The sequence below is a fragment of the Ixodes scapularis genome, unplaced genomic scaffold, assembly GCF_016920785.2.
Source record: "Ixodes scapularis isolate PalLabHiFi unplaced genomic scaffold, ASM1692078v2 PGA_scaffold2__306_contigs__length_199485367, whole genome shotgun sequence".
Taxonomy (NCBI): Eukaryota; Metazoa; Arthropoda; class Arachnida; order Ixodida; family Ixodidae; genus Ixodes; species Ixodes scapularis.
In genome coordinates this window covers 70,353,701-70,425,789 of record NW_024609857.1, presented here as the reverse complement: position 1 = coordinate 70,425,789, position 72,089 = coordinate 70,353,701, and the positions used below count along the sequence as shown (strand labels likewise).

Sequence of the window (72,089 nt, the reverse complement as noted above, 5' to 3'; positions counted from 1 at the left end):
CTCTTTGTCGCAACAGAAGTGCAAAACAAAAGGAAGTCTACAACAATCAATTGTGGCATTTGAACTTGAACAAAGTTTGCAAATCTACTTTTATAGTTTTTTTTTAAATTTTAAAGTGCGTAAAGAAGTGGTTTATAAATCAGGCGGGACGATTATGTAAGGCAAAAAGGCAAAACTAGTCGATACAAGATGAAGCTGACGTATGCTTAGTAGTCTCTGACACACTCTGTCTGCGTTCATGCCAGTCTGAATTTGAGTGGATGAGCATAGTCACTTAATTTTCTTGGTTTTAGTTATATTTTTTTGTTTTTTGTATTGCTAGCAATTGGACACCAAATGACCGAGGAACGAAGCAGAAGGTAGGAAAACAGCTGAATACTTGGATTTGCTCAAATGAGCACCTTCCTGCTCATGTTCAGTGCGATTCAAATCTTGCTTTCTAAGTTAATTTCAGATTTTCTTACAAACTACCATGCACGTAAATGAGGGACAACCGATAAACAAATATATTTTATAGTGTTTGAATTTATCTCGATCACATATTTTTTTAATAGGTGGTAATAGACAAGAGTTCTGTCTTCACCCTGTTTTATCAAGCTCAGAGAGCTTGAGATGAGAAGATAACCGTCAGGGTAAGTAGACTAATTACTTAAAATATTTTGATTAACATATAAATCATTTGTATTATGGGCCATGGAGGAATCGCAGTATTTACTTCAATTACAGTTAAACCGGGATCAGTCTGCTTATGCATCACACGCACAAAGAAAGAACTGTCTGCCGACTTCAGTCACCGATATCCGCGGTTCGAATGCCCTGCGCCAAATTTCTCTTTGAACTCGTTTCCATCCGCTATTCGAAGCACAGATCTCGTGGTGCCTTGCGTTGGAATCTGTTTGCAGACTGTGTTTTGTAAAATGTATAAGCACTGTGACCCCGGCTTTAGAGGCAAGAGCATCGTAAAGAATTTACGAAAAGGAAACACGCATCGGAATGTACTTCCTGCTCGGCCGTCCTTCCATCTACTACAAGAATCGGGGGTCACCCCTCGAGGTATGGTCGGGAGATTCTGGAAGCCTTCGCGATGTGTCGATCCAAGGACAACATCGGCTCCCCTTCCATGGCCCTTTCGGGGAAAGAGATAAGATTTCTTAGTTCGGAGCTATCTCCCCCCACGTTCCCGACAGCGACGGCGCGTCCTTGACGGCATAGTGCTCCTCCTTTCCACCCCATTTTTTCACCCCCCCCCCCCCACCCTTTTTTTCCTGTATATAAGCAAACTGTTGGTGTTATTAAATGTTTTTGCCAGTTGGAAGTTTGTGTTTGTCCGTCCCTTCTCGTTTCCTTCCTCGTTCTCTCCCGCTCGTTCTGTCCTTAAAGGCGGGCGCTCAAAATTTTCTTCAGCGTGGCAGAAGATTCCCCCCTCTTTTCTTTTTTTCCTCCTCCCCTTTCTTGCTCCATTTCCCTCCTCGCTTTTTCCGGCCTTCTCGCACGAGTGCTAATGGGCTTAGCGGTTCCCCGACAAAATCTCCGTAACCCTTCAAGGTTCTCTGCTTCAATCCCAAACACCAAGGATTAGTTAGGCCGGCTGGATATGAGCTCGGAAGGGTTCGGGCTTGCTCGCTTTTCTCCTTTCTTATTTTTTTTTTTTTTTTTTTTTTACCGTTTTTCTGCAGCTCTAAAACACACTCAGATAGTCAACACCAACTAGCCCAACAACAAGTTCTTTTACATTCAAATACTTCCGCATGCGGCCACATACGCTACAACACCGCATATTTACCTCGATTGAACGGAACTTGAACATCACAGCAGAAGGAAAAAAGATGGTATTTTTATCTGAACTTTGAGCTCTACCCAGAGAGTTGAAAATTGGTCGTTCTAACAACGGCACACTGAAGAGTGATTGTATCACTATTGTGTTCATTTTTTTTGTACAAAGTAATAATCATGAGTAATTACAAGTCAAAGATATTGCAGTCAGAGGGACACAGTCTGGCCATTTCTGGGGCATAATATATAGGTTCGTACTACAGGTGTTTTCTAGAGTGACGGCCGCCTCGCTGAAGCTACTTAGAAGAGTAAAAACAAACTTCCATAAAAAGTGAAACGGTTTATGGTATATTTCATCTATCTTCAGCCTTTGAAAAAAATTTCTTCGTGGCCAAACGTGCATTTAGTTTCTGTCAACAAATGTAACTGAAAACTCGACAGCCGACAAGTATCTGGCGTATCACCAAAGAGAGCGGGAAATACGGAGATTGAACCGCAAAATCACAATTTTTTTCGCGTAAAATAGAGCAATTAGCAATAGCAGCATATTCTGCCATTTATTAAAAGACAGCAGGTATTACTAAGTTTTCATTGTCTTCTGTTCCTATTTGTTCGCTGATTAAGAAAATGAATGCGCAGATAGCCTATGCAGCCCTTGCATCATAATTGTTCGGGGCTCGGTCAGGGTAAGCGAAGGCCAGCGACCATCTCCAAAAAAAAAAAAACCAGGAGTTCGGAAGGTGTACTACCGCAAGTTTTGGGGCTGCTTGGCTAATTTAGGCGTCTGGCGTTCCTCGCCTACTTAGAAAAGAAGCGGAACAGCGGCCAGCTCAACGTCGTCACCAAGCGGGAAATCATGCCGAAATGTGTCCTTGAACACGTGCGAGATCTTTACCCGAACCCAGCCGGGATTCGCCACAATTCCTAATTAATCTATGAAAAAAACTATAAAAAGGGGTAGGCTTAAACAATTTGTCAATTTTTGAATATAGTCATGCAAAATAACTTTACACAAGTACAGAAAGAAATGCAGTAGAAATGCACAGCTCCATTGTGTTTTTTATGTCCATACTTGTCTTTCGCGCTGTACGCCAATTAAAATAAATTCTGCAATATCTGTAGATAATGCCTGGTTATGTTGTCTCTAAAAGAAAGGTAATCAAGCAAGTTCGGTATCGTGCCACCCAATTTGTGCAAATACAATTGTATGTGGAATTCAACGTCAAAACAGTACTTCCGCGGGAAATAATGCATCCGTCGTTCTTCGCCTTCCTGAAGCTATGAACTACCGATCTCGGCTACAGGACTTTTGGGTCAACAAAATATCACGCTCAGTAGAATATTCGCCTTTTCTACCAAAAGTGCTGGAAATTATTTATTTTTCAAACAGGTCGGGTGGTGATGCGTGTTTGAGTGTAGGACCGTTGACTGGGCACTGGTTTGCGCCAAGAGTGCAGTGCTTCCTTTCATGCTGCCTGCGACGAGTGTTGAAATTTGAATATAGTAAAAATAAAATCAACTGACACTCTTAGAATTATTTTAAACTTGCGCTTTCTTCAGGCATTAAGATTTTGATTGTACCTTTTATTCACTTTCGTCTTCGATGAGGGAACAACTCGCCGAGGAGGCCGCGCAGTCCGCGTACGCGGCTTGACAGATAAGGTCGCGAATGCTTTTCACGAATTTTTAAAGACCAAGCACAAAAATGAAAGACGCTTAGAAATCTCTGTAACGCGAAATTAGAGCGCAGCTACTTTACGCCAATGAAACCGACTTTATGTTTTGGGCAGACGTCTTGCGAGAGGTGGAGTGTTTTTAATTATGCCTAATAAATTAAATGTTTAAGACTAATTACCAAACTTTTTTAAATGTATTAACAACCGAAATGTCATTTGGAAAGTTCTAGAGCCCCCTGAGAAACACCCGAATTAGCTGTCTGCAACGTGATACGGCTCGCGTGGCTTCCTTCTGACTAGTAATAAAGCTTATGAAACATGACAAAATACTTCGCGATAAAGCGCCCGCCCCATCATAAACTCAATTTCGAATTGTTTTTATTTGTTTTGGATTTGTTTTTATAGGCCGGAAAAAAAAAGAGATGGGCATGCAAGACGAGCGCCCCTACGCTTTATTTATATCAGAAAAGAACTGCCCTCTGTTTTATATACAACGTTGGTTTTTTTTTTTTTTTTTCACTTATTAGATATTACAGAAAACGTGCAAATTAACGTTTTGCGGATGTAAGCTATACGGCCAGGCGAAGATTGGGTTCAACAAAGAGCGCAACAAAAACCGACTGATTACCTAACATTTGTTAATTAACTTTTTGATTATAAAAGAAAACGGGATAGTTGATTTATAAAGTTGTTGGGCATAATCGAAAGCCACCAAATTGTCCAGTGAAAATTAGCGACTTTGCGGTTTGTGTAGGTGAGCTATACCGCCAGGCGAGGATTAGGTTCAAGAAAGAACGCAACTAAAACCGACCGATTGCCTAAAATCCGCTAATTAGCGTTTTAATTAGAAAAGAAAACGGCATCGTGTATTTAGAAAGTTGTTGGTCATAATCGCAACCCACCAAACCGTCCATTCTTAAAAAGATGTAACGCGCGACGCGCGTACACTATTGTACGGCGTCCTGATACGGCGTCCTCCTAATATGGGTGCGAAAATATAGTTCTGATTTTATGTGGCCTGCCTCTCCGCGTGGCACAGCCTAACACCATGAAGCCAAAGCGACAAATCATGCGCGTCGCTGTGACAACGCCACTGTTGGGGGGGGGGGGGGGGGGGGGGGCGAGGAGTGCGGCGGCCGAAAAGATTGCGGTAACACGATTCGCGTCCAAATTAGGCTTTTTAGGACGCCGTGAACGACTTCACGTGCTCTACATCTCTTTAAAAATGAATGATTTGGTGTTTTTGATGACTACAGATAAGGTACAAACCGCAATTGCGTAACTCCGACTTCTTTTTTAGAAAAATGTCTAGTCGTTAAAAAAAAATCGCCCTGTATAAGCACGATTGTAAGGCAGTTTTTTCCGGCGACATCATTACGGCATGGAAGGAGGCGTCGACCACAGATCATACGCTGTGTATGATCTGTGGTCCCTGTTTGTTTGTTTTTTTGTACAAGAATGAGCAAACATTTGATACAAAATAAAATAGATTTAGCATTCACGAAATTCGGCTTGTTTACTTGCTTCAAATCGATATTTGACTTGATTACACTTATTTTGTACCCGTACACGCCTACTTTATTCCCTAATGAGTTACAAGTGATAATTACATTTTTTTTTTGTCGTGCGAGGTCATCACAATTTATTATTAACAATCGGAGCTATGCGATTACGCGGAGGAGGCGCATTTGAAGATTTTTAAAATTGCTTTGAATACACAAACGACTTCAAACGTCTTGCTGTTTGGGTCCTTTCCTACACGCAGCACCAATAATAAAGCTAAAACCTTATAGAGGAGAGAGAGAGAGAGGTAGGCGTTTATTTAAACAATGATGTCAACCAGCGCCTGGTGCTGGTTTGCTACATTGTGAAATGAACGGAAGCGAAAATCATAAAGATAGAAGAGAGAAAGGTAAGCAGAAAAAGATAGAAGAGAAAAAGGTAAACAAAAAACGATAGAGGGAGAAAACACGCAAAACCAAAGTATTAAAAACTAAAAAAAAAAAAAAAGCTGACGAAAATGTTTTACTGGAAATTGTCATCGGCCATTGCTGTTCATTGCTACTCCCCTACAGTTTCTTCTGTAAGCGAGTAGCTGCTAGAAATTTCAGCAGAGCTTTCGTAGCTTTATACCCCTCAGCAGCAGAGATCCATGGACCAAGCAGAGTACGAATGCTTACGTCATGTTCATTTTGTAGCCTCAGGTCTGTCTTCATAAGCTCTCTTTCACGGCTGTAGTCCTTGCATTCACACAATACATGTTCGATGTTATGGGTGACTCCGCACGAAGCACAATCAGAAGACTCAGCTCTACCGATTTTATCAAGGTAGCTGTTAGTGTATGCCACATTCAGTCTCAAGCGATGTAGGACCGTCTCGGCTGCCCTTGGTAGTCCCCGAGGTGCCCGAAATCTAAGTTTGGGATCGATATTGTAAAGATAGGATTAATGATATTGAGGATTTCTCCAAAGGAAAGATGCTATTTCTTGGCCTATATCTCTAATTAAGTTATTTGCATCTGATTTAGAAAACGGGATTGACACAGTAATATCGCTCTCATGAGCGTTTCGAGCGGCTCTGTCAGCGATAACATTTCCGGTTATACCAGAGTGACCAGGAATCCACTGTATAATAAACTGGTGCCCTTTGCATGAAGCTTGGCGAGTTGCTTCCAGAATATCCTGTGCGAGTTGCAAGTTCGGGCTACATTTCTTCATCGTAGAGAGGGAGAGTAGAGCAGTTTTAGAGTCCACAAAGATAGCCCAAAAACTAGGACTCTCGGCTACCACGCCAGCAACAGCTACTCGAATTGCTGCGAGTTCCGATGCTGTTGACGACGTAACGTGGCTCAACCTTGCTTGTATGCATGCGTCCAGAGACGGAATATAGGCTCCCAGGGTCGATGATGCTGACATTGTAGATCCGTCGGTGAAGACATGTCTAAATGAGGCATACGTTCGGTTTATGTATTCCAGCACTGTCTGCGTAATCACGGGGGTGGGCATTGTTTTCTTCGAAACGATTCCCGGAATACTTGTTCTTATTTCTAAGTGAGGGTACCTCCATGGTGGATAGCTTGGAATTACCGCAGCTTCAAAAGAAGTTGGGATGTAATACTATCTCTATCAACTCAACGCGCAAACATGATGTGAAGCGTGTCTTCGTACGTTGGAAAAGAGATACCGGCGAGCAAACCATAGCGTCGAATGTCCATGCATCAAAATGCCCGTGCACCGAAATATCCGCGCACCGAAAAGTCCCACAGCGAAAAGTCTTTGCAGCAAAAAGTCCGTACACTGAAATGTCTGTGCACCAAAAAGTCCGCACCGAAATGCCCTACAGCAAAACGCTCTACACCGAAAAGTGCTAGACCCACTACGGATGGGACCCTCCGTCACCTCTGCCGGTTTACGAATCATAATGATTCAGAACCACTGGTCTATGGAGCGCCATCCCTGATATACAGAAAACGCCGCTCGTACTTCCCGTTGTCGAAAGATGCCAAATCAGATATTTATATTAAAATTGATACCCCAATGACTACTTTTTTGAGCAGAACAAGGTATTTGTGCTCTCACAACAGCAAGAATCGTCGTCCAAACCAATGCTAAAAAAAAAGCCAATGCAACTCGTTGGGAAGAGCAAGTGCCAAGCTCGCTCAAAACAGCTACTCGGTTGGTTCAGCTTCTTGTCGCAGGTGTGCCGGCTGACTTCTGGATAATCTTTCCAAATCCTTGAAGCTTTCATTTCCTCCACCCCAAACGTAAAAAAAAAAAAAGGCAGCCGGCAGAAAAAAAAAAAAAAAAATTGGGAAATGGCGAGGAGGAAACGAGAGGCGATTTCCTCCTTTCACAGCGGCGAGAAGGAAAGTGAGGGTCAGGTTCCTTCTCTCTGCTTGCGGGTCGGCCTTTAAAGGGGGACCAGCAGAAATATTCTTCCGCCTGGCGGAAAGTCCTCCTCGCCCTCTTTCTTTCTAGTATTGTAGCACGTTGAGTCGAGGGGAAAGGTTACGTCCCAATCCGGCTGAAGCCTCAATTCGGCTATTGCCTCAATTCGGCTAGAAGTTTCAATGCGGCTGGACGTTCCAGTTCGGCTACATCTTCAATTCGGCTAGAAGTTTCAATTCGGCTGGACGCTTCAGTTTGATTAAATCTTCAGTTCGGCTACAAGTTTCAATTCGGCTGCATGCTTCAGTTCGGCTAGATCCTTGCTAGATCAACTTGGACGTTCCAAGTTGATCAAGCTAGACATCCAAGCATAAGGTGCCCCAAATTTTTTTAGAGAGACGTTAACTATATCTGCATCTTGCCTTAACATTGCAACGTGCAAGCTCAGATCAATAAGTTCAAGCAGGTACGAAGGCTTTGGGCAAAGAAACATTTGTGTTTGTGTTGTTTGTTCTGTGGAGCTGCTGTGCAAACACCAGGTCTCTGCTTCAAAGAAATTTATTCACTCGCCCAAAGAATGGATTACAGCAGCCCAAAGATTGCTTCTTCCAGTGCTGGCCACTGTTCACGTGAAAGGCACAGGACGCCTTGGCAGCTCCTACGTCGAACTGAGTTGAAGAAAAAAAGAAGATACCTGCATCAGTTATGAGACAAAACAATATGGTAGGGGTTCAATCCAGTGATTTACATCTTCAGGAGGCTAAGGAGAATGTAACAGTATACCTGTAATTTTTTTCAAGGTCACAAATTTGCCTCAAAATTGGCTAAACACACCAGTAGCTATGACTGACCTCGTAACCAAAACCTTAAGTCCGCAAAAAATTGTTTGGCAACATTTAATTTTCAAATTTGGTCCTCATCATACTTTCAAAGTGAAAGTTTCTACTGGCAGTATTAAAAATATGGAGGCTCGGGCAAGCTGGTGTTGCATACTCCTCCACAGCGCGAAAAATTCGCAACCAAGCACAGGCACACACAAAAGGAAAAGACATTCATGAAGCTGTGACTTGCAACTCAGTCTTGTATTATTTCTTCTCTGCCTGCGCCTGTCTTTTTAAACAATAAGATTTTTTTTGTTATTTTTGGTTTTATCTGGATGCAAGATAATCTAATTCTTTTTTGTAATAAATCTGGACAAGGTTTAGTGACACAGTTTTCTTCTAACCTCGAAATCTTTTCAGCTTCAATAACTTCCCCAATTAGTTGATTATTATTTTTACTTATTACGGGGCAATGTTTTTAGTTCTGCTTGACATCTGCAATCTTGGCAATGTATGCCTTAGTGTCCAGAAGTGATTCTGTTTATGTTGTAGTCGTGCTCCCCTTGACATCAGTATTTGTGACGTCGGGGTGGGGAGGGGTTCGGTTTTGGCAGTAGAACTTGTTTCCAACTGATTAGAAGAATTTCGATGGCAACAAATAAAGACTGCGGAACCCCAACAATAGCTCAGCAGCACGAAAGAAATATTTTCCATTCTGTTCTCTGATGTGGTTGTGCTAGCCATGCTCCAAACAAACAAGAGTTTCGAACAAACCATTTGGGCTTCGTAACGTGAAGAGGGGTACAGTTTCTATCATGAAGGAAGCCATTAGCCCTCAGATTTTGTGGGACGAGCGAAGGCGGCGGAACTTTCTAGATTTCACACTTCACCCCGCACAGCCATGCAGCGCAGCACGTTCCCGTGGCACCTACGGCTGTGATTAGCAAGTATGTGAGGGAGCCTTTAAAAAGGTGGGTAAAACAAAGTTTTTCAGTGACCGAATCGAGGAGACTGGTAGCTTAATTTACCGACACCTGGATAAGTAACCCTGTTGTTGTTGTTGTTTACGGGTTTTATGGCGCAAGAGCTCCGACGGCCATACTGCGCCAAACTAGGTAGGATAAGTAACCCTGGTTTGCAAGTTTTGTCGTGGGAGAGTTGGTAATAACTGGGATGCACTGCCAGTTGTAGAGGATCTAGGGTCACACCGCCATATTCAGCTCAAGAAACCTCGTCTAGGCACAGGCAACTCCTTCCGCAATCATTGAGACTATAAATTAATTAATACACTTGTGTCTGATTATTTTTTCTGTTTCTTTTGACTTTCTGAGAATCGAGAAACTCAGCAAGCAAATTTAATATCTATATTATTCTGAAAAACTGAGAATTTAATCAAAACAAGCTCTGAGAAACATCGAATTTTCCACAAAGGTCAACTCCAGAAAACACCCTCCAATGCCGCAAAGGATTACATTCTTTTCCCCTGTCTTTCTTCTGCGACATTGTTTTCCTGCTTTTATCAGGCTCGGGTTTTCTAGATTATGATTGACAAAGGATTAATTCTGGAAACACGGAATGCCGCTTATAGTGATGCTGCTATATGTCACGCTAGGGGTAGCCAGGCAGGCTCTGGTGCAGCTTGGTTATGACCTTCCTCGCAAAGGGAAGTTTTGGCATTGCATATGAGGCGATACTTGCCCAAGTCTAGAGGTTACCTTGGCAAGGTTATGGAAGCACCCATGCTCACAAGTACGGTAACTGCCCAGGTAACCTTGGAAGGTCTCAGCACACGGCAGGCACCACCGTCTGTCGTAGGTATGATGTGCTGCAATGTCTGATGACACAAACTGCAGCAAAACAATACATATTTTCCTGTGAAACAGTATCCATAGTTGCAATCTCCGTACCAGCACACTGCATGAGTAGCTAATCTCATTGTGCACTTCTTTCTACATTAGAAGCACAGTTTAGCCTGAAGGCGTCGGCATATTTCGATTCCACGAATAAAGTCACTCATACAGATTTACGTCAAACAAACATATTTCGCCACGTCTGTGGCTGTGGCAGAAAATACTAAGAAAGGCGAGATAAATCTACGATTGCATGCTTGAAATGGTCAGAAATGGGAGGAAAAAGCCCCGAGACACTTTCCTCCCATTTCTCCTCCTGTGAACAGCAAGGTCGAGGGAGCACACCAGTGGTGCAATCGGTGGTTTGTACGCGGTGCTCGAACGTGATTAATTTACGATGTTTGGATACCATCATTTCAGCCATGTTGCGATTACATCGATACCTTAAGAAATGTCAAACGCTGATTGAAAAAAAATTGTACCGGCTCATTCACGACTTTCTTAGCTTTGGTTGCTCCCATTACGGAATAAAGGGTTTGTTCACCAAATAAACAATGCGCACCCGAGCTTCACCCAGTTTGTCACTGAAGGCTTTGTTCGTGTTCGAAGCTAGATCTTTGCTCAAAAAGCACTTCGAAATTACAAAAAAATCTACAACGACTCTCAGCAACCCTCGTCTCATTGAACCGCAGCGCAGTTTTCGCCCAAAGGAGCCGCAAGTAACGGCTCTTGAGAACAAAATAATTATCTATAAAAGCTAGACACAATGCATGGTTCCGGCATTTGAGCACAAGGTATTTGATGTCTTTCGGAGAACGCTACAAAAGCTTAGTATTCCAACAAGAGCTTAAACGTAAAAAAATTTCAGTTTTCTTCGTATCTGCCTGAACTGGGCGGAGCCACCCGAACGACCCGACGTATGCAAGATCCAAAGCATGTGTCGCAAACTGCTGTGTGCAGCACGCCGGAGCAGCCATCTTTCCGACTGTTTGCACGCTGGCTCACATTGTTTCGATGCACATGTGTCTTGCGTTTAACGTTTCGATGGCAGCCTTTCAATTTTAAGAACAAAGCGTCAAGTGCTAGCCTGGCTGTCACTAACACTGTTCACACACACAGTTGCTCAATGCGAAGTGTAAACAAGTACGCCCATGACATCCTGGAAAGGACAGCCTGGCGCCTAGGCAGTACGGCCACGCAGGTCCAATCAAAGCTCGCAGGATGCTGTACATAGACTGCGCGACACTGTTAAGCACTAGACACAACAAAGAAATAAATGCACCTTGATCCTACGAGAAAACTCTGATGACACAGAGTATAGTAAGACTTGCGAAGCTTGTAACTGGGTTCATGAGCTTCTAATCACTCCCGCGACACACACCTGCACACAATGTGTCATCCGAATGTACCCATTGGATCAAGGTACATTAAATTTTTTTCCGCAGCCAAATGGAAGGGAAGGTGCGACAACACTATCCTTTTGTCTTACCCTAGCATGAACTAGCTGGGAATGGTACAATTACAAGCGAGTTGCTTTCACTGCTGTCCCTCCTGCTCGAGCTCTCGTACAACCAAACCGGAATTAAACGCAGGGCGCTTGCCCGCACTTGTAGCCACTCCGTCTAGTCCATGCTAAGACGCGACAAAGCATGGCAGGAAGCCTGCCACTACAGCACGTCGGCCGCCGGGCATGACTGGCGAGTGCAAGCGCCACGCGAGTCACATGAATGTTCCGCAATAGCTGCGTGACTTAAAAGAACCCAGATGAAATGCCGTTCGTTGTGCCATTCAGTGGTGCAGGGGTAGAACATCGGGCTCCTAATCAAAAGGCTGTGGGCTCGATCTCCTTATAGGGGAGACATATCATTGATCTTCTTTCATTAATTGAACCCTATCTTTGCTTTTATTCTCTGTTCTTCTCATTCGACGTGCTTCCGTGACCGACTGGGTAATCCATGTTGATCTACAACAACTGGATCGGTCGTTGCATGCTCTCAACCCTAGATATATAACACACCATATAATAAATAAAACAAGCGTCCCGCAACGCTTACCATAGGAACCGTCACTGGCATCACTAACAGTGACAAGGTGCAACGCAACATCGCATCGCTCGGATGTAGCCCATCAAGAAAAGATTGCGCAATCTGTCAGCTGCAATTCATTGGGAAGCAAAATGGCCTCCCTGTATGTTTCGATTGAATCGGTGCTGTGGGCGGACTCACTGTTCTATGTGCGAGCCTAGCACTTGTGTATATCTTTGCTGAGTGAGTACTCTGGGCTGCACCGGAAATTATTTTCTCGCGTCCATTGTTCTCATCAAGAAGAGCATCACACTATCACCGTGCTCCTAAATAGCATGGATGCAGCACAGCGTTTAATGTGAACTCTTTCGCACGCTACAAAAATATTACCCTCTACTTGTGCAAAAAGAGACACCACCTTCGGAATTTCACTAAAAAACATATTCTGAAAACATGGAACCCTAACTATAGCCACTCCAGTGTATTATATACTTGGGCAGGGTTGGCCAGGCTGACGTGGCCTAAGAGCTGCAAACAAAATCACAAAATTTTCAAGGGCCGCGGCAGGCTTTTTGTTTGGAGCAATAAACGAAACTCAAACTAATTTCGGTCTATCTTATATGAGTCAAAAGCAGTCCAATTGTGCGTAAGGCAGCAGTAGCACATTTAAAACGCGTCTTATTTCTCTTTTTGGGGAAGTGCTCCGGGAGAGGGGGGGGGGGGGGGGAGAGAGGAGGGATAAGGGAGGGAGCGGCGAGCCGCACTTTAACACGCGGAGAGCCGCAGCTTGGCCACCCCTATACTAGGGCATCGCCATGCAGGTTCTCAAGGAGCTTGGGAACAGCCTTTCCCTCTAAATTAATTCCTGGCATTGTATACTAGGCGATACCTGCTGTAGTCTATGGGTTACCTTTGCAGGGAGATGGAGGCATCGATGATCACACGTACGGCAATTGCCCATGTCGCACATCATCAAGGAAGGTCTTCATCAAGCAGGCAACTTGTCCTGTCGATGGAGACCCAAACATATCCTGCATATGTGGGTAAAGTCCCTAAAATTTAATTTAATTACAACTACAACTACTTCTCTCCAAAAGCATCATGACATCAAAGCTTGCCGCTTTCCATAGATGGACTCGCTAGCACAGCCTGGCCTTTTTCGGTCGGCCAGGGTGTCGAGAGTGTTTTGTAGCGACCCGCCACGCGCCCTCAAAGTTGAACTTGTGTCTTACTCAAATTTCGGAAGAAAAGCCTACTACCAAGTATGATAGAATTGTAGCAGGGGATCATGATGTTAGCTCCGTAGCCCCCGCAACCCAACCTCCATTATCGCCAGCCCCTTTGCCGTCTACTTCATCGCCCATCATGACTACCCGTCATCCCTTGTGGTTGACGCTTGTTCGTAGGGAAGGACTGGCTGGCACTGCTGGGCTCTGCGCCGCTACTCATCCCAATTCCCAAATGGAGACTGCGGCTGACCGATGACATCTGTCGTCTGCTTCCTTTCTTCGGCACTTTGCTTCGGTTAAGGAACTGTTTTTTGCAGATAGTATAACGTGTTGAAATCGCTTACCTACTAATTTCAACGGCAATTCATCTTGGAAGTGCCCGCGCAAAGCTGGTGTCGCGATGTAAGGTGATATCAAACGCAGAGAGTGCCTGAAGAATTTTGAGGTTGCTCAAACGATTTCTGGATTTGTTTGGACGCACTTTATGACAAACAAATCAGCGGCAATCGGCTCATAGTCAGATCTTCTAAATTGCTGATTGCGACACTTCCCTGATGACTCGCTAAGTGCTTGGATATGGTAAAAAAACTTCGAGTGAAACCTACTCCTTCAGACTACGGATACGGAAGGCTCCGCTTCTCAGGGCGCGATGACCCAGGTCCCCTCTACAGCCCATCGAGCCTTTGGGCGGCGCTCGAATGCGTGCTCAGAGTGCAGTCCAGTGTTACTTTAGTGCCATCGGACGGCACTCAGATACAACCTGGATTAAAACAGTTCGCTTTTATTGTTATTGCGGTCACTGTGTAGGTCACTCACTGAGGTGAAGAGGAGGTGAGACGGGGTCCAGTCACCGCCGCGATCAACGACAGAAATCCAACGGTTCCGCAACTTGCTGACCCTTGTAAAACCAGGAGAACTGCCCACAAATTCACTTTACTGCAAATTGTATTATGCTGTGGGACTGAACGGTGAAATGTAATGCCTGCGGAAGAATAATCTCAACGGTCCTTGTAGTCGCGCACACTGCAAAGCCCCATCCTGGCCCCTCCGACGCGCGATGCCACATACTTTCGATTCCTAGAGCTCGCCTGTTCATCGCAGTTCGCCCAGTCTGCCGCTCATGGCAGCGCTCGCTATATCCCTTCCGTTTTGATAAAACCCACTAGACAGAACGAGTGAACGGGTGTGGTTTCGGAAAACGTAGTGTCTAAAAAACTGTCCGACGGCACTCTTGCAGAGAGTTCAAATGCCGTCCGACGGTACTCCACTCGCGCGTTCAAGTGGCGTCCGAAAGTCTCGTATAAAACGAGTTCTCAAAACGACTTTTACGAAGGGGAGTGTGGCGTATTGGTAAGATGTGTCACATAAGCACGTGATCCCGGGTTCGATCCCCAGTGCGGGCTTACTTTATTGTTTTTGTTTTCTCGAACATTTTATTTTGCCGACGCATTTGGCGATATGTACATTTATTTTTTTACCATTAACACAGGAAAAAAACGAATGTTGTCGCCGAAATTTCGCTGAACGAAATAGCATGGTACTTCGTTTTCGGAGGTGCATCGGGTACAGCGGGGCTTGGTTTGGACGCCGCGAAGCGGCGTGTACGACAGGGCCAAATGGGTCAATATCTTTGTAATTAGCAGCCGCATACTGTCGCCGCGAAGCGGCGTGAACGCAGGCGGGGGTGTGTGTTAACGAGCTCCCCAGTGAAACACGCGCCGTCCGACTCCCGGACGACACTTGTAGGCGCGATTGGAGTGCCGTCGGGCGGCACTGTAGACACAGCGTTCGGAAAGTGCTTTGTGGCCCCTTCCCGAACTTGTGCTACCATGCTTTCGTGGATACTCACCCTTGATGAACGAACTGTGAAGTGGGACCGGTCAGTGATTCGGTATTACTTTCGCTGCAATCGGAAGCGTTGATTTGAACCGCTCGTTCTCGAAATAGGAGCCTTGTGTTGAACAAAACCATCGAATAACTCAAAGGCCGCAACCACGTCGCACACAATGCTCCACCTGCCCCACATCCGTTGCGCCATCTTGGGTCCCAGTGTTGCCAGGTGAGGAAAACAAAAATCAGTGGATACTGGATAGAACTCAATCGAACTTCCTAAAATCAGTTAATAAAATTATGCACTTTTTTTACTCCGAGACTAATCTTTTAGCAAATATCATAAGTTATAAAACAGCAGTTTAGATAAAACTGTATTCCCAAATTGAGCTATAATTAGTATTATTTTTATTGCGTCACTCTGCTGCAATGTCCGGCAGAAATGTTTAAACGTCCAAAAGTCGGTTTGATTGTATCAACTATTCCGATGACTTGACTCAACACTGCAATACAAAAACCCAAACCCTTCTGCGTGAAAACGGAACTACGTGGATGCGAGTTGCAAAACATCTTCGTGGTCTGGAAACACTGTACGGGCGGCCGTCTTGAGTTTCGGTTTCTCCGCATTTCCTTCTAGGGCATGGACGCTCCGCCACTGAGTGCGATTCGGAAATTTTATTGTTTTCTGACATCCGACCGATCACCCGACGTGGCCGAAGAGCTAGGCCGTCATGCGCTTCATCTCTGAGGACACTCTTTTTTCGATGCGAACACCGATGAAATCGTACTGTTTAGCAGTAGACTGCCTACCGTGTTACATGCGACTCAATTTTTTTTTTTTTTTTGTTATTGACAAAAGTGTTTTATTATTATTTTTTTTTATAGAAAGCTCTGTGTTTCAATGGAAACTGTGCCCTGGGAAATATTTTTCAGACGTTGCAAGAGCTAAGTTGGTTTCAGATAGGAAAAATTGGGTTGTGTGTGTGTTTATACAGCCTGGAACTTGGTCTGCCTCACTGGGGCGACGAGTCTCCCAGCTGTAGATGAGCAATTTCGCCAGTGCAGTACAATCGCTAGCCTGGGGTCTTGAACGTGCACCACGCAGTAGTGATACACGACCGCACGCCGGTACGATGCTCATCCAAAAGATAGCGCTTACCTCAAGCACAGTTGACGGATGTTTCGCTATTATTGAAGATTTGTTCAACCCTGGCAGGTTAACTGCATTGACTTTCTCAAGACTAAACAATTTTTTTTTTCACCTCGGCTGCGACAAAAAAAAAAAAAAAAAAAAAAACGATGTAAAAAAATGAGCGTGAAATGAGGTTGGCACCACCCGTGTTGCTCCACTCGACGTCCGCCACGTAAGTTTTCGCCGCCGCGGCCGTCGAATTTTTAGCCACTGCGATAGCAGAATCCCTTTTCCATGAATGGTGAGCAAACAGACACGTAGTCTGTGTCTCTTATGTTTTCTATTCAAGAATATTTCAACAACAAACTTCTGTTTTGTTTTAGATGTGTTTTAAAAAACCTCGTTTACCGACGCCAGACAAAGTGTATGGAAATCGCTGCAAAGCAACGTGGTTGTTTTTTGGCTTTCCAAAACATTAAAGCAAGGCCTCTGTGCTGTAGAATATTTAAACTCTCGGTATTTTCCGCACACATTGAGCGACTTGCGCATAAAAAAAAACGACTCTACAACGCGCATAAAAAAAAAAAATTCATTAAGAGGTTTGGTACAACTTTGTGAAAAGATTAGAGCCCAGTTTAACAGCTGTAAATGGCTTCACGCCGCGCGATAACGTGCGCATGTTTCTTCGCGTTGTCATTGATTGTTTTCCTAAATTTTTCTCAACATTTGTGAAACAAAATATCAATAATAAAAAAAGCTGGAAAAAACGCCCGTTCCTGCTTACTTAAAATTGAAAGAATAAGACACAAAGGACAAGCACAGGACAACCACCTTCTTTCGTGAAAGAAAGTGGTTGTCCTGTGCTTGTCCTCTGTGGTTCATTCTTTCAATTTTATGTGTTCATGTTCAACCCGCTCGCCTTCACCAGTCCTGCTTACGTCGAGAAGTTTGGGTTGGGAGTCGCTATCAGGTGGATCCTTTTCGCATCCCAAAACAAGATTGAATCGATGTTCTTTTTTTCCCCCTTTTTAAATGTATTTTTTCACAGATAACGCAGGGCTATCTGGCTACGTTAGCACTGAATCAACATTAGAAACAGATACATAGGTACTTCGTGTTAGCTTGGCCCAGCTCGTTTGTCTACTTGTTCGTCTTGCCTCGGCGGGATCTGCAATGGATTCTCAATACGTGACTTTTGCGAGCGCACGGGGTTGCGGGCCCAGCTTGTTTACGCTTCGCGAGAGCGTGAACTGAACTTCGCCCATAGTGCCTGCCTGGGAAGAAGAGACGGCTTGTGCCTGCGTGGGAAGAAACCTCACACAGAACGACCGGAGGCACGCCACGTATACGCACGCAAAAGAGACCATGTAATCAGAAATTAATCTAGTATATTAAACACTATTTCATTTTATCAATTCAACGTCGCATTATTAAATAACGGAACGTCAGCACCCGGCCACCGCTGACATTCGCATGAAGCGCAGCAACAGGAGCAACCTAAATGCGGTATACGAGACACGGCCGGACATGCCGGGGTGACTCGCGGTTCTAGCATGAAAGCTAGATCGGTGCTGTATGTGGGAACAAAAACATCAGCGCTTGATTAGCGCGTGTAGCCGCCGCAGTGAGGTAAAGCTAGAGCCACTCGATATGGCAGCGTAGCTGCCAGAGTAGCGCCACGCTTTTCCCTGTGCCGCCTCTCACCGCGATTGGTCACACGCGGTACCATAGCAACGAGCTGAGCTGGCTCGGTTTCCGTAGCAACCGAGTGACGACTCGTCATGTGACCTCTCAAGAGCCGTGATGTCATCGGTAAGATGGCAGCGCTCAGAGCTGGTAGATGCGAGTTTGTTCGGTGCGCGGAGTCGTGATGTGCCGCAGCTTGCCGACGATTTAGGGCTTCTTCGTGATTTCTGACGTAGGTATAACGTGAATATCTGAAAGAATGATACTTTATACCCTTTCTGTGCAAGACCGCTCTGGATATTAGCACCTGTGGGACAGCATCATTAATATCGCCTTAGCGGTGCTCGGGTTTCCGGATGTGTTTGAGGATCGATAAGACATTTAGCATGCAATTTTCGCATTCTCTTAGCTTTATTTGAACGTTGGAGTGTCTGAGAATCGATGCGAAATCTATGCGTCGCATGTTGGGCCTTGGGGAATTTGTTTCAGCAACAGGTAACCGCATGATCACAAACTTTTAGCGAGGAAGCTCCTGCAATGTTTACGTTTTGTACTAATCAACCAGGGAACCTGGGTTCAATCCCCACCCTTCCCGTTTCGATCTGGATGAGCATCGTACCGACCTGCGGTTGTGTGGCTGCGTGGTGCACGTTAAAGACCTATAAAGCTAGCGCTTATACTGCATTGGCTAAATTGCTCATTTACATTGAGTGACTCGTCGCAACTTTGAAATGGCTGACCAAGTACACGCTGTATAAATATTCACACAACTCCCAAGTATACTAATCAACGATTTTACGATTTGCGCAGCGCACGTTCGTCTGCTTCTTTTAGTAGGGGTTGTGGTGACGTCAGAATGCCGAGCTCTGATTGGTTCTGAAAAAAGAATAGTGGGTAGACCTCAAGGCAGCTTGCTTTTAGGTCTACCCACTCTCATTCAATCGGAGCCACTCAGATCTCGGCGTTCTGACGTCACCACAACCCCTGCAAAAAGAAGCAGCTAGAAAAATGCTAAAATTTTATCCTAAAAGCTATGTGGAGCACAAGCTCGTGCTCCACATAGCTTTTAGGATAAAATTTTCGCATTTTTCTAGCTTCCTTTGAAAGTCTGAATTTCTGAGAATCTTAAAGAAAGGTATACGGCGCGTGTAGGACCCAGGGGAAATTGTTTCAGCCCTGGGTTACCGAATAATCACAGCATTTTTCAGCGAGGAAGCTCCTGCGATCTTTAACGTTTCTTTACTAATCGCCAATTCTACGAATCGGCAGATCTGAAGATTTCGATATAACTTGCTTTCGTTGCAATAGCTTGCATTTGAGTTTTTTTGTTTGTTTTTCAAGTGAAAAGCTGGCGTTTGCTCAAGTGACGTATATGAAATGTCCTGCTACATGACAATGCATCAACACATACTATTAAACTTCCAAACGGAGAGAAATAAAGAGTTTGAGTTAGATGCTCAGAGGTGTGTTCGTCTTTGTAACTAACAAGTTACAGGCGTGTTTATTTCTTACGCGTGTAATATTTATTTTCTGTAGCTGGGCCCGTTTTGTGCTCCTTAATGTCATTGTGCTATGACGTTATCATCATGTGTGTATGGTTCTAAATATCCTCTTTACAATGCCTACAATGGCCAAAATGACGTCAGCCGACCCCAACTCACGCATTGGACACAAAAACTGCGTCGCTCGGATGTATGCGCTCGTCAGCAATCAATTCGTCCATGGATATTTGAATTCGCGTTTCTGTCAAATGAGTGCCCTGACGAACATATCATTGCTTGCGAATGCCAAGTTCTACGGTGTGCTTAAAAAGCACGGTGAAAGCTTGGGGTCATCGCACCGGTGCCCTAGCATGTCACGACTGCGTGATTTCACAGTTCTCTTCTGAGTTGAATATTACAGGTAAGGAAGAAGAAGTTTAAACATAATTTCATGGCCCCTTTAACACGGATGTGTGTGCTACACCAGATAAAAATATTGACTTTTTAAATGCCGGTAAACTTCCGAACGACCATTTGGCCTGTCGGCAAGAACACCTCATATCCGGCGTCCGTCTCTTTTGATGGCGCCAACAATTCCCTAGAGACCACCATGCCGTACTTCTTGGTTGAACCCCGTCGACGTCGCTCCTCACCAGTCGGTTACAAAATGTCATCTTGAAGGGATGACCGGGTCTTGAAGAAGTATGATGCTAAACATATATACTCGCTCACTATAGGGCAGTCGAGCAGCAGTCATGTTCCGAGCCAATCGTCCCGTCGAGGCCGGCGCAATCGGATTTCGTTCCATCGGAGCGAAGTCCGAAAGTACTAGGACGGTACGTTCGTCCCACGAAGCGGCCGCCATCCCAAAGGCGCCGAAAACCACTCGCCTTGTCCGTGCACGTACAATACCATAGCAGCTCTCGTCGCCCGACAGTCCCTGGGCTGCAAATCGTCTCACCTTTCAGAGAAAACAGGCACCGTTCCTCCAGAGGTTCTTGCCGTACCGCGATGCCAAGCGTCTTATACCACATTTCAATGAATGAATGGAGATATCAACTAGACTACAAAGGTTGCCGCTTGGCGTCGCTAGAAGTATGGTTACCATGGCAACCTCCCAGGCCCAAAATGGAGATCACTATTAGCGCTTCTGACGTCGTGCATCTAGATAATTTTGCGTCGTGTCGCTACTCTGGCAGCTACGCTGCCATATAGAGTGGCTCTAGGTAAGGCCCCTCATCTTGGGAAAAGTGGCGTCATTAATTGTTTTGGAAATGCTCGAGACACGTGCCGCGCGTTACTTCTGGGAAGAGCATAACGTCTGAAATATTGATCATTGCTGCGCTGTGCAGTCATGATCTTCCCAAGTGCGGCACGTGCCTCGTGGATCCGCGCACCTTGCGCTACTTTTGAAACGTGAAGGGGCTTTAGAGTGAGGATCGCTGAAGCGCCCCTTACGTGCTTCTCGCCGGGAATACATTCGTGTTATCTTAGTGCGGACAAAGCCCCAAGGCTACGAGCGCGGGCTCCTAGTGTGACAGCGGCACGGCTAAACGAGCGCTCTAGCTGCAGGACCAACTGTAAAAATTATTGACACCAAGTGTAGGATTTCGAACAGGGGCTGATGGCGCGTGCTCCATTTTTGTTCTCTTGGTTTAAATATTTTTATTCATTAGCGCGCGTGGATAGACGCTGTAGTGCCGCTTTATATTGGCACGCTCACGCCCTCGCCAGACAACACGGCCGCTGCTCCGCCATCACTCCCTCTGACCAGACAAAGGAGCCCCGCAAAAGATGGGACGTTTGCAGTATTGATCTCTATGAAAATATACCTAATACTAAATTACCCAAGCATCAAGAAGAATGCAGGGATTGGTGTTCCAGGCGCCGCACGCCTATGCCTTCCCCGTGTAAAAGATTCGAAGTAAATAAGCAAAATAAAGCGTTGAACGCGCGTGTAAGATGCAATTTGTTTTAGACATCTGCTTTGGAAAGTTACTAATGTGAGGCCAGCACGTGCGACGCGTGGAACACCAATCCCTGCATTCTCCTTGATGCTTGGGTAATTTGGCGATAGGTCTATTGCTGATCGCGCATACCCGCTTGGTCGCTGAAGTGCTAGTGAAGTCACCGGGCGGCCATCTTGCAAATAAACAAATTGCGGTTTTGCTAGCGTTACAAAGGCAGCCGTCAGCGTGCTGGAGAAACGTTTTCTACTCGTTCGTCGTCATTCGCAAAAGAGGTTTTCCAAGAAATTGTGTAAGCGTTGAGACTTACTGTTGAGAACACGTGGAAAATTTTACGAAAGTGCAGGGCCGCACGAAAAAGGCACAATTCGTCGAGAGCAAGTTTCACCGGTTTCGCGACGTAATCAAAATTTCCTTGTGGCGCCGAAGTGCTACGTTTCTGTGCCTTCGTACGCTTGGATACCGATCAAGATTCGACGTCATGTGGATGTTTTTTACTAGTACAATGTGCGTGAAGGTGTGTGGGCCTCTACAGCAGCGTTTTACTTGACTCTGCCGACTGTATTTGTAACTTGCGGCACTCGCAGTCCAGAAACCAGCTACATCCAGCATTAAGTGGCGACGGAAGAAGGGCGGGGGGGGGGGGGGGGGGGAGTACGTTTTTTTTACGGGTTACAGAATACCAAGGAACATTAGCTCATCACTGACCAGTGGTCTGACCCGTGGGTCTGACTCATGATCAACAACTGCACGTGACATCAAATTTGAGCGCGGCTCGATTAATTATGATTGGTGAACGGATTGCACTCCGCTTCAAAGATTTTCAATCTCGCTGTCTTGTACTTTTGCCTTTTGCCTGCTCAGCAGCGTTGCTCTATTAGTTCTGCTATGTCATCGATTAGAGATCAGTGCTGCAATCTTTTGCGGGGCGCCTTTGTCTGGCTAGAGGGAGCGCGAACCACACCTCTATTAGGGTGCCTCAATGTGCGTTTGTCATAGGGTGAAGACACCCATTGTTGTATTAAAAACTGCCTGCGCATGCCGAATGACCTTAAAATTGCGCCAAAGCGCCGGGCAGGGCTAAGCGCTCGCTCCGAACGAGATCGAAGCGCGCGCATTCTGGGCATAGAAATGGCCGAGATGCCGCCACCCTAAGACAGACGTGGCGAAAGTGTATGAAGGCACCCTACCCTCTATCCTGGGAAAAGTGGTGCCATTCAATGTTGTGGAAATGCTCGAGACACGTGCCACGCGCCCCTTCTGTGAAGAACATGTCGTCTAAAATCTATAGCTCAGTGCTGCGCTGTGCCGCCATGATCTTCCTAAGGGCTGCACGTTGCACGTGCCAGGTGTATCGACGCATCTTGCGCTACTTTTTTTTAACATGAAGGGTCTTTAGTAATGATAAAAGCCCCTTCATATTTTAGAAGTAGCGCTTAGCGCGTCAATGCACGAGGAATGTGCAACGTGCAGGTCTTGGGAAGATCATGGCGGCACAGCGCAGCACTGAGAGAGATTTCAGACGCCATGTTCTTCCCAGAAGGGGCGCGTGTCACGTGTCTCGAGCATTTCAACAGCAATGAATGCCACCACTTTTCCCAGGATAGAGGGACTTTAGTAATGATGGCGGAGCGGCGATGGAACTTAAAGCGGCGCCGTGTCGTCTGGCGAGGACGCGAGCGTGCCAACATAAAGTGGCACAACAGCCTCTATACACGCGCGCTACTGGATAAAAATATTTCAACTAAGAAAACAAAAATAGAGCACGCGCCATCAGCCTCCGTCACCTTAGCCTGGACCATTAAAACAACCTCGTTGCTTTGCAGCGATTTCCATACACTTTGTCTGGCGTCGGTAAACGAGGTTTGTAAAACACATCTAAAACAAAACAGAAGTTTGTTGTTGAAATATTCTTGAATAGAAAACATAACAGACACACTCTACGTGTCTGTTTGCTCACCATTCATGGAGAAGGGATTTTGCTATCGCAGTGGCTGAAAATTCGACGGCCGCGGCGGCGAAAACTTACGTGGCGGACGTCGAGTGGAGCAACACGGGTGGTGCCAACCTCATTTCCCACTCATTTTTTTTTTTGTCGCAGCCGAGGTGGAAAAAGAGTTGTTTAGTCTTGAGAAAGTCAATGCAGTTATCCTGCCAGGGTTGAACAAATCTTCAATAATAGCGAAACATCCGTCAACTGCGCTTGAGGTGAGTGCTATCTTTTGGATGAGCATCGTACCGGCGTGTGGTCGTGTATCACTACTGCGTGGTGCACGTTAAAGACCCCAGGCTAGCGATTGTACTGCACTGGCTAAATTGCTCATCTACAGCTGGGAGACTCGTCGCCCCTGTGAGGCAGACCAAGTTCTAGGCTGTATAAACACACACACAACCCAATTTTTCCTATCTGAAACCAATTTAGCTCTTGCAACGTCTGAAAAATATTTCCCAGGGCACAGTTTCTATTGAAACATAAAGCTTTCTAAAAAAAATAATAAAACACTTTTTTCAATAACAAAAAGAAAAAAAATTTTTTGAGTCGCATGTAACACCGTAGCCAGTCTACCGCTAAACAGTACGATTTAATCGGTGTTCGCATCGTAAAAAGAGTGTCCTCAGAGATGAAGCGCATGACGGCCTAGCTCTTCGGCCACGTTGGGTGACCGGTCGGAAGTCAGAAAACAATAAAATTTCCGAATCGCACTCAGTGGCGGAGCGTCCATGCCCTAGAAGTAAATGCGGAAAAACCGAAACTCAAGACGGCCGCCTGTACAGTGTTTCCAGACCATGAAGAGGTTTTGCAACTCGCATCCACGTAGTTCCGTTTTCACGCAGAAGAGTTTGGGTTTTTGGATTGCAGCGTTGAGTCAAGTCATCGGAGTAGTTGATACAATCAAATCGACTTTTGGACGTTAAAACATTTCTGCCGGACATTGCAGCAGAGTGACGCAATAAAAATAACACTAATTTTAGTATAGCAAAGGTTTTTTTTTCTTAATTATAGCTCAATTTGGGAATACAGTTTTATCTAAACTGCTGTTTTATAGTTTATGATATTTTCTAAAAGATTAGTCTGGGAGTAAAAAAAGTGCATAATTTTATTAACTGATTTTAGGGAGTTCGATTGAGTTCTATCCAGTATCCACTGATTTTTGTTTTCCTCACCTGGCAACACTGGGACCCAAGATGGCGCAACGCATGTGGGGCAGGTTGAGCGTTGTGTGCGACGTGGTTGCGGCCTTCGAGTTATTGGATGGTTTTGTTCAAGACAAGGCTCCTATTTCGAGAACGAGCGGTTCAAATCAACGCCTCCGATTGCAGCGAAAGTAATACCGAATCACTGACCGGTCCCGCTTCACAGTTCGTTCATCAAGGGTGAGTATCCACAAAAACATGGTAGCACAAGTTCGGGTAGGGGCGTAGGGGCCACAAAGCACTTTCCGAAGGCTGTGTCTACAGTGCCGCCCTACGGCACTCCAATCGCGCCTACAAGTGACGTTCGGGAGTCGGACGGCGCGTGTATCACTGGGGAGCTCGTTAACACACACCCCCGCCTGCGTTCACGCCGCTTCGCGGCGACAGTATGCGGCTGCTAATTACAAAACTATTGACCCATTTGGCCCTGTCGTACACGCCGCTTCGCGGCGTCCAGCCGGCAAACAAGCCCCGCTGTACCCGATGCACCTCCGGAAACGAAGTACCATGCTATTTCGTTCAGCGAAATTTCGGCGGCAACATTCGTTTTTTTTTTCTGTGTTAATGGTAAAAAAATAAACGTACATATCGCCAAATGCGTCGGCAAAATAAAATGTTCGAGAAAACAAAAACAAAAAGTAAGCCCGCACTGGGGATCGAACCCGGGATCACGCGCTTATGTGACACATCTTACCAATACGCCACACTCCCCTTCGTAAAAGTCGTTTTGAGAACTCGTTTTATACGAGACTTTCGGACGCCACTTGAACGCGCGAGTGGAGCACCGTCGGACGGCATTTGAGCGCTCTGCAAGAGTGCCGTCGGACAGTTTTCTAGACACGTATACGTTTTGCGAAACCACACCCGTTCACTCGTTCTGTCTAGTGGGTTTTATCAAAACGGAAGGGATATAGCGAGCACAGCCGTGAGCGGCAGACTGGGCGAACTGCGATGAACAGGCGAGCTCTAGGAATCGAAAGTATGTGGCATCGCGCGTCGGAGGGGCAAGAATGGGGCTTTGCAGTGTGCGCGGCTACAAGGACCGTTGAGATTATTCTTCCGCAGGCATTACATTTCACCGTTAAGTCCCACAGCATAATAGAGTTCGCAGTAAAGTGAATTTGTGGGCAGTTCTCCTGGTTTTACCAGGGTCAGCGAGCTGCGGAACCGCTGGATTTCGGTCGTTGATGGCGGCGGTGACTGGACCCCGTCTCACTTCCTCTTCAGTGAGTGACCTATACAGTGACCGCAATAACAATAAAAGCGAACTGTTTTAATCCAGGTTGTATCTGAGTGCCGTCCGATGGCACCAAAGTAACACTGGACTGCACTCTGAGCACGCATTCGAGCGCCGCCCAAAGGCTCGATGGGCTGTAGAGGGGACCTGGGTCATCGCGCCCTGAGAAGCGGAGCCTTCCGTATCCGTAGTCTGAAGAAATAGGTTTCACTCGAAGTTTTTTTACCATATCCAAGCACTTATCAAGTCATCAGGGAAGTGTCGCAATCGGCAATTTAGAAGATCTGACAATGAGCCGCTTGCCGCTGATTTGTTTGTCATAAAGTGCGTCCAAACAAATCCACAAATCGTTTGAGCAACCTCAAAATTCTTGAGGCACTCTCTGCGTTTGATATCACCACACATCGCGACACCAGCATTGCGCGGGCACTTCCAAGATGAATTGCCGTTGAAATTAGTAGGTAATCGATTTCAACACGTTATACTTTCTGCAAAAAACAGTTCCTTAACCGAAGCAAAGTACCGAAGAAAGAAAGCAGACGACAGATGTCACCGGTCAGCCGCAGTCTCCATTTGGGAATTGGGATGAGTAGCGGCGCAGAGCCCAGCAGTGCGAGCCAGTCCTTCCCTACGAACAAGCGTCAACCACAAGGGATGACGGGTAGTCATGATGGGCGAGGAAGTAGACGGCAAAGGGGTTGGCGATAATGGAGGTTGGGTTGCGGGGGCTACGGAGCTAACATTATGACCCCCTGCTACAATTCTATCATACTTGGTAGTAGGCATTTCTTCCAGAATTTGAATACGACACAAGTTCAACTTTGAGGGCGTGTGGCGGGTCGCTACAAAACACACTCGACGCCCTGGCCGACCGAAAAAGGCCAGGCTGTGCTAGCGAGCCCCATTTATGGAAAGCGGCAAGCTTTGATGTCATGATGCTTTTGGAGAGAAGTAGCTGTAGTTGTAATTAAATTAAATTTTTGGGCACTTTACCCACATATGCAGGATATGTGAGGGTCTCCATCGACAGGACAAGTTGCCTGCTTCATGAAGACCTTCCATGATGATGTGCGACATGGGCAATTCCCGTAAGTGTGATCATCGATGCCTCCATCTCCCTGCAAAGGTAACCCATAGACTACAGCAGGTATCGCGTAGTATACAATGCCAGGAATTAATTTAGAGGGAAAGGCCGTTCCCAAGCTCCTTGAGAACCTGCATGGCGATGCCCTAGTAGAGGGGTGGCCAAGCTGCGGCTCTCCGGGTGTTAAAGTGCGGCTCGCCGCTCCCTCCCTTATCCCTCCCCTCTCTCTCTCTCTCTCCCCCCCCCCCCCCTCTCTCCCAGCACACTTCCCCAAAAAGAGAAATGAAACGCGTTTTAAATGTGCTACTGCTGCATTACGCACAATTGGACTGCTTTTGACTCATATAAGATAGACCGAAATTGGTTTGAGTTTCGTTTATTGCTCTAAACAAAAAACCTGCCGCGGCCCCCCCCCCCCCCCCCCCCCTCCCTCTGCGGCTCTTGAAAATTTTGTGATTTTGTTTGCAGCTCTTAGGCCGCGTCAGCCTGGCCAACCCTGCCCAAGTATATAATACACTGGAGTGGCTATAGTTAGGGTTCCATGTTTTCAGAATATGTTTTTTAGTGAAATTCCGAAGGTGTTTTCTCTTTTTGCACAACTAGAGGGTAATATTTTTGTAGCGTGCGAAAGAGTTCACATTAAACGCTGTGCTGCATCCATGCTATTTAGGAGCACGGTGATAGTGTGACGCTCTTCTTGATGAGAACAATGGACGCGAGAAAATAATTTCCGGTGCAACCCAGAGTACTCACTCAGCAAAGATATACACATATGCTAGGCTCGCACATAGAACAGTGAGTCCGCCCACAGCACCGATTCAATCGAAACATACAGGGAGGCCATTTTGCTTCCCAATGGATTGCAGCTGACAGATTGCGCAATCTTTTCTTGATGGGCTACATCCGAGCGATGCGATGTTGCGTTGCACCTTGTCACTGTTAGTGATGCCACTGACGGTTCCTATGGTAAGCGTTGCGGGATGCTTGTTTTATTTATTATACGGTGTGTTATATATCTAGGGTGTAGAGCATGCAACGACCGATCCAGTTGTTGTAGATCAACATGGATTACCCAGTCGGTCACGGAAGCACGTCGAATGAGAAGAACAGAGAATAAAAGCAAAGATAGGGTTCACTTAATGAAAGAAGATCAATGATATGTCTCCCCTATAGGGGGATCGAGCCCACAGCCTTATGATTAGGAGCCCGATGTTCTACCCCTGCACCACTGAATGGCACAACGAACGGCGTTTCATCTGGGTTCTTTTAAGTCACGCAGCTATTGCGGAACATTCATGTGACTCACGTGGCGTTTACACTCGCCAGTCATGCCCGGCGGTCGACGTGCTGTAGTGGAAGGCTTCCTGCCATGCTTTGTCGCGTCTTAGCGTGGACTAGCCGGAGTGGCTACAAGTGCGGGCAAGCGCCCTGCGTTTAATTGCGGTTTGGTTGTACGAGAGCTCGAGCAGGAGGGACAGCAGTGAAAGCAACTCGCTTGTAATTGTACCATTCCCAGCTAGTTCATGCTAGGGTAAGACAAAAGGATAGTGTTGTCGCACCTTCCCTTCCATTTGGCAGCGGAAAAAAATTTAATGTACCTTGATCCAATGGGTAAATTCGGATGACACATTGTGTGCATGTGTGTGTCGCGGGAGTGATTAAAAGCTCATGAACCCAGTTACAAGCTTCGCAAGTCTTACTATACTCTGTGTCATCAGAGTTTTCTCGTAGGATCAAAGTGCATTTATTTCTTTGTTGTGCCTAGTGTTTAACAGTGTCGCGCAGTCTATGTTCAACATCCTGCGAGCTTTGATTGGACCTGCGTGGCCGTACTGCCTAGGCGCCAGGCTGTCCTTTCCAGCATGTCATGGGCGTACTTGTTTACACTTCGCATTGAGCAACTGTGTGTGTGAACAGTGTTAGTGACAGCCAGGCTAGCACTTGACGCTTTGTTCTTAAAATTGAAAGGCTGCCATCGAGACGTTAAACACAAGACACAGGTGCATCGAAACAATGTGAGCCAGCGTGCAAACAGTCGGAAAGAGGGCTGCTCCGGCGTGCTGCACACAGCAGTTTGCGACACATGCTTTGGATCTTGCATACGTCGGGTCGTTCGGGTGGCTCCGCCCAGTTCAGGCAGATACGAGGAAAACTGAAATTTTTTTACGTTTAAGCTCTTGTTGGAATACTAAGCTTTTGTAGCGTTCTCCGAAAGACGTCAAATACCTTGTGCTCAAATGCCGGAACCATGCATTGTGTCTAGCTTTTATAGATAATTATTTTGTTCTCAAGAGTCTTGACTGTGGCTCCTTTGGGCGAAAACTGCGCTGCGGTTCAATGAGACGAGGGTTGCTGGGAGTCGTTCTAGATTTGTTTGTAATTTCAAAGTGCTTTTTGAGCAAAGATCTAGCTTCGAACACGAACAAAGCCTTGAGTGACAAACTGGATGGAGCTCGGGAGTGCGTTGTTTATTTGGTGAACAAACCCTTTATTTCGTAATGGGAGCAACCAAAGCTAAGAAAGCCATGAATTAGCCGGTACAATTTTTTTTTCAATCAGCGTTTGACATTTCTTAAGGTATCGATGTAATCGCAACATGGCTGAAATGATGGTATCCAAACATCGTAAATTAATCACGTTCGAGCACCGCGTACAAACCACTGATTGCGCCACTGGTGGGCTCCTTCGACCTTGCTGTTCACAGGAGGAGAAATGGGAGGAAAGTGTCTCGGGGCTTTTTCCTCCCATTTCTGACCATTTGAAGCATGCAATCGTAGATTTATCTCGCCTTTCTTAGTATTTTCTGCCACAGCCACAGACGTGGCGAAATATGTTTGTTTGACGTAAATCTGTATGAGTGACTTTATACGTGGAACCGAAATATGCCGACGCCTTCAGGCTAAACTGTGCTTCTAATGTAGAAAGAAGTGCTCAATGAGATTAGCTACTCATGCAGTGTGCTGGTACGGAGATTGCAGCTATGGATACTGTTTCACAGGAAAATATGTTTTGTTTTGCTGCAGTTTGTGTCATCAGACATTGCAGCACATCATACCTACGACAGACGGTGGTGCCTGCCGTGTGTTGAGGCCTTCCAAGGTGACCTGGGCAGTTACCGTACTTGTGAGCATGGGTGCTTCTATAACCTTGCCAAGGTAACCTCTAGACTTGGGCAAGTATCGCCTCATATGCAATGCCAAAACTTCCCTTTGCGAGGAAGGTCATAACCAAGCTGCACCAGAGCCTGCCTGGCTACCCCTAGCGTGACATATAGCAGCATCACTATAAGCGGCATTCCGTGTTTCCAGAATTAATCCTTTGTCGATCATAATGTAGAAAACCCGAGACTGATAAAAGCAGGGAAACAATGTCGGAGAAGAAAGACGGGAAAAGAATGTAATCCTTTGTGGCATTGGAGGGTGTTTTCTGGAGATTACCTTTGTGGAAAATTTGATGTTTCTCAGAGCTTGTTTTGATTAAATTCTCAGTTTTTCAGAATAATTTAGATATTAAATTTGCTTGCTGAGTTTCCCGATTCTCAGAAAGTCAAAAGAAACAGAAAAAATAACCAGACACAAGTGTATTAATTAATTTATAGTCTCAATGATTGCGGAAGGAGTTGCCTATGCCTAGACGAGGTTTCTTGAGCTGAATGTGGCGGTGTGACTTTAGATCCTCTACAACTCGCAGTGCACCCCAGTTAATACCAACTCTCCCACGACAAAACTTGCAAACCAGGGTTACTTATCCTACCTAGTTTGGCGCAGTATGGCCGTCGGAGCTCTTGCGCCATAAAACCCGTAAACAACAACAACAACAGGGTTACTTATCCAGGTGTCGGTACATTAAGCTATCAGTCTCCTCGATTCGGTTGCTGAAAAACTTTGTTTTACCCACCTTTTTAAAGGCTCCCTGACATGCTTGCTACTCACAGCCGTAGGTGCCACGGGAACGTGCTGCGCTGCATGGCTGTGTCGGGTGAAGTGTGAAATCTAGAAAGTTCCGCCGCCTTCGCTCGTCCCACAAAATCTGCGGGCTAATGGCTTCCTTCATGATAGAAACTGTACCCCACTTCACGTTACGAAGCCCAAATGGTTTGTTCAAAACTCTTGTTTGTTTGGAGCAATGCTAGCACAACCACATCAGAGATCAAAATGGAACATATTTCTTTCTTGCTGCTGAGCTATTGTTGGGGTTCCGCAGGCTCTATTTGTTGCCATCGAAATTCTTCTAATCAGTTGGAAACAAGTTCTACTGCCAAAACCCAACCCCTCCCCACTTCGACGTCACAAATACTGATGTCAAGGGGAGCACGACTACAACATAAACAGAATCACTTCTGGACACTAAGGCATACATTGCCAAGATTGCAGATGTCAAGCAGAACTAAAAACATTGCCCCGTAATAAGTAAAAATAATAATCAACTAATTAGAGAAGTTATTGAAGCTGAAAAGATTTCGAGGTTAGAAAAAAACTGTCACTAAACCTTGTCCAGATTTATTACAAAAAAGAATTCGATTATCCTGCATCCAGATAAAACCAAAAATAACAAAAAAAAATCTTATTGTTTAAAAAGACAGGCGCAGGCAGAGAAGAAATAATACAAGACTGAGTTGCAAGTCACAGCTTCATGAATGTCTTTTCCTTTTGTGTGTGCCTGTGCTTGGTTGCGAATTTTTCGCGCTGTAGAGGAGTATGCAACACCAGCTTGCCCGAGCCTCCATATTTTTAATACTGCCAGTAGAAACTTTCACTTTGAAAATATGATGAGGACCGAATTTGAAAATTAAATGTCGCCAAACAATTTTTTGCGGACGTAAGGTTTTGGTTACGAGGTCAGTCATAGCTACTGGTGTGTTTAGCCAATTTTGAGGCAAATTTGTGACCTTGAAAAAAATTACAGGTATACTGTTACATTCTCCTTAGCCTCCTGAAGATGTAAATCACTGGATTGAGCCACTACCATATTGTTTTGTCTCATAACTGATGCAGGTATCTTCTTTTTTTCTTCAACTCAGTTCGACGTAGGAGCTGCCAAGGCGTCCTGTCCCTTTCACGTGAGCAGTGGCCAGCACTGGAAGAAGCAATCTTTGGACTGCTGTAATCTATTCTTTGGGCAACTGAATAAATTTCTTTGAAGCAGAGACCTGGTGTTTGCACAGCAGCTCCACAGAACAAACAACACAAGCACAAATGTTTCTGTGCCCAAAGCCTTCGTAGCTGCTTGAACTTATTGATCTGAGCTTGCACGTTGCAATGTTAAGGCAAGATGCAGATATAGTTAACGTCTCTCTAAAAAAATTGGGGGCACCTTATGTTTGGATGCCTAGCTTGATCAACTTGGAACGTCCAGCCGAATTGAAGCAAGGATCTAGCCGAACTGAAGCATGCAGCCGAATTGAAACTTGTAGCCGAACTGAAGATTTAGCCAAAATTAAGCGTCCAGCCGAATTGAAACTTCTAGCCGAATTGGGGATGTAGCCGAACTGGATCGTCCAGCCAAATCTAAACTTCTAGCCGAATTGAGGCAATAGCCGAATTGAGGCGTCAGCCGGATTGGGACGACACCGAGGGGAAAGGTCCCCTTTTGCGTCGGTTTCTTCTGAGAGGATAAGCCGAGAAAATCCCCTTTCTGAGCGACGGGCGATGGGTGCGGCAGCAGCGACCTCGTGACTTACGGGTATCTTCAGCTCCTATCGCGTAATCTGCCCTATTGTTTGGCTCTCGCCAAGCCTAGCCGCTCGGGGGTAGGTTTTACGGAGCTGGAAGGCTGGGCCCTCGCAGTCACCGAATTTGAGCTGTCGAAGTTCTTTGGTTTAGCACGTGGCAAAGTAAACGCATACTTGGGAGCTGCGATGCATCCCCGCACGCACTGAAGGAACGTTTCATAGATATATTCTCGGTTGATTTAGGAGCTCTAAGCACATGCGCAAGATGTGGTGACCTGAATATGTAAGGATGACTTACATCTTCACAAAATATTTCATCTTAAAAAAAAAACGGCTTATCACCTCAAACCTGCGTCGAATTGGGATCAATGGAAAAGAAAACGATGTACCAGGCGCGGGCATCTTGTAGAAGGTCTCTGTTTTCTAGCAGCGAGCACAAATTATTGTGTGCGTAGCTCACACTATTTGATGTCTAACGAATGTAGATGACATTTATATTTACGCATCCCAACAACCACATGAGGTGAGAAGGCAGCATAGGTGTGTGTCGATACTAAAAAGTTTTAGAGGATCGTCTTTAGCTCTTGGATAACCGTACCCTACAACAATATATAAGCTATAACCTTTCTGTGAGCATTCTTTATCGAGTGCGGCTATCGAAGCGTGTCGTGTTATAGTTCAACGCTGCTTAAATCGGTGCTGAAGCACGTGCTGCCCCTTTAAAGTAGTTTTGAAGCATTAAAAAAAAAAATGTAGCCGATCTTTTTTTTTTTTTTTTACATGAAACGCGTTTGCAATTTGTCATTGCAAACCCATTTTAGGTATACTGCCACACAGTTAGCACGGACAAACTATCCCCCGTCTTTCTCATTTTGTTTTCTTAGAAGTGAATGATGTTTAGAAAACTGTAATGCAACTATCCTACCTAAATGGCAGAGCTAAGTGCTAGACAATACATGTTGCTGGCAGAAATAGTAAAAAGCGCCGACGTCGCGTTCGGGCTAACAGTGCCACGTAAAGCACGCATACCGCTACAAGGTCAGCGCAAGCATAATATGTCAATGGATTTATTACACAATTTGTTTCAATAGATCAAAGGTTTCAAGACATCTTCGCAGCGCCTTGAGTATCACAGCTGACAACGAGTCCCACTTATTAACGGCTTTGGCTTGCTTTATCAAGTCGTCAAAAGCAGTCATCTCCGCGGTTTCAGAAAAAGTGAGGTTCAGGCTTGGTCGGAGATCGCTACGGTCACACTGGTATGATTTTTTAGTTTTATCTCGCATATATACGCTTCTTGCTCAAATGAACAGGGGCATCTAACTTTTCGCTCATCTTGGCCTTTAGCGCGACGTTTAACAAGTTCTGAAACACACAAAGCAAAAGTGATTTAATTAACTCAGGATTATAGGTTGTGAGAAATATTTATAAAGTTCGAGGTTTCCTAGAGTCGAATTTTGTATTCAATTCTCCCTCCCCTCACCATCACTTCCTTTCCTCCAAATAAACAACGTAAATTATTTTATGAACCACTAGTAATAGAGCGTACTCGCAAAATGTCTATTTGGCGTAAGAAAGGCCTTGTTTAAATGTTCGAGCAATAAACTGGTGTTCTTACTGTGCGTGAAACAGCCAGCACGAACGCAATATTGACATTTTTACGCAAGGGCCATGCAGAATTTAGTGTATAAGAACAAATTGATGCCTCGTAAGTTGGTGCCCAATGAAAGCACTCTTTCCGGAATTGCTTGTATAAAAATAACTTTTCAACCATAATACCAAAACAAAATAACACCAGTTTTTAGGGGGCCACTAAATTTACTGATTCACTCCGTTAGCGTTGATTGTGCAGCGGTATGCGTACATTACCAGACACTGTTAGCGCAAACACGACATCGGCGCTTTTTGCGATTTTCCCCAGCAATGTATTGGCTCGCACTAAAATCTACAGTTTAGGTGGGATACCCGCATTAACAGTTTCCTAAACATCATTCACTTCTAACAAGAAAAAAAAAGTGGGAAACACCGGCGATAGTTTGTTCGTGCTAACTGCGTGGCGTAGGGCAGCGTCGTAGACTTTCCATTTTACCGGGAGAGGGGGGGGGGGGGGGGGGAGGTGCTGCGCGTTAGCTTCTCGCCAGAACTGGAGATCGAAGCTAACGTAAGCACGCTGGGATTCCATTTCCCATGTATTTTGTCAATAAAGGAAACGTGGGCGTTATTTTGTTTACATGTCAATACTAGAAGCTCGTTACATGGCGCGTAAACAGCATGTCGGTCAGGATCATGGCCCAAACCCGGGGGGGGGGGCTCTGCTTCCCCCCCCCCCCGGATCTCGCCAGGGGGGGCACGAGCCCCGATGCCCCCCCCCCCCCCCCCCCCGCAGTCTACGCCTATTGCGTAGGGTACCTAAAAGTTTTTCACAGTGTTAAATACAATTCTGTGTCACGTTAAAAAAAGTGTCTGCTTTTGCTTTAGTTTCTTTGAGACATCACAAATACCTCGAAGTGGCGGCCCGTGCTATGCTACCAATACAAGCAACGTTGAACAATAACACGACAGGCTAGACTTGCCAAAAAGGGGTTTAATATTGTCTTTTCCGCTCCATAGCCGTACTCGATTAAGAATGTAAATAGCGAGTCTAGCTTACATTTCGTTGTGGGGTAGCACCGTACGATTATCGAAGTGGCTCAAAGCGACCCACTAAAACTTTCTAATATTGCATCCACCCTTGATGCCTTCTCACCTCAGGTGGTTGTTGGGAATGTGTAAATATGAATTTCATACATTTTGCTGGCCATCATGTTCTGCGAGTTAGGCACACAACAGGGCATTTTAGTAAATCGTTTTCAAAGGCCCGCTGCCACTTCAGGCGCGCGCTTCAGAGAATGCATCGAAGTGGCAGCGTGAGCTCCCGCTAAATATAGCGTGCCTGAAAACATAGTCTGCTAAAGTTAGACCGATCTCACCAAGTGTTCGGCGCATGCGTGACGCCGCCATAACTTTAGTTCACAGGAGACAAAATGCAGAGCAGGAGAGGGCTCGTGCTGTCTCGTGCTCCTCACGCGCGGAGCTCCAGCGAGGTTGCCGCACGTGCAGAAAGACTAAAGTTCCCTCGATGCATTGCGGCAGCAGTGGCGTAGGCAAAATGACTGGTGAGATCGGTCTATTTGTGCTCGCTGCTAGAAAACAGAGACCTACTACAAGATGCCCGCACCTGGTACATCGTTTTTTTTCCTATCGATCCCAATTTGAGGCAGGTTTGAGCGTGATAAGCCGTTTTTTTTTCTTTTGAAGATGGAATGTTTTGTGAAGATGTAAGTCATGCTTACATCTTCAAGTCACCACATCTCGCGCATGTGTGTTGAGCTCCTTGATCAACCGAGAATATCTACGAAACGTTCCTTCAATGGGTGCGGGGATGCATCGCAGCTCCCAACTGTGCGTTTACCTTGCCACGGGCTAAACCAAAGAACTTCGACAGCTCAAATTCGGTGACTGCGAGGGCGCAGCCTTGCAGCTACGTAAAACCTACACCCGAGTAGGCACCCTACACCCAAGGGGCTAGGCTTGGCGAGAGCCAAAAAATAGGCCAGATTAAGCGCGATCCAAACCAACGCTTCTTTTTGCGCCTGTAGGTCGTGCGGCTGCGGATGTGACGCATTTCGTGGCGTTTTTGCTGTTTCCGGGCGCGCTTTCTGAGTCAGAACCGTGCGCTTTGGTTTGGAGGGGCGAAACTTCGGGAGAGCGCGCACGCGCGCACGCAGGCACGAGCGCACAAGCAAAGTGCAACTGCGACAGACTGGCCGGCCAGACGGCGAGAAAAAGAGAGAGAGAGAGATCGCGTTGTCATGTTGGAAGAGAATAAAAGGGGGGGAGGAGAAGGCAGCCAGACAGCGAGAAACGCGGAGCCGGAACTAGCTTGCCCTCCACCGATTGGCCGGGACACAGGAGCGCCCTGTACGTCACCGCGCGTTTTTGTGCGCGTTGAGAAGAAGTTGAAATTATCCAACTTTCTTGTGCGCGCCCGGAAGGAGCGAAGAAGCGGCGCGACGTCACGAAAATACGTCACATCCGCAGCCGCACGACCTACAGGCGCAAAAAGAAGCGTTGGTTTGGATCGCGCTTTACGCGATAGGAGCTGAAGATACCCGTACGTCACGAGGTCGCTGCTGCCGCACCCATCGCCCGTCGCTCAGAAAGGGGATTTTCTCGGCTCATCCTCTCAGAAGAAGCCGGCGGAAAAGGGGACCTTTCCCCTCGCCTCGCCGTGCTACAATACAAGAAAGAAAGAGGGCGAGGAGGACTTTCCGCCAGGCGGGAGAATATTTCTGCTGGTCCCCCTTTAAGCAATCCACTTTCGCGTTTCTTTCGCCCCATTAAAAAATTGCGCTGAAACAGCATCGAAACTCCTGCCACCAATGCTGCCTGGAAGAGTGATGTCAATGTTTCAATCCTGTCGTTACGTTGACAGCAGCGTGTCTTTGGTAGGTACGGCGACGACACGTGACAACTTTACCTGAACGACAACGACTCTCTTTCAACCGTCATTTTGGGCACGGTGTGACCACCTAGAATTACAAAGACCTCGTTAAGACCTCCTCTTCACATTGCCTGTCGACAGCCGATATTTCTGGCTTTCCCGTCATCTCGACTCGACCAATCCGAGCCGCTGGGTAAGCTCTAGCCTGCTCGCCCACACGGTTTGTCCGTCGTCAAATACGTCGTCATATTCATCTAATACGTAGGCCTCAGAGATACAAGGTAGTTAATTTATGCACGAAGCTTAGAACGTCCAAATCGTTGCGTGTTTCGAGGGGGTTCGTCGTCGTCTTTCCCTTATGGCGAATTCCACTGGTCGTTTTGGAGCGCGCCGGGGTCGACTTTTCTGGAGCGAGCCTATTTCACTGGGCGATCGGGATTGAGACCGACATGTTTCACTGGTCGTTTTGGATTAGCTCCCGCTCCAGATCTCGATCTGGATCCGATGGCGAATTCCACTGGGTGTTTTGGAGCGCGCCGGGATCAGTTGACCAGATCCGGAATGGAGCTCACAATCCGAATGGGGTCGCGCCGGCGATGGATCCCCCGGTGGAACATGACCACTGCTCTGGGATCGGCATTTGCCTTCATGTCATTCAACTGCCGGGGAATCCCCTTTCCGCGGCCGCCGCGGTCGTTTTGAAGACGCTTTCGCCATCGCGGCGCTAACACGTGTTCGACGCACGAGCGGCAGGAATGGCTCAGGAGCTTCTAGCAAAGATTGCCGGAATGCCCGTAGCGCGGCCCAAAACCTTCTCTTCTCCTTCCTGGAAAAGGAACCGGCTGTCGAGCCAATTGGTAAAGGCCCTGTCACACTGAGGGGACAGTTGGACAACTCTATCCGGCAACACGGGGAAGTCGTGTTGCCGGCCACCCTGTCACATCGCGGCAACAACAACAGTCGGGCAACATGTTGCTGCCGCCCGGCAACAGTGTTACCCGATTTGTTGTCCGACAACGCTGACACCGCGCTGACGGCGAGGACAACACGGGGAACACTCCGTCATCTTGATTGTTTACCTTCGTTCGTGTGCGGCGCGGAATCGCTGGAAATGGGACTCTACGAAGTGCTAGTGCGTTCGAAGGGCCGGGAATTACCACGGTACGACATCAAGCAGTGGCTGTAATTAGAAAACTTGACACGGGGTGTATTTTCCGCTCTTTATTTTATCGAGATGTTCTTCATTCGCTGACAAAGCAGATAGCCCTAACCGAGGAAACTGACATCGCTGATATATGTTCGGCATTTACGCCACCGTATGAAGTGATTCTCTCCGGTTCTTTCATGCAATTCCTATTTCTACTGTGAAATTGCGTTAGCACCGGCAGTACCCCAAACCGTCTTTTGTAACGTGGTGTTGAGCTGAACTGACAGTGCTTCAAAACTGCGACACGTACGCCATCGACCTTCATAACAATCGGCGGAATAAATATTTATTTTTCAACGCTGTCTACTTGTCTACCGCCTGCTATGTGATCGATTCATTGCCCCAAAACGTCCTGGGTATTTTTGAAACAAATCAGGTGTCTGGTAGCGGCTGGTTCCAAGTTCCAAGCCTCAACGTTTTCGCAATCGCGGCGCTAACACGTGTTCGACGCACGAGCGGCAGGAATGGCTCAGGAGAGTCTTGCAAAGATTGCCGGAATGCCCGTAGCGTGGCAAAACCCTTCTGTTCTCTTCTCCTTCCTGGAAAACGAACCGGCTGTCGAGCCAAGGGGTAAGCAAGCGGCCATTACCACTTCTTCTGGGGCGAGATCAGGCGAGATGCCCGCGAGAAAGGAAGTAACGTGTGTGCGCCGAGGGCTGACCCGGCTGGCTTCCGGTTGAATCCGCCAAAATCGGGGGAGCGACTTTTCTCGGATCCAGATCGAGATCTGGAGCGGGAGGTAATCCAAAACGACCAGTGAAACACGTTCGTCTCGATCCCGATGCCCAGTGAAATAGGCTCGCTCCGGAAAAGTCGGTCCCGGAGCGCTCCAAAACGACCCGTGGAATTCGCCACGAGAAAAGTCGCTCCCACGATTTCGGCAGATTTAACCGGAAGCCAGCCGAGCCAGCCCTCGGCGCACACACGTGACTTCTTTTCTCGTGGGGCATCTCGCCTCAGAAGAAGAAGAAGCACGTCGCGGGCTGGGCTCCTAGATTGTCTCGATATCAGAAGAATTCGTAATGGCCGCTTGCTTACCCCTTGGCTCGACAGCCGGTTCGTTTTCCAGGGAGGAGAAGAGAAGGTGTTTGCCGCGCTACGGGCATTCCGGCAATCTTTGCTAGAAGCGCCTGAGCCATTCCTGCCGCTCGTGCGTCGAACACGTGTTAGCGCCGCGTAGCGAAAACGTCTTCGAAACGACCGCGGCGGCCGCGAAAAGGGGATTCCCGGGTAGTTGAATGACGGGAAGGCATCCGCCGATCCCGGAGCAGTGGTCATGTTCAACTGGGGATTCGTAGGCGGCGCGACCCCGTTCGGATCTTGTGCTCCAATCCGGATCTGGTCGACTGATCCCGGCGCGCTCCAAAACGCCCAGTGGAATTCGCCAATAGTGAGCTCCCGTCCTCAGCGAGATTCGAACACTAGCCTTAGAGCAGTTATGGTTTAGTCAATCATAAAATACATGTAGAAATACCGTCGCAAAAAAAAAAATTACACACAACTAAGCACTAGCGTAGCTGCGGACGGTAATTTCTCAAGAAAAATTACCGTCCGCAATTCGAACAAAACGGGGCCTCATCGAAACAGTTTCCTACCGTCTCAAATTTTTTTCCGTGCAGGTAGCTATATTCTGTTTCAACTTATGGTGTACCGCAGGAAAGGCTACAAGCGCGAGCTCCTGACTCTAGGGCACATATCGGCGGCACAAGCTCTCGGGCGTTAAGAGCAGCTCTCCACACTATGAGCTCGCGCTTCTAGCCTTCTCTGCGGTACAACATAAGGTGAAACGGAGTATAGGGCCCACGCTTTTGCACATTTCTTCCACATCACAGCACAAAATGTTACGGACGAATCATCCCTGGTTTTGTCAGAAATCACTTCAAACTGAGAAACGAATTCGACAGAACGCTCTAAGCAATTGACTTGACCGCCATTGCCGAACGAGTAAAAAATAGAGATGCAAGGCGGCCAGGCTGGCCAGGCCCATAGTGTGACGCCAAAGGAACAGCGGTGAGCCCTTTGAGTCTAGGTTGTGCTGGCTTGAGGCACCTTTTTGCGTGTAATTTTTGAAACATGCGAAAAACCCTATTTGTTGATTGATATCTGCGATACCATTAACGCTTTCGAAAATCTATAAATTGGTGTGGCCTTCAATTGCATTTTCCTTCAATACTGCAATTCCTACCTGTCCCTCAAATCTAGTAATGAAAGAGTTAAATAACGTACAATGTTTAGCTAGTTAGTCAACTTAACATGACGATTATTCCCTATTCTAATGTCAGTCGAGCCTGATAAATACATTTTCTTTAACCTGTTCGAATAGAAATAAAACTTCTGGTATATTTTTGTAAAGCTTGGAATATAATAATTTAGTAAAACTAGTAACTGATAAATTACGAAATAAATCACGATTCATATCATCTTGATTTTTATTCGCCAATATGAAGGACAGCGTGCGCGTGCATAGCTACAATTGCCGCTTGAGGTGCCGGAGAGCACGGGCGCCCCTTATATTTCGTCTGCACACTTCAGAAAGTTGTTGGCAAGCGTTCATTGGAAACGTTGTTTATTTAAATGGTATGAATACAATCCTGCTGTGTTGGTTATACTCTAGTTGGCGAGTATTCGCGACACCAGGGAAATCAACACGCCCCGTAGCAGCAGCCTCGAGAAGCTCCAAAAGTGGTCCTTTCGCTACGCCCGCGTGCTCTTGCTGTTTGGTTTTTGTCGAAAACATAGTTTCACGCGCTTCTTAAAATCAACTAAAATATTACTATTCAACGGTGCAACAACAAAATGAGGGATGAACAAGAACGTTAGCTTAATGGTGAGCAATATTCTTCATTCGAGAGATGAAAATAAATACACCGCAACATATCGTCCTATCCTAACCTTTAATGCGCAAGAGACGTCACGCCTCCACTTGGAGAGCTTAAGATAGCATCAGTTTTATTCTAAATTGTATATCTAAGAAGCTGCAATTAAGTATGTAGAACTAGGTTAGCCGGTCTATAAATTGGTGATATAAATTTCTTCCTTGAATATTATGTGAATGCTCTACTTAGACGATCTGCTTTGTTTTTATCTTTTCCTAACAACATTTGTTTAGGCTTCATGAGAGATTTATAAGGCTATCAAGCCTTTTAGTTCTTGTGTAATAGAAGAGGTGTTCAGCCCCCTCCCCCCTCCCACTCCCCCCTTCTTGATAGACTTAGTGGAACGTCGCGCGGGGCACAGAACCCTAGAGCGAAATAGCGTTAACAATTGACTAAGCTCTGACTCTATCTTGGCTTTTTTAACTAAATGGAATCTAGTCTTTAATAACGCAGAGGGCTGAGGATCAAAACTATCATGTCTACAGTCAGGTAGGTCTAAATAATGTGTGTGTTCTGAAAATGCAAGCGTGATAAGGGTGGGCGGGATTGTCCTTAACTCTTCCCAGGGCGTGCTTCTCTCAACAAGGAACCAGGAAACCACGACCCCGAGCAAGGAACGCACGCGGTTTGCAAATAGTAAAACATCAGAGATCGGTCTTTTAGGACTTTATGCGGTCAGGGCATTATTACTTTCTGACTTTGCTTGGAATATATGATTGTCGGTGAGGGCTTCATACAAAGACATACGCAGAGGCATAGCCTCCTCTATACGGAGAAAGCCTGGCACATCGACGACGGATCCATAGGGCGCGCGGCCGCAGGAAAAAAGAGAGGAGGAGCGCGCCGAACGGTGACCAATATGGTAGCGCAGAGCAGAAAGGGCAGACCTAGACAGCGAGCGCTTGGGTCATGAGCGGCCGCTCCCCGAACCACGCTTGTTTTTGTGTTTTCGCCACCTTCGTTTTCGTACTCCGGGAGAAACGGGCGCGGCGATTCGAAAGGGCGCAGGGAGAAACGGGAAAGGGTGGACGTTGAGTTTCTCCTCCCCACGATAGCGACAAGAAAAGAGAAAAAAAAAAATAGATTTTTTCTGCGTTTGGCCGTTCGCTCTTTTGTGGCGCTAGCAGGCAAGGTTCTCTCCGCTCCCGTTTCTCCGCCCCTCCTTTCCCATTTACGGCGGCCGACTTTTCTCGCGACGCGCCAGGCTTTCTCCGTATAGAGGAGGCTATGGCAAAGGTAAAAGCGAAGCACATAGATAACGTATGGGCAACTCGCTTCATAAACATACCTTTACCCGCACGTATAGTGCACTCAATTCCTCTACTGTTATATTTGTTTCTGTCATATCATGTCTACTTCAGGTTACCAAGGACACAGTCTTCCTGATCTCGTTATCTTGTTTTGAACGCAGTAAAGATGCAACATGTGAAGGCAGTCAAGCGAAGACAACTTCGCGGGAGAGCAGGAGATCAAGGTGAGTTCTCCGCCAAACTCGCCGCCCGCCGCGTTTGGTCGGCGCCGTGCATGACGACACGCGCCGTCACTCCCTAGATCGCGACGTCAGAATGGAGGGTTTGAGGCGGTAGGAGAGTGGCATACTCGGCACTCGCGGCGAGATGCTGTGTCGTAATTATGACGTGGAAAAAGCCGCCGCGGATAGGAAAAGCTTTGCGGCTCCGACCTAGGCGAGTTCGGGCGAGTTGGGCGCGGGATGAGGGATAAGCTTCCAAAATGGCAGCGTTTTTGTTCGTGTTTCGCCGTCAGCGTAGGTATTTAAGCCACGCCAATGTATTTGACATGGACGACGTTGATTTTCAAAAACACTATCGTCTCTCGAAAGACGTGGTAAGTTGGCTGTGCGATGAACTGCGTGGCGAACCGGGCTTGAGGCGATGGAGCCATGAATGGACAGTCGTCTCCGTCGTGAATGGACCGTCGTCGTATACAAACACATTCTACAAAGTGAATCCTAGAAACAAATGTGTTTTTACGGCAACCTGCAACCAGGAACGCCATTTACCATTACCTACAAGCTTTTACAATTATTTTGATGGTTTGCTGCGCTGCGTAGATGCAAGAAAAACGCACTTGATAAAATTTTACTAAAACAGAGGATAGAAGAAAAGCAATGTGCATGAATGGCGTAGACTAACAACTGTGTAATTTCTTTCTCATCTTTCTTCCTCCACACCGTATTTTTGACAAACAAATTGGTCGTTAGTTGTTTATACAGCAGGAGAACATGCCAGAACATGGCGACATTGTTACCCACTGTAGATGAGCAATTTAGCCAGTGCAGTATGACTGCTAGCCTGAGGTCTTTAACGTGCACCACGCAGTAGTGATCCAGGACCACACGCCGGTACGATGCTCATCCAGATCGATACGGGCAGGGGTGGAAATTGAATCCACGATCCTGGGCTCTGCAGCGCGAGCTTTCGCTCCACATGCACCCTTTTGTGAGGGGAGAAAGATGAAAAAGAAATTAAGCAGTTGTTACCGCTCATTCACACTGGAAGCGGATCCGCGTTCGCAAAGCGGTTGCGAACGCGGTTGCATCAAGATTCAGTGCTTGCACGCGCACTCGATGACATCAAGTGCGCGTGCAATTGTACTGAATCTTTATACAACCGCGTTCGCAACCGCTTCGCGAACGCGGATCTGCTTCCAGTGTGAATGAGCGGTTAGTCTGGGCCATTCCTGTATATTGTTTTTCGTCTATTCTCTGCTTTAGTTTAAATCTTTATCAAGTGCGTTTTTCTTGCATCTACGCAGTGCAGCAAACCATCAAAATGTGTAATCAACTAGCCCATATCGAAGCAATATTTGTATAATTAGAATCCGTGCTGTTACCGATTCTTATTTGTCACTTACGATTTAAATAAAATAATTGGGTTGTGTGTATTTCGATACAACCTAAAACTTGGTCTGCCTCATCGGGCGACGATTCGCTTAGCATGTAGATGAGAAATTTAGCCCGTGCGGTACAACCGCTAGCCTGGGGTCTTTAACGTTCATCCCGAAGTAGTGATTCACGACCGCACGCCGGTACGATGCTCATCAACATTGAAACGGGTAGGGGTGGAGATTGAACCAACCCAGGACACTGGGGGTTCTGCAACGGATCTTTCGCTCGACGTGCTCTAAGCTGCTGTGCACAAGCCTAGCGGGCCACCGATCCCCCAATCTAATAAACTTAAACCATTCACTGCGGAGCGTAGGGACAAATCGCAGCTACGCTGGGGAACCCGCCGCCGCCCGGGGAGGAAGGGGGACGGGGGAAAGGGGGGAGGGTCGGAAATGTAAGAGGAGGAGTGGGAAACTCGCCGGGGCGGAGTCAAAAGAAGCTCCTCCCCTTTCCCGTGACGTCGCATTGGAGAGATTCCCGCCGAAGGCGAGCTTAGCCCCCCAGTAGAGGCGGCCACTTTGATTCCTCTCAGCTTTCATTGGCTGTTCGCCACTCCAACAAACCAAGGGCTACGCTCTAATCTCGCAAGCAGCTATTAAATGCGAACACTGACAATGCCACACATTCCGACCCATGTCTCCTCCGCAGTCTGAAATATAGAGAAGTCTTGGAGCGAAGGTGTCTCGGGAAGAACTGTCTCCCTACAAGTGTTACAATTATGAAAAGTGAAACAATACAAGTGCTCTTAACTTTATTGGCTTCTGCAATATCTACTGGCGTAGGCAGTCTTCTTTCATTTGATCCCGATGTGTCGAAGAACGTTGTAAGTAGTGAATTTGCTTGTTATATTTATATCTTCAGTAAATTGGACAAACGTTTTCTGATTTGCCGTCATATATTTCATTTACATATTATGTATGGTGACTGAATAAACGTATTTTAAGAAGTTCTTTTTCACCATAGCTGCACGTTTCAGCTAAACAAATGCTGTAAATCATAATTTCGTTTTAGCACTGTCACATTAATTTTTTTTTATTTTTTCTATATTTATTGCGCTACGCTGCCTATAAGGAAAAACCTAGTCTGTTGTAGACAGAAACATTGAAAACTGACACTTAAGTCGTTAACTGGCAGTTACTCATTCCGATGCAGCTCCAGTTACTCCAAGCTCGTCAAGGATTATATATTTTTTAATTTACTCTCTTGTTGGATTTTTGAAATCATCTTTCTAGTCGGAACTAATCTGGAGCAAGGGATATCCTGTCGAAGAGTACAACGTGATCACCACCGACGGCTATATCCTCAGCATCCAGCGGATTCCATGGGGTCGAAATGAAGACTTCCACAATAACTTTTCCGCCAAAGTTCCCGTCTTTCTCGTGCACGGCCTCTTCGGCTCATCGGCAGATTTTGTTATGAACTTCGAAAGACAGAATATAGGTAAGCGCTCTTTAAAACTCCGTAAACACCTGTCTGTTGCGTCTATTTAGTGCTTCACTGCGAAAAACACAATTATTGTAAGTGCACTGGAGCACTGTATGATAAATTATACCCAGATGCTAATCAAACCTCAGTGCTCTTACAGCTATATAAAAAAAAGTCTGCTTTGAACGGGCGTGTTACAGATATATATTTGTGTGTTCTCCTAAAAAAATCTTGAAGCAGGAAAAAAAAGCACGGCTTGTAAAAAGGTGCAAGTGCAGGCTGTAAAAACAGAGTAACAAAAATAAATTATAGGTATCAAATATGTCAAAACAAACTCATTAAATATAGGCTAATGCAAAATGTTAAAAAAAATGAGAAAAATATGTGGAAAAAGACGCTCTCCAAAACCTCTACGACAATTTATGAGCTTTCCAGAAGCAAGTGACGACCCTCCTTGAAAAGAAAAGCCCATTCAGTTATACTGAGAGATTATCAACCTTTGGAGATCCACTAGCTATAATGGTAGATTTCCAAACTTTTATATTTTATGCTCAATGTAGACTGAAAGCGTGAAACTCTTCGCTTCATAAACGCCTGCGTCATTTATGCGAAAGTCGGAACAGGCAATCGGCTTGTCTTTTTTCTTTACGTAGAAAATGATTTGAATCTATAGTGGCTTTGAATTGACCAAAAGGTGCCAAGTCAATTTTGGCTCTATCGGTTTGACGTACTCCCCTGAGAAAGCGATCGCTTTATTTATTTCTTGGAATAAAAACTAAGTATATCCATAAAAACCAGCAATAAAAAGGCCCGTTAAAATAACTAAAATTACACTCGTTCTCTTGCCATTCCAAGAATTCGGCAGCATTGCAAATTCGATACACCGGTCAATTGTTTTGTTTATTTGATTGGCAGGAGGCGAGATAACCTTATTCATATTGACGCGGGAAGCCTATATAATGGAGTCTTTTATCAAATTGTTACCATGTTTTGCGTATTGCATTACCTTTGAAGCATGCTTTTAAGCGCGCGCCCGTGTCATACCGTGACCGCGAGGCGCGCGCTTAAAAGCATGCTTCAAAGGCTCCGGTAATGCGATACGCGGAACACGGTAATGGTTTGCTAAAAGTCCCCAATGTTTCTCAAATTATGTACCGAATCCAGCCTTCATACTTGCCGATGCCGGGTTCGACGTGTGGCTCGGAAATTATCGAGGCAACACCTACACCAACCATGTGAGCCTGAGCCGTGACGATAAATCCTTTTAAACTTTCAGGTGAGCCAATGTGGCTGTACTTGGCGCACTCTCGAACACAGTAATAAATAAAGAAATCATTGAAAATATACAGGCGATACTGAGAAAACGCGAGACCGGGTTTTTACGGTGTTTGCTTAGTAAGGCTGCATATTTCGACCAACAGACTTTGGCGGATGTTGAAAGGGGTCTATAGAACTATAAACATCTGCTCATTTAAGACATCCCAAAAATATACAGGTATACGCGCAATCGAAACCGGTAAACAATGCTACAGTATTTACACCATGACACCAATTACGCGTTATTTTCGAATATATAAAACCAGACTTGTACTCGTTACTTGAAAAATGTAATGGATTACAATTACAAATTATCGAGCCTCAAATATAATGGATTACCGTTCCTAATTACTTGCGCTGAAAAGTGACGGGCTACTTTTCTCGTTACGTTACAAATTACTTTTATGTTACTTTTCCCGTACACTTATGTAGAAAACAATAGAAACAATTTTGATATTTTCAAAAATGTTCTGCAACGCTACTTTTCATTTCTCATACGCCCGTGGAATGGTAGTCTTAGTAAAAATAAAACATTGTATTTAAGAGAAAAAGTGTAGGTGCACTCCGTTCACCTGTAAGCTGGCAAGGCACCGACAGCTGCAACCACATCCGCCATCCCGCTTGCTTACGGCCTCCGGAAATGATCCCTAGAATTGTGCAGACAAAGCTAGTAGTGCGCATGCTCAGTAGCTGCGTCTACGCCCGCTACGAGGTTCGGAGGTAAAGCTGCGATCCACGGAAGCTCCCTTTTGACTCAGGTATTTCGCCTGTTATTAAAAAAAAGAGAAAAACTTGGTTCAAACGTATAGCCAATGCAGAATGCAGGTGTCCTAGCTTAGCTTGATGTGTTTCCTTAGATTAGAGTTTGTTGTTCTTGGTGATGACAATATGTGTTTTAGAGCGCAGCTCTTAGGCGCCCGTTTCCGGCTTGAGCGGCGTCGCCGTCGCCGTCGCCGTCGGCGTAACCAAGGTCACCCCAATTTCACGTGACCCCCCAAGGTCACCCCAAGGTCACGTCACCCCCCAAGGCCACCCCAAGGTTACGTCACCCCCCAAGGTCACCCCAAGGTCACGTGACCCCTCCCGAGGTTACCCCAAGACCCCCAAAATCACGTGACCCCTCCCAAGGTCACGTGACCCCTCCCAAGGTCACGACGTGACCCCCAAGGTCACGTGACCTCCAGGTCACCCCAAAGTCCCGCGACCCCCAGGTCACGTGACCCCTCCCAAGTTCACCCCAAGGTCACGTGACCCCCGAGGTCACGTGACCCCTCCCAAGGTCACGTTACCCCAAGGTCACGTGACCCTCCAGGTCACGTGACCCCTTCCAAGGGCACCTGAAGGTCACGTGACCCCCAAAGTGGCCCCCACGTGAACCCCAAGGCCACGTGACCCCGCAAGGTCACGTGACCCCGCAAGGTCACGTGACCCCCCGAAGTCACGTGACACCCCCCGAGGTCACGTGACCCCCTCCCCCCGAAATCAGGCGACCCTCTGGAGCGTAATAAGAATGAGGGGAGGAGGAGAAGGGGTCTACCCTCCCCTCAGTACTCTTCCCTCCTCCTCCTCAAGAGCTGCAATCAAATTCGGCGTTACAGAGAGTTGTAAACGGCTTCCACTTCTTTTTGGGCAAACAAAGTATGCACTGAAGCTCTAGTTTTCCGTTCTCCTTAATGCCCCGAATTTGGAACATCTTATTAAGAGATGTCCATGAAGACGACGGACACTCCACGACCGAAAACTCGACCAGTCAGAGAAAAGGTGGCGGTTACGGGTTATTGATCGTTCATCGGTTCTCACTTTCATCCAAATATTCGTGGAGGCCAGGGGAGGGGAGAGCATAGAGAGCGAGAGAAGCGTAGGCCATCGGTCTCACAAAACAATAAAGGATCACACCACTTTTAAGCGTTCTCTCTCTCTCTCTCTCTCTCAGCAGTCCTTAGATGCCCTAACGCCCCTCCCCCTTCCCGCCCCCTTTATGTTGACAGGTGACTAAGTGAGGATTGGACTGGATGACCATGCCAAGACAAGTAAACCAAAAGAGCTATCGTCTGTAACCTTGAAGTCGATGCTCATAGGCTCGCGCCGGGCGCTTTTCAGCCTTGCCCCAAGAGTGCGCTAGAATAAAGTAGCGCACATTAAAGACGAAGAGAATTCGACCCCCTTGCACGAAGCTACATCGTCTGTTACGCGAGTTGCGAAGCCGCGAATCGACGGGGTACGGACCCGCGTTTGGTGTCTGTGAAAATAGCGGGCGACGTCGAAGTTGTCGGAAAAGATAAAACGGTGTAAAAAAAAAAAAAAAAAAAAAAAGAAAGAACACGAAGAGCATTTTTTTGGCCGGGAGAAGAAGAAAAACACGATGGCAGGCGACGCAGAGGCTACTCGGCGTTGTTTTACTTGTAGTGGCGTCACAAGGCGGGGGGGGGGGGCGCACTGGCCCGGGTGCAGCGCTCAGGGGGGTGTCGCGGCGGGCCACGAGAGCAAGGGGGGTAAGTCGCGGCGGGCTACCGCCCCGGGTGCCGCTGACCCTCGTGACGCCCCTTCTTACTTTATGTTTCTCTTTCGAATACTTGCACGTTACTTGCCCGTTTTCTAGTGGTTCTAGTGACTGGTCATACAAAAAATCGTGTTTTCTTTTCGGCTATTCTCCCCTTCCTGATGTTTTCTATTTTGTTGAATTTTCCCTCTTTATGCTCCTGAATGTTCTGCTGATATTGCTTTAATTACTGTATTGTGCTCACTTTTTTTAAAAGTAAGCGGTAATTAATGTAATCCGTTACCAATATGTTGTAACGAAATTACATTATAAATTACTTCCGAAAAAAGTAACGTAGCAATTACAAAATTACTTGAAAAAGTAACGGATTACTTCCCCAGTCTGTATAAAGCTCATCAGATATTGAAAGTATTTTCACCGTACCGTTCTTCTTTAGCGCGGACCAAATCATCTCCTATGACATCCCAGCAACGATAAACGCCGTATTGAAAATATCGGGGCAGCAGAAGATGCAGTACATTGGCTGGTCTCAAGGAACACAAGTTTTGTTTGGCCTGCTTTCTGAAAAACCGGAATACAACGATAAGGTATAATATTTTTATAATATTTTGGGCAACTATAATTTAACATTCTCAACAAAAAAAGCGAGGATAATGACGAGAAACCATTACAGTGCATATTTCTATTCGTATTCTCGAGTTGGAATAAAAGATTGTGACTTTTGAATATTATCAAAGTTACTTTCACAAATAAAGACATGCCTGTGCCAAACCGATTTAACAAATGTATCTTTTTTATCTTTAAGAGTGCCTGATGAGCTTCAAATATCATTTTTTTTTCTTTTATACTACAGTAGGCACTCGGGGCTTGTCATTTCAGAGTAAACAAGCTTTTAAATTCCTGCCTTTATTTCTCAGCACATTACATCGAACATTTCCGTATTACATTATGTTTGGCAGCCAACAAAATGAATAAAAATAATATCCACTCAACTGGCAACTCGCATAAATTTAAAAATCTAAATTTAGATGCAACCAAGGTTTGACATCTCGCTATCTTAATACTGGATGTGCCCCAGTTGTTAAAATTGATTCAGCTTCATGTTCCAGGTCATCCGGATATATTTTTATTCAAATATAGTTTGATATATTTGGCCGTAAGAACCAGTGTCTCTTTTGGCATTTACGGTATTACAGTATGGGAAATTTACTCTTCATATTTATATATCTGATATATTTATAAGAAAAGTCTGTGGCATTTTGGCAAACTATTGATATTAACCTGCTGCTACGTCACGTGACAATATCCTAATACTTACATATTTATATAGTATTAGTATCAATAGTAGCGGTAGTAGTAATAGTAACCGCAGCAACAAATAATACTGCAACTTTTTCCCACCTACTTTACTACATACTGAATTGTCTCATTTCGCACCTTCTTTATAGACACTGAATAACCTATAGTATTGCTAATTTTCTTAATCTAGATAACTCTGTTTACTGCAATGGCGCCAATTGCATTCCTTGAAAACTTCAGAGGACCCGCAAGACGTTTTCTGCCATTTGCAGATATAGTTGCGGTAAGTGTACATCGCCTTTAAAGTGCAACTTGTGTTAAATAAATCAAACTGCTTGGAAAGCGGATGACACGCGTTCTGTTTTCAGTCAAATTAAGCAGATGAATAGCATAACAAAAGAAGTAAAGAATGGCTGATTTCTTTATCTTCAACAATCTTGTTTAGAAAAATCCATTTCGCTTCACGTGTTTGACAGGTCTACAATAATATATCTGTTAACAGACACAGGAAAGAAAGTATAAGCAAACATTGCAGTGGTCACTTATTAGCTTAACAAATAATCATTCTCACAAAGAGGCACGTAGGAATCATTTTAACTGAATAAAGAAACACGCATTATTAGTAAATATTGCGTAGCCTTCATATAAACTACCTAAACGTCACTTCGCAAATTAAAGTTGTTCAGCTCCGCGCATTACATCTTTTGCCTTACTCGCACAGTCACTTGGTTTTAAGATATGCTAACTCTGTATAGGCTCCTCTATGAAGACGTTTTTAAAATCCTTCCATTTATTGAAGCAACCGAAGCCCAGAGTAAGACAAAAACTGCGGCTTGTTAACCTTCCCATCGCTTACGAACTCACATACTTACTTCAAACCAATGTATAAGGGTTGTAAAATGCTCACCAACGGCTCTGCCCAGCAGTTTCTAGATCACCTAACCTCAGTACAGTGTAAAGGGGTGTGGTGATAAAAAATGAATTGGCCTAAACGTTAGTTATCAGGCAACTTTGTTTTGCCTTTTGTAGCTTGAAATCTTCCAATGAGGGTTTCTTCTCGCCATGAAAAAAAATATTGATTCATTGACGGATTGATTGATTGATAAAACTATTTTAACAATAATCACTTAATTTCCAAAGTTCGTGATTTTTTGTATCCTTTTGAAATGTATCTCGCACTTTGAAATAGAGACCTTAAAGAGGATCTTATATCCATGGCTTTCCAGCCGATGCTAAACATCATTGGACACGGAGCACTTCTTCCTAGAAGCTGCGCGACAAAAGAACTCGCTAAGCTGTTCTGCAGCGACAATTTAACCGGACCGGTTTGCGAAACAGGCGTGTTCCTCATCGCCGACGTGGATTCTAAAGAACTGAACAAGGTAAGTAAACATGCACATTTAAAGTCGCTATGTCTGGCATACTTCTCGTCAATCAGTGATAATAATTAAACAGACAGCCAAGGGTACAATAGCCTAATGAGCAAACAGGATAAAGAGCGACCACTGCACCGTTTTTATTTTTAAAACCACTGACAGGTTCTTGTATTAATTTGAATAAGGTCTGTCTTTAAATAAATATAGAAATACTTTTTTTTTCTTTTATGCCGGAGATGTTTATTTAATTCGACTTCTATTTGAGGTTTAATTTGTGCTTGCAGTCAGGTAAATCGGATATTTTTCTTTTATTATCACCCGAATTGGAAGTACATTTACCTACATGTAGGCCCGCAAAAATAAAAATACATGGTGGTAAATACGCCAACAATACACAGTGACAAAGAAAGAAGTAGACTAGAAAAGGTGTAACTTGCAACTGAACTTTACTGAATGAAACATTTGAAAAAAGAATAAAACCGCGCATGCGCAAAGATGATGGACTTACATTAACCACCTGGAGAGCTTGCCGTCACTGTTGAGTGACCGATAAAAGCCTGCTTCTTTTTGGATAGGGCAACAGAGGGAGCACTGATACACACATTCGCGCCATGAGCCCTTATCATGAATGCCTCATGTATCTCGCGTTCCAATTTTGTTTACAATTTTGCCACGAACTTGGTACCATTTAACGCGGCCTGGCACTCACACCTATCACAGTGTACAGCTAAGTGTCCAGACGGGATTGCCTAATGGCGGCGGAGTGTTCTTTGATTCTATCATTATTGCCCCTTCCCGTCTGGCCAACATAAACCAGGCCTTTTAGGTGGTCAATGAAAGTCCATCATCCTGGCGCATGTGCGGTTTTATTCTTCTTTTTATAGGTTCCCTTCAGTAAAGTTCAGTTGCAGGTTACGCCTCGTCCTGTGTACTTTTTTCTCTCCCCGTTTTTTTCTTTTTTGCGTATTTACCACGATGCATAAGTGACAACTAGTCCAACTCGCAGTGTTAAGAATAAGACATTATTGTTATGAAAATACTGCGGGCTTACGTGCGAAACCAAACAAAGGCACCTGACACGCCCCAGCGAGGAACTGAGGATTAGTTCGGATCACTTGAGCATCTTTCGAGATCAAGCCGAAGTATCGCTTAGTGATACCTTCCCCGCAATAAGCCTCCGCCAAGTTGCAGGCACCGCGGTCGTGATTCGAGCATTCAAACCGTAAATCGTTCACTCAAAAAAAAAAAAAAAAAAAAAGTCTGTGCGTCTGCTTTTACGCTCAACACTCAAAGAACCAATCAGCGCAACTTACGGAGGCAGCTCAGCGAATGACGATGCCGAAACATCTGTTTAGACCAAAAAACGCAGACTGAGTTGTGACATTAAGCAATGCAAGCGTGACGTTTTGCATTGCTTAATGTCACAACTCAGCCTGCGTTTTTTGGTCTAAACATATGTTTCGGCATCGTCATTCGCTGAGCTGCCTCCGTAAGTTGCGCTGATTGGCTCTCCGAGTGTTGTGCGTGAAAGTGGACGAACACACCTCTTAAGGAGTGTTAGAACAGTTTTGTGCATTGGGGAAGTTAACTTAAGCAGGTTTGCTGAGGCTAATTTTTTTTTCTTTTTGTGACAGAGCATATTACGTTTGGACATGTGAAATGTTTTTTTTTTTCATATTGATTGCAATGTCATCGTCACACTTTTTTTTGTTGAGAACAACACTATTACATTTTTTCAGTCATTCAAACTGAGGAGGATAGTTAGCTTCATGCATGACATGATATAGCGCAGCATCGATGCGTGCGTCCTTAAAGCTCTTATAAGAACAGCACAAAAAATATAAACACCGCCAAAGTTCTTTCAGTTATTCACAAATAAGACTGAACGAAAATAAAAACAACCATGAAAGAGGTACAGGGTGCAGTCAAAATGGTGCATTCTGGGAAAACGCAGTATTTCTTGTCTTCAGGGCAATAAATTCTGTTTTAAGCATTTGTTTTCTATTTCTCTAAGTACTGTAGGGTTCGGTGCTACTGCTCATCCGAAAGAAGGACCAACGATTCAGAATTCAGACCACACATCTTTACTGTATCCTTGCAGCGAACGTACTGCCTGAGCCCGAGCCTATTTCGTGGCTCGCGCGTACATTGCCGGCCGGGCGCCGAGCGCGAGTTCCTTCACACAGTGTGGGCCGCAAAACCCACAGTACTCACATGAACTGTAAGAGATCAGTGCCTCGTCTTGTCATTTCGCGCTGTCCCTTCTTTCTGGCCTAATCAGAAAGAAAAGAAGCTAAAAGAAATATACTGTTTTGAAAGTAAAGAAATATATACACAATCGGTATAAAAAAATAAAAGTATTTAATTCACAACATATTTTTATAAACAAATATTTTATTTTTTGAATTGGTATTGGAGCCAGTTGGTTTGTTTTTGCTAAGCGGCTCAAAAAAAAAAAAAAAGCCGTCTTGGTATTAATATTTTACCAATTATATCATTTTTTTCGCACTAAAATCCCACTACCTCGGCTGTAAGAAACGTATGCCATATGTAACAGCTTTCAACCTGTTACATACTGAAGCCCGACTTCACTGAAAGCACAGCTTTCATTGAGCAGTCTAAAAAAAAAAAAGCCCATGCGTTTACTTTCCCGCACAACGCTCGGAGAGCCAATCACCGCAACTTGCGGAGGCAGCTGAGAGAATGACGATGCCGAAGCATATATTTAAACCAAAAACACAGTCTGAATTTTGACATTAAGCAATGCAAGTGTGACGTTTTGCATTGGTTAATGTCACAACTCAGACTGCGTTTTTCGGTCTAAACATGTTTCGGCATCGTTATTCGCTGAGCTGCCTCCGTAAGTTGCGGTGATAGGCTCTCCGGGCATTGTGCGGGAACGTAGATTCACGGGCTTTTTTTTTAGAGTGAGAAACCCTTTTAACTGTTGACTTGAGCTCAAAATGAAGTCTAGCTCTTAGATGTTGAATCCCACTTAGTGTTTCTTTAATAACCCACTCGTAACAACCTCATTCTCAATAGATATTTAATCACTTATGCCCTAGACAGAGTGGTTCGAAGACTTTTATGAGACATGTGCTTCTAGTACAACACCCGTGTGGCAAAGGTTCTTTAGGAAATAATCCATGCTATAAAAATAGTTCAAAATATGTAATAATCAGAACTGCCTTTACATTCCATTCCAGACCTAAGACTTTTCTGTCCTTTCCAAGATTCGTGCCGCTGCTTATTTCTTAAATAACATGCGCTAATGTTTTGCGAAGGAGATAAAGCTACAACGGTTCTGACATTAGCGTGCAAATTAGACAATGAAAATAGATAATCAACTATTAAAAATTTGTCGCCTTTGCAACTTTTAGCATTAGGGGAAGCATGCTCACGGCTGTTCAGAAAAGCGTATCTCTGAGACAGCATTCAGAGGGGTGTGATTGAAGAGTCGATTGCCAGTGTATCTGGAGCATACACCTTCTGGAACTTCGGTGGACAACCTGTACGGGCTGATGCAGGTAAGCACATCTCGCCAAAACCACGTTTTTTCTTTCCGTCCTTCTTTTGTTCTAAAGTTATAAAATAATAGTTTAAGTTGTAATCACATCATGTAAAACCATACTTTCATGTCAGTTTACAAATAAATTTCAACATACGAAGATACGAAATATTTTAGGTGACTGCAATTACAACAAACCCTAAAAGTAGTCAAATTATTCCAGAATTGCGAAAAAATTTACAGTAATACTAGTATTAACCATTCTTGGAGCACCAAAAGTTCGCTAAGGAACGCTTAGTAAGGCAGGTGCAAAACAACGGTGGCGCAAATTTTTTTTTTCATGCTGGAAAATAACACAACCGCTTCAACAGCACTTCAGTGGTGTTAGGAAATAGAGATATGGAGGCTTCAGCTTTTTGTATTTGTGATACAGTGCTCAAACCTATAGCAGAGTCGGGTGAGGGGATAGCCTAAATGTATATAGTTGCATTTATCTTATATGATTTCTCACTTCTACATATAAGCATTCTGCATATATTCTCTTGAATGTAGCACACTAGGCTCTTAAACTGACATTTTCTGGGCATGTTTCGCATAGGAGAGTCAAGTGATCTGTAATTTGAAATTAATGACTGCTGACTCCTCATGAGTTAATCGTGAAATACTCGCGACGGCTAAATGATGCCTTTATTTTATCAACTTATCATAACTGCTCGCTGAAATAATTATTCGCACGACTCTAAGCGGGCTTCACAGTGCCAGTGCAGCTCCTCTTAGCCATGAACTGCAATGCGCAGTACCGTAAGTTTGATTTCTATAGATAGGTCTAACGATTGCGAGGATATCTTCCAAGCACGCGGAGAAACTGAAGGTTATGGGTATATTGTAGTAATGTACATTAGGTGATCTAGTCTGAATGTGTGCTTTCTCCTTTCTAAAAAGCCATCACAGTCTTATTGTTAACCTCTGCGTTACAGAATGCAAAATGTGGATGCTTTCAGAAGTTCGACTACGGGAAATCCCTGAACATGCAAGTATATGGAAAGGTATGAGCACTGATTAGGATGCTTCAAAAATATTACGGAAGAAACAAACATAAATACATGCCTTCTCTCAAATCTCGATAGATTATCGCTCACACGTAAATATTAGTCGTAAGCATAACGTACAGCTATCATGCCAAATCCCTTTGTGCTATGTACTGTGTCAAACCAAAGCAATAATTTTATCGCGCTTACGTAAAAAAATTGACTATACACCAAAAACGTAGCCAGATAAACGGGGCAAGCGCTAAGAAAAAAAGAGAAAGCATGTATAACTGTTGGTTTCTTCTATGTGCACCGTCATCAGAGCGCGTGTTATGTAAGGATCTGAGGAGATCTGAAGCTCAACCGATCCGAGATCGGTTGAGCTTCAGATCTCCTCTTCCATAAACTTTTCTTATGAGTGAACTTGGGAATGCACAGGATGCGCAGTACTGTGTGACAAATGTCGCAAATATACCCGTTGCGTAAAAGTAGAAAGTAACTATTATTAGCAAGTTACTGTTTTCGAAATGATTGGGGGAGGAGTCTGGTGTTTGTATTTTTTGAAATCTCGTTTTAGACGTTTTTACGCGTTTATTTTAAAGCCCTGGTACTCTAAATCTAATAACAACATGTCATAGTATACCTATGGTTAAGCCTATTTTTTATATACAGCGCACGCACAAGTAACTGTCGTACAATTAAAACAACCCTCCCAGGCTTGCAACGTATCATTGAAGACACGATGCAGTTGTCCTGTTAAATTTCTCTCGGTGAAATAGATTAAAAAAGTCCATGGCTATACGCGACTTCACCCATAGGTAAATATGTATGCCTAAAACACTGAACACACGATTATTATTTAAGCATATACCTTACTTCAAGTATTGCGTGCCGCGTTGCGTAAACGCTCTGGTTCTATATACGTCGTTTCACCAAAGAACAGAGAGCATTCCATGGCTAGGATGTATACAAGCACGGATACTCGCACTAGCAACGCAAGGCCATGACGCAGTTACTGCGCTTGACTGGCTAGCCGATGGTCCCACAAGCCCATAAGGATGGCAAACGCCATGTCGCCGGTATTTTCGCGCTGCTTGATTAGTTCCATCAGAGTCGCTCTTACTGAGAAAGTTTGGCCGATGTGTGATGCTTGTGCCCGCAAAACAGCGCTAAAAGAACCCGAGTTCGCGATAACAGAAGATGGCGATTCGTTTTCGTTTTGCCAATCCACTCTGAGCAGACCCACTTGATATCTAGGGTACAAGAAGCGTTATAAAAGCATGTCTCGTTCATCAGTGTTCCCTTACGCCTGTAACCGATCGGTCAATTCAGAGACTGCTCACATTTGATCGATATCCAGTACCAAAACTTACAAATAGGGCTTTTTAATTCAAAAGTTGCTTTCATAACAAAAAAAAAAGAAGAAAAGTGAGGCAATTTAGAGCACCAGTTCCCTGTTCCTGCACGACGAGCGCTTTCTGCGGTGTTTAATTTTGCCACTGGTGGGAGTACAAAAAGGTAATTTTCTATGCAAGAAAAGCAAATGAACGACGGTAATATTTTTGAAGATCTCAAATAGGGAAGTGTGAGCAGCTAATTCCTTGGAAAGAGCTAAATTCGCTTGCTTTAACTAGATACCCTTTTATGGTAATGAAACGTCCCAGCAGGCACCGAGTGACAAATCAAAAGTGGGTCACGAGTTAGTAACAGCATGTGGCGGAAAAACGTTTGGTTGCCACATTTGTGGTCATGGTTGGAAGACGGCATGTTCAAAAGAATGTAAACTCCCAATGTATTCACTCTTTCTCGCATGAGTTGAAACTATGTGGCAACAGCGGGTTTCGAAGTTTTTGCGAAATCAAATCTAGAACTAGACGGCGGGTTTCACAGTATGTGCGATATTAAATCTGTGCGTTATTTTCGGGAAATTTTCGCTTGTGCCACTATTACATAAAATGTTCTCTAATGGTGAAGGAAGGCTGCGCAAGAATGTAATACACCCGGACCGGAATTATGCGAGGACTACCGAATACATGGTACCACTGAGTTTCTGGCCAAACAAAAAAGGGCAAATAGAAATCTCTGAGCCCCATGGACCCATAGCGTCGGCTGTAGTCTAACCTAACGTGAAATGAAGCATAGCCTATATTTCAACAAAGTGCTTTATGTGAACGACTGCTCGTGCAAACAGAACAAGCAGCAGAGCAGAGCAGAGCTTTTTTGTCGCTCTTGCGAGCAACTTTTGAGATAGAGCAGAGATGTTGTATCCCTATATTGTGCTTCAGCTTTAGAACAAATATTCAAGGCGCTGATATAAGTCGAAATAAAATTATTTAGTCGCATGATGCATATGAAAATACTGTTGGGTTACTTGGTTCGTGATGCTTAGGAACATTTTTTTTTAGTGGAAGCAGAGACTGGCACGCGGAACGGGACACAGACAAACGCGTTTGACGTGTCTTCGTCCCCTTCTGCGTGTTCATCTATTTGTTATTGGAAGTATTCTGAGAAAGACTAGTATATTTGCTAATATCCTTTGCTTTTATCTTCTTCCTACATGTTTTGTACAATCGTCGTGGATATATTCTCCTAAAATTGTTTATTCAAAAATCTTGCTTCATTAGAAAATTCGCTCAGTAGAAAAGCCCAGGCATTTACTCGACATGACAAACATTCATTTTTGTTTGACAAAAACAGGCTGTTAATTTAATGATTAAATGAATATCGTCCACAGCTTGTTTACTAACCTCTGATTTTGCAGATAACCCCTCCGCGGTATGATCTATCAAAGGTAACGATTCCTGTGGCACTTTATTGGAGCAAGGGTGATTGGTGGGCGGATGAAAAGGACGTTGAGCGTCTTCGATGGAACCTAAAACATGTGGTTGCCTTCAACCGAGTGTTTGACGAAGACTTCACTCACCTAGACTTTGCCTGGGGTATTAGGTCTACTCCGGTACTGTACGGGAAGATGTTGGGACTGATGCGTAGCTACGTCACAACGTAAACGTTTAACGTAGAAAACTTGCAAGCTCTATACTATGATTGACACAAAAAAAAAAAACGCTTGCAAATGTGCAAATAAAAAAAAAACTTTGAGAAATATTTGTTAGTTTTTTTCTTAAAACCACACAGGAACAACATGCGTTTCGTCACATACACAGGTGAAGGCGACGCAGCAGCAGCAGTACTGCTGCTGTTTTTCACTTATTGCTCTCAGCTGGTTAAAAGGAATACTAGAAGAAAAATACACATCTTACTTCAATAAAATAAAAAACGAAACTTCAAAGTATATTTTTAGCCTACTTTTCTTATTTAAAGTTTATATGTAATACAGTTTTAGTGTACTTCTTGTTTTAGCGGTGCTGTCCGCATATTGAAATGGCATCGCGGCTAAGATCTGCTATACTGAGCGTATGTTTAATATAGTTCTACGGAACTGAAGCTATAAATTACGAATTATCACGAAGTGTCTCATAAAAGTACAAATTTAGTACCCTTTAGTGTATTGACTGTCAACTGCAGGAACAGTACATGCATCTCATGAAGAACTGACCGAGCTGCACAATTTATTGATTTATTTCAAATATTTTCAAGGTAGTAATACATTGAAGAGGGGAGTGGACATCAAAATATTAATTACAATGTGCACATGTTAGTTAGAACTCTCTTAAACAAAACAATGTCAGTAATGTTAGCTATCGAGGCGGGAAGGTGGTTCCAATCCAATGATGTTTGGGGAATAAAAGAATATTGAAACAACGAAGATTTAAAATTTGGCACACCGACTTTATGACTCTGATCAATGCGAGCAGAGATGTAGAATGGTGGGATAATTAGTTTACGACGAAGGTCAGCATTTTGATGAAATATTTTATGGAAAAGACACAGACGAAAGATTTTACGGCGATGCGTTAGTGATGCCAGGCCTAAAGAGGTTTTCATGCTAGTAACGCTGGCAGTGCGGTGATAGTTCGACATGATAAAACGGGCTGAACGGTTTTGGGCAGATTCAATAAAGGAAATTAGTGAAGAGTGTGAGGGGTCCCCGACAGGCGGCGGCATATTCTAATTTTGGGCGAATTAGACTTTTGTACATGGTTAGTTTCAGAGACGACGGAGCGAGGAAGAAATTTCTTTTAAGGTATCCTAACATGCGATTAGCATTGTTAATCACGCATTCAACATGAAGTTTCTAAGAAAGTTTAGACGTTATGTGAACACCAAAGTATTTGTAACTTGACACTGATGCGAGAGGCTTACTGTTAAGGTGGTAAGCGTGAGGCAGAGATGAACCACGTGATATTCTCATATATTTACATTTGTCAGCGTTTAGTTCCATTAGCCACTGGTTACACCATAATGATATCTGGTTAAGGTCTGATTGTAGAAGTAATGTGTCAGATATGTCAGTTATTTTTCTATATATTACGCAATCGTCAGCAAACAGGCAGATGGAAGAAGAGGTGTTCAGCCCCAGGTCATCAATGTAAATAAGAAACAGTAGCGGGCCAAGCACGGAGCCCTGTGGAACGCCTGAATTGACTGGAACAGTGCGAGAATTGGTATTATTAGCAGTGACGAATTGTAGGCTGTTAGTTAAAAAGGCGTGGATCCAGTTAGGTATGCGTGAGTCGATGTCAAGTGATTGCAATTTATGAAGTAGTAGCTTATGGGACACTTTATCAAATGCTTTTGAAAAATCCAGAAAGACACAATCAGTTTCATAATGGTCATCAAGAAAGTGATGGAGATCATATATGAAGGATATTAGTTGCGTCTCACATGAGAAATGTTCTTTAAAGCCATGTTGTGAAGTAGTAAAGAAGTGGTTAGATTCAAGAAAGTTAACCAACTGCGAGTAGATGACGTGTTAAAAAATTTTACAAGGTACACTGGTTAAAGAAATCGGCGATAATTGAGCGGATTATGTTTTACACCCGATTTGTGTAGAGGAACCACCTTCCCAACTAACCAATCGCTCGGGAGTACGCCTAGGTTAAGGGACTGCGTATAAATGCTTGAGAGAATTATAGAACAATACACATTAAAATTTTTTTTAAAACTTGCTGTTGATTCCATCAATTCCGGCACATGATGAAAGTTTCATATTGTTAATAATTCCAGTCACACCAATATCGTCTACTGTGACAGGGTTCATCGGTAAAAAAGAAGCGGATGACAATGTAGGTATTCGGCTGACATCACCAGGCTGAAAATGACATTCTAAAAACATCGTTTAGCACCGTTGCACAATCAGCAAAAGAAATGTTTGTACCATCTGAAGACTGAAGACTAATATCAGACTTAAAGTTGGGATTAATGACTCTCCAAAATTGTTTAGGATTAGTTGCTAACATGGTAGGCAGAGTGTGATTATCAAAATGTGATTTTGTTTCCTTAAGGGTTGACGTGTAATCATGCTCAGCTTTGTGGTACGCTGCCCATCGAGCGTCTGCGGACGATCGCTTGGCAGCGCGAAACAGTCTTTTCTTCCTGTTTCGCAGTTGTCTCAGAGTAGCGTTAAACCAAGGTGAGTTAGTGTTGCAACGAATTTTTTTAGAGGGTATGTATTTTTCTCTTAAAAATGCTACAACATTTTTGAACAACACCCAATTCGACTCCACGGAGCGATCTGAAAACTTAGGTAAGTAGTCATCAAGAAACTGGGACAGTTCTGAGTTAATTGACGTAAAGTCAGCTCGGCTATAATCACGAATATGTCTTTTGGTTACCTTAGGAGTTACTAATGGAATGCGCAAGAAAAGTGTAGAACTAAATGGCCGCTTAGAGATGGCAGATAGGTTATTGTTGATATGACGTTTGGATGGGTTGTTAGGACGAGATCAAGAATATTTGAGTATTGAGGTGTAACTCTAGTAGGCTCTGTAGTCAGTTGAGAAAAGTTGAAGTCAGAACACAGGTCAAGAAACTCGTTAGTTTCAGATGAGAAAGCGTTAGATACGGGGCTTTTATCGGACCAGATACTTTTGTGATAATTAAAATCACCCATTAATAAAATTGGCACTCCTGGATACTGAACGACAATTTGGTTGATACAATTATGCAACAAATTCACAAATAAAGAGCTGCTAGCTGGAGATCGATACCACACAACGATAATGTTTTTTTTTGTGCTTAATATTTAGGCAAACCCAAACAACTTCAAGTTCACAGGCTACGATGACTGGGCGAGAAGTTGTCGAATCGGCAACGGCCAATAAAACACCACCGCCGCTTCTGTCACGTCTGTCACAGCGAAATGTGTTGAATCTTTTTTGACAATTAAATAATTCACTATCAGTTACTTTGCTAGAAAGCCACGTTTCAGTTAGAGCGATGACGTCTGCATTGCATGAATCAGCAACTGAGCATAATTCTTCACGTTTACGGATTAGAATACGAATGTTAGTAAATAAGATGGATATATTTGAAAAAGGCAAATGCTCTTCGCTACTCCTCGCTGGTTGTTAGGATGACGCAGGAGGAGACGATACAGTTTGAACAGCAGATCGGGATGGCGTAGCAGAAGCATGGCGACTAGGCGAGTCTATTTCGTGAATGCTGTCGTCGATGTCGTTGTAGATAAAGCACTTGTTATTTACAAATAGTTTCTTATAACTTAGCTTGAATGTATTTCCCTGATTTTTTCCATACTCCAGAAGTTTTCGTCGAGCTAAACGCGTCGAAAAGCTAAGGTCTTCCGAAACAGACACGAAGCTAGTTTTTAATTTAGACTTAATCTGCAGAATACTTTCTTTGGTTTTAAAGGATTGGAATTTTACTAAAATGGGTCGATTTTTTTCGGTTACAGAAGTCCCCAAACGGTGAGCATGCACAATTTGTTCCCGTGAAGTACTAAACGAAGCTGAATCTGAAAGTAAACGAATAACCTTATCTTCTGCCTGGGCCCACGTTTCACCAGCGCAATCGTCCACCCCATGAAACACAAGATTGTCTCTGCGTGTCTGGTCTTCCATTTCGTCTAATCTGATGCGCAAAAGATTATTCTTCCTTTCAACGCGCTGAACGGCTTGATGGTTACCGGCCAACTCGCGGTGTAGTTCGTCGATTGATGCAGCCTTCACCTCAATCGCGGAAACCCTTTTACCGATATTTGCAACCGTGGCCTGTAGCTGTTCCTGGCTTGCTTTTAGATCGTTAATCGAGCTCAGTATATTATTTTGCCCTTGCTCAAGCAAGGGCAAAATCTTGCATTAACCGCATCATTTCATCAAGCTGCTTAGCTAGTTCGGCATTAGTTGGTCCGGGGTTGGTCTCCACATCACCACAAAGCAGCAATAACAATACTCTGAACAACTTCACCAAAGCTTCTGCACGAGGTATTCCCAAGATCCTGACATCAGCTGCATGAGATTAATTACGCGGTGTTTTCCAAGCCGCTTTCACGGCTTCGTGTATAGACGTCAAAGCGCTGTGAATATCTCATGCATTCACGAAAGATGGCGAGCCAACCTGCCACGACAGCATTGTGTTCTAAAGACTATAGGGGCCGTTGATGCCGCAGGCGCTGCCAAGAGTCCCCATACCGACAGTGCTGGGTACATAATAAAGAGGGTGAGAAGCAATTTTCAAGCTTTTACATCTAGCCAAGGACATTGCTCGTCCTGTTATGCCCGCTGCAAAGTCCTCAATCAAAATCTCCCCTCAAGGTTTGACCACAATCTACATTAAAACTACATTAAGCCCCCCTTCCTCCTCCCTCCCCCCCCCCCCCCCCCCATCAAAAAAAAAAAAAAGAAAGAAAAGTCTTGGGCTATGCTGCCCATAAATGCGAGAAAAAATAGACAATGGCCGCGCAGGCCAAGCGTCCTAACGACGCTCGGACTCGGGGGGACCGGCATGGCATTCGTTGATCGTCTTCGAAACGATTGAGGTTTTCTTTTTTTCTTTTGTTTTTGTATCTGCCGCGCCGATCTGCACCGATTCCAACATTATTTGGTGCTCATCGCAAGGCCTACTGCGCTCCCGCGGGTTGGACGGCAGACTTTTATCCCGTTTTCGCCCTTTTAGCCTGCTTTTCCTGAGTTGCTTTAGCCACGCCCGATTGGCCTACGTGGCCGTTCGACTAGACTTCGGCCACCGGACGCCATCTTTGCCATGTTCTTTCGCGGCTTGGCCGTCGTGTATCTTGCTTTTCTGTATTACCCCAGTTCTCTTTTGTTTGGTTTTGTTCCCTTTTTGCATTTTGCCTCTTTTTCTGCGGTTGCTTCTGCGATGAACACCCGCTATAGACCCGCCGCAGAGCAGGCCGAGGCCGAAGAGGTACCTGACCCAACAACCATGGTCCTGATGGCCAGGGATGCCAACCTCTGCAACACGGTCGATCGCGCAACGCCAGGTCCTGGCTGACCACGAACCTCAAGGGCAAGGGCCACTGCCTTAAGTGCCTCTCCCGTCGTACACGAGCTATAGGACGAGCGGAAGTCCGTGGACTGTAGACTTCCTGGCCAGGCTGACGACCTATAAGCTCGCCGCGGAACCTCGAACGATTGCGTCCTCGTGGAGATCCTGCCCGTGACGTTCCAGGCAAACACCTCGCGCTGCACGCTGATGGTGGCACGGTTCCTCGCCTGTGAAGACTTCCGGCAAAAGCTCTAAAACGAGTTTCTTCCGCCTACGTGCGAGTCTCAAGTCGAGCTAACCAGAGCGCTGGGGCTAGCTGCCGCTGGGCCTAGCTGCCGTTGGGCTTAGACGATCAAAAACGAGTCCAGCTTTGGTTAGCTGGACTCAATCGAGTCCAGCTAACCAAAGCGCTGGGCCTAGCTGCCGGACGAGACCCTCGTCAAATACGTCCGGGTGATGCAGCTCTATGACAGAGCCTGCCCAACGACGTAGGCGTCAGACTGCGTTGCTCAAGTCGTGCAGCAGAGCCATCCAAAATTTTAGCCTTACATGCCTGGCCAGTCTGAGCAGTGGCAAGAGGATAGAAGAGGGCAAATAGTATCTGTGGTTTCCATGTCATGGAGCCAGGGCACTGCCAGTTCGCCAAACTGGCAGTGCTGTGAAGCCCAACGTAAGCTGCCTAGCATGCCGCCAAACAACTCCTCTCCGATTTGTCCCCGCGGCCCGCCGCCCCGCCAGCGTAAGCTCTGATCCTGTGAGGTGCCTGCCTCTTCTGTAAAAGAGCGCTCGAAACTGCTTGACTAGCAACCATTTACAAAAAAAAAAACTTTTCTTTTACACCCATTAGTTCGGAGATATGAAACTAGTCTGTGGGGAACGAGAAGATATTCAGTAAAGTGTTGCAAGTCCAACAGCGTGTCTATCCTGTTTTCTGTCTCTTTCTTCGTGTATCTTCTACGTTCAGCTGGCATCTCTCAAATGCATGAGTCACCAACTAGTTGAGTATCGATGACGCACAAAGCAGACGACCAAGCGTTCGCGCCGTTTGCGCCACTGTTCAACTTCGCGACAGTTCGCGCTACACCAGAGCCTTCTGGTCGCGCTTGATTTTGTTTCGGTATTGTGTCGCACATAAATCACTTTGAAACAAGGCTGCCACGTTTGGAGGGACATTGCATATGTCGTTAGAAACCATATTTACATTATATTATTTCGTTATCATTAGTGCCCTTGTACATGCGCTGACATTGAACTGGTTTGGAGCACACGTATTGCAAGTTCGCAAAGTCGCCACGGAATGACGCCACAGCCCCACTAAATGTGGAAACTGGCTAAGGCCCGCTTCAGACGGGGCAACTTTTCCAGCAATTTCGGTGTTGCTGGCGGGTTGTTCCCTTGCTTTCCGAAGATCAACATGAATTGCTGAAATCGGGTCCGGCTCGAAACGGAAGAGCAACTCGGAGAACTCGGAGACGTTTGAAGGGGCAGCAGTCAATTGGGGATGCGATATTTTCACGTGACATTCCTGTGGTGGTGTTAATGACAGGTATAGACTTAGTTCTGGTTTGAAATCGGTCGTTTTTGGAAACTGTTTTCGAAAGATGATTTTGTATTCTCCGTGCAATTAAAAGATATAAAAGCACGTTTTTAGCATGTAACTGTGCGTTTAAATAGTTTAAAAATTAAATTTCATGATGTTGATGACAAGTCGTAGCAATTCGGTTGCTGCGTGTGAACGCGGGGGCCCGTGTTGCGACGTCAAGCTGCCAGACGAAATTGCCCCGTCTGAAGCGGGTTTAAGAAACACCCTCTGCAAGCGCAGACAAGAGGCGACGGGGTGCATATTTCGATAAAGCGCTGGATATCCTGACTTGTACAAGTACTGCCATCGCTTAATCGTGCACCGGGCGCTCTTACTGGATGCCGGCGACGCGTCGTCATTATCGGGGCGCCACAACGCCCCTTTCTAAGTTTTTTTGTTTTTTTTTTGGTTCATTTGAACACGCCGCCCGACACGACGCTATATATGTTCGATCGTCATTCATTTTTTGGAAGGCAGTTCTCGTCTGACAAAACGGTCCTGTTCGGCCACTACCCATATGTTTACTAATGACGTGATGTCGTACCTAGTAGATAGAAGCGTATAAAAAAAAAGGGGGGGGGGGGGAGGGGCCGCCACGGCCGGAGTTCGCCCAGAACGCCTGATGCTGCAGGGCCGGCCCTGCATCCCACATACAGACGCGTACGCTCCTCTTGGTCTGCTCTTGCTGCCGGCGAGGCGTCGCCGCTAGCAAGCAGGTTCTATTGGTCTACTGTAGAAGCCGGTGCCGCGTCACCGCGACAAACTAGATTGACGGAGGCCGTACTGGATTGACCGGTTATAGGTAGAGCCCTGCACGTCCACGGATGACCCGCGGATTATCAGCGGATATCTAAAGTAAACTGGCGGATGTGGATAAAAATAAATAACATTTGGCGGATGAAATGGTGATGACAGGGGCTGCGGAAACGGATCGGATCTGTATATCCGCGGGTCCGGATTTACAAGCTTGCTGAAGCGGCCCGTAAACGTCTGAGACTGCCCAGTGTAGCGTGAATATTTGAGTAATACTATAGAGTGCATCATCGAATGCATTGCGGAAGCAAACTACTCCCTTAGAGTCAAACTGTGTTCATCGAAAATAAATTTGGTCTTTACGTCAAGAAAGGTTTGATTCTAACCGAAGGTCGCTTTAGAATGTTCTGTCTCGTCAAAAATGCTGTTCCGAGAAAATGTAAAGAATGCAAGAGCATCAGTCGTCCTGTGAAAACGTGTTCTTGCTTGGCAATGAAAAAGCGGAAAATGTTTTGGGCAAAGAAAACTCAAAACGTGCAATCGATGATAAAGTAGAAGCCTGCAAGTGGCTTCTCTGCTTACAAGAAGACCGAGGAGACTGAATTCAATCCTCCGGAGTGGTGAAACTGGCGTTAGCACGAGTTTTCGCACCTCATTCAAGTAGCGCAGTTCGTGTATGCTATGCCAGCATCTAGCGCATCAACAGAGAGGGACCTCTTATTAGCGCATAATAATTTAAGAGAGGCAACCCAGTCTGAACCCCTCCATGTTGGCGATATTCTGTTTCTTCTAACCACAACCTCGACAAGTGAAACGTTTCGTATGTGTGCATTTTGCTTTTCTCGACACTTGGCACTGAGTTGTTTTTAAGTTTCTAGCCCTGGCCATGCAATTGAGGCATGTTTTCTGAGATTTCTACTCCACCGGCCGTCCCATTCGAGTCAGTGCCCAGCATGGAGGAGCGTATCATGCGAACCCCTCCGCGCTCCAAAACACGCGCATAGACCCAGCTGAACTTTAAGCTAAGCTATGCACTCTGGAAAAAGCCCGTGAGTCTGCTTTCCCGCACAACACTCGGAAAGCCAATCACCGCAACTCACGGAGGCAACTCGGCGAATGAGAATGCCGAAACATATGTTTAGACCAAAAAATGCAGTCATAGTTGTGACATTAAGCAATGCAAGCGTCACGTTTTGCATTGCTTAATGTCACAACTCAGACTGCGTTTTTTGGTCTAAGCATATGTTTCGGCATTGTCATTCGCTGAACTGGCTCCTTAAGTTGCGGTCATTAGCTCTCCAAGTGTTGTGCGTGAAAGTAGACGCACACATTTTTTTTAGAGTGATAGTGCTGGACGTCTTGACTTATCCAAGTACCGCCATTGTCAGATTGTGCCCCGGGCGTTCCTATATCATGCCGGCGACGCGTCGCCATTTTGGGCTCATGGTGCATCCCACAGACAGAAGAGCACGCTCCTATTGGTCTGCTCTGGCTGCCACTGACGCGCCGTCCTTTACAAGCACGCTCCTATTGGTCCACTGTTGATGCCGTCGCTGCGTGCCGCGACAAACGAGATTGACGGTGACGCTCCGCCATTTTTGGCTCATGTGTGTCCCAGCATACACCAGCTTGGCAGTACTTGTTTTAAGATCGATCCAGCGTATTAGAGGGGGGGGGGGGGGGGGGGAAGGTGCAACGATTTCTGGACTTGGGTGAAAGATTTCTGGAAGTTGCCCTCTGACACTTCTAAAGTAAAGAACAGAAAACCGATCTCGCCTGCGTGCCCTAGTTGTTGCGTAAAAAAAAGATAAATATTGGTATTTCGGGCACCCCTCAACTCCCAGCCTACAGGGTCACACTTGGTCCCCTTCCTAGTGACGTAATTCGGGGTGCCGTGTAGGTTCCCGTGTGCTCTCTCGAAGGACGATTCCTCTCCATCTCTCCTCTGACATGAGCGGGCGTTATGCTGCAGCTTAGAGCCGAGCGAGGTCACGTAATATTTTCGCCATAGTTCCTTCGGCTGCCACTTGGGGCTGCAGGTTTTGAAAAAGCTCGACTTTTGCTTTGCGATTATGCAGCGTAATCGCGACATTTTCAATGAAGGAAGTGTTTTCTCTATCCTCCGGGACACGACAAACAACCTAAAAATTACGAGATGCAAACTCTTTTAATCATAAAATCGTTGCACCGCCGCTTTAAGCCAAACATGGGCGCTTATATACTTCTTCTCATCATCACCTTTCCTATGAATCAGCATCTTCAGTACAAGATTTATAAGCTGGAACAAGACCAGCGAATCCATCGTCGCGGCGTCGTAGAAGGGAGCAGCCTAAAGCGTGTTTCACATGCAGCAGTTTTGGCCCTAGAGCGTCTCGATTTCTGCCGTCGCGGCGCTCTGGCCAGCCGCAGCGGATGGATGGATGGATGAATACGGCTCAGCCCTTTGGATCGGGCGGTAGCTTACGCCACCTAGCCATTTTGTTTTACCATTTAAGCTTAGAATATTTAAATGTGAAATCTATATTCACTCCGCAGTGCAAAGAAAGTGAGGCTATGAAACCCGCTTGCCATCAGTGAATAAGAAAATACCTAGTTTTCTCTCGATTTCTGCCACCATTCACTTAATCTTTGCTTGGTAATCTCTACAGTCTTGAAATCCACTCTCCCTTCGCTGTCTCTAAAACCCAATGACTTTATTAAATCTATGTTGTCTTCGGTAGGCATAGGGTGAAGCCCTTTACAGTAAAGTATCAAGTGCTCAGCCGTCTCGTCCTCCTCTCCACAAGCAGTGCACACTGTATCAATTTCCTGGTACTTCACTCTGTATGTTCTGGTTCGCAGAACACCCGTTCTTGCCTCAAACAGCAATGAGCTTCCCCTAGAATTGTCATAAATGCTTTCTTTGGCAATAACTCTTTTGTTTAATCTATAGCTTTCCAGAGCCGTCTTTGTCTGCATTCCCTCTAGCCACCGATCTCTTTCTGTGGCCTTAACTTTCTTCTTAACTGAGACTTGCTCTTCCGTATCTTCGCTATAGCCCAAAAACTTTCCTCTTAATTTCCTAGTGCGCTGCCTCCACTTTGTGTCTACACTCCTCATGTATAAATAGCTGAAAACCTTTCGTGCCCATTGCTCCCCGTCCATTTGCCTCAACCTATCCTCAAATTCTACCTTGCTCACCGCTTCCCTGCTCTCAAATGATGCCCATCCCATGTCTCCTTGTACTCCCTGGTTTGGCGTTTTGCAATGTGCCCCCAAAGCCAGTCTACCTACTCCGCGCTGTTTTATTTCTAGTCTCGCATGCACTTCGGATTTCATGCATAGCCCTGCGTTTCCAAAAGTCAAGCCAGGCACCATGACCCCTTTCCAAATCTCTCTCACCACCTCATACCTGTTGTAATTCCAAAGTGCTCTATTTTTCATTACAGCTGCATTTCTGTTGCCCTTACATATTATATACTTTTCATGGTCTCTGAGATATTCTGCACCATCACATATCCATACTCCTAGATACTTGTATTTACTAGCTCTCTCAACTGTAATATTATGTATCTTCAGCCTCTCAACTTCATCCTCGTTAAAAATCATGACTGCCGATTTTTCGCTACTGAATTCTAAACCTAATTCCTCTCCTTCCCTACCACAGATGCTCATTAATTCCTGCAACTCTGTCCTGTTGTTAGCCATTAGTACAATATCATCCGCATAGATCAATCCCGGTAAGGATTGCTGAATTTTTTGGCCTAGCTTACTGTAAGAAAGGTTGAACCCAAGCCCACTCTTCTCTAGTCTATCCTCCAATCCTCTCAGATACAACATAAACAGCAAAGGCGATAACGGGCACTCCTGCCTAAGGCCTCGTCTTATCTCTATTTTCCCTGTCACCTTTCCTTCCCATGTTATAATCACCTTGTTATCTTTGTAAATGTTCCTTAAGAGTGCTGTTAGTCCTTCATCTAGGTTTAAGTTCTCCATTATGTCCCACAGGTTTCTTTGGTTCACATTGTCATAGGCACCCTTGATATCCAGAAGTGCCAGCCAGAGCTGTCTGTTTTCTTTTTGCGCTATTTCTATACACTGTGTTAGAGGAAATAAATTGTCCTCCAACCTTCTTTGTTTTCGAAACCCGTTCTGTAACTCGCCCAGTATGCCCTCGCAATCTACCCATTCCTCCATTCTGTTCTTTATAATCTGCATTACCAACCTGTAAATAACCGGTGTCACGGTTATAGGACGATAATTCCTTATATCAGACTTATCTCCCTTTCCCTTATATATCATACTCATCCTACTAAGCCTCCATTCATCTGGAATATTTCCTTTTGTTATCATGGTACTCACTACCTCCCTTAGTTTTGCCCTAGATTTAGGACCCAAATTCTTCACCAGCTTGATAGGCATACCATCTGTGCCTGTCGACGTGCCACTAGGGACTCTTCGTTCCGCCTTTTCCCATTCTCTTTGTCCAAAATCCGTGATGTCACAAACTGGACTGCTACTTCCTTCGGTTCTCCTATCTTCCACATGTACCCGTTCCCGAAATTTCTCCTCCATCACTGCTCCTATATATTGTATCGCATCATCTCCCTCTAATTGATCTCCCTGATGCGAGACTATGAACCTCTGTCTAGCTTGCGGTTGAGCGGCACGAGCGCCGCGACGGCAGAAATCGCGCCACTCTAGGTCCAAAATCGCTGCACGTGAAACACGCTTTAGGGCAGCCACTTTAAGGCCTGTTCACACATGCAGCGGAGCGCTACAAGCATAGCGCTGACCTCGCGCTAAGCGCGTGCTGACGGGAGCGTTCACCAGCTTTGCATCGCAGCGTCAAAACTGTTGCCCATGGCCATAGCCTCCTCTATACGGAGAAAGCCTGGCACATCGACGACGGAGCCATAGAACGCGCGGCCGCAGGAA

The 72,089-nt window shown here is 45.3% G+C and overlaps 1 protein-coding gene across 1 annotated transcript; it reads left to right on the top strand.

Annotated features, from left to right (window-relative positions):
* Nucleotides 1-44,735: 44,735 nt before the first annotated feature.
* On the top strand, nucleotides 44,736-59,477 carry LOC115319175 (lysosomal acid lipase/cholesteryl ester hydrolase-like). Its single transcript, XM_040222843.2, has 7 exons — nucleotides 44,736-44,840; nucleotides 45,250-45,457; nucleotides 46,607-46,709; nucleotides 49,696-49,846; nucleotides 51,785-51,940; nucleotides 55,390-55,461; nucleotides 59,232-59,477. The coding sequence occupies exons 1-7, from the start codon at nucleotides 44,736-44,738 to the stop codon at nucleotides 59,475-59,477; spliced, it is 1,041 nt and encodes a 346-aa protein (XP_040078777.2).
* Nucleotides 59,478-72,089: the final 12,612 nt, after the last annotated feature.

Bases quoted from the DNA above. Each gene is read 5' to 3' on its own strand.
- LOC115319175 (XM_040222843.2), top strand. From the start codon at position 44,736: ATGAAAAGTGAAACAATACAAGTGCTCTTAACTTTATTGGCTTCTGCA. The intron at 49,847-51,784 runs GTATAATATTTT...ATGGCTTTCCAG, and splicing joins AACCGGAATACAACGATAAG to CCGATGCTAAACATCATTGG. The intron at 55,462-59,231 runs GTAAGCACATCT...CTGATTTTGCAG, and splicing joins ACCTGTACGGGCTGATGCAG to ATAACCCCTCCGCGGTATGA.